At 44.6% G+C, this 72,089-nt stretch overlaps 2 protein-coding genes across 2 annotated transcripts; both read left to right on the top strand.

Moving 5' to 3' along the window:
• The first annotated feature begins 37,306 nt into the window (after nucleotides 1-37,306).
• LOC143774612 (olfactory receptor 5G9-like) lies at nucleotides 37,307-38,272 on the top strand. Its single transcript, XM_077262365.1, has one exon. The coding sequence runs from the start codon at nucleotides 37,307-37,309 to the stop codon at nucleotides 38,270-38,272; it is 966 nt and encodes a 321-aa protein (XP_077118480.1).
• Nucleotides 38,273-39,611: 1,339 nt separating this feature from the next.
• LOC143774611 (olfactory receptor 5P64-like) lies at nucleotides 39,612-48,735 on the top strand. Its single transcript, XM_077262363.1, has 4 exons — nucleotides 39,612-39,650; nucleotides 39,801-40,022; nucleotides 46,869-47,795; nucleotides 48,439-48,735. The coding sequence occupies exons 1-4, from the start codon at nucleotides 39,612-39,614 to the stop codon at nucleotides 48,733-48,735; spliced, it is 1,485 nt and encodes a 494-aa protein (XP_077118478.1).
• Nucleotides 48,736-72,089: the final 23,354 nt, after the last annotated feature.

Genomic DNA, 72,089 nt, shown 5'->3' with positions numbered 1-72,089 from the left:
AATGGAGAATCTTTCTTAATTTGTCCCTTCACAGGACGACACCGTGGGCAACAACAAAAACCCACATCTTCTCTCTCAACCTTCCTGTCCCAGTTTTTATGGGAACGCAGCACACCACTATTGAAGCCAGAGCAGTGTGAAACGGTTGTTGGTTGGATAGCGGATAATGATTCCAGTCACTTAGCCACAGCCACCACCATGTCTTCCACATGGTCAAGTCTGAGTAGCCATGAGTGTGGCCCAGATATTCCTCACTTTGATCCTCCTTCCTCCCACCATGCCGAGAGCCCTGACACAACTTATCCCACACTTGGACACTATGAAGAACTGTTCAGTTTTCCATTTCAAGATTCTGAACTCTTGGCCGGTCAACTTGAATTGGGGACATATGAGATCGCATGTATAGCTGCCCAAAGCTTTGACCAGCCCCGGTCACACAAATGTGATGGTGGGAAAGTGTCAGAAAGGTGGATGATGATGAGACACAATTGCCAGAAAGTCAGGAGGAGGAGCAGGGTGCGGATGTGGAAAATGAGGTGGTGGATGACATAGTGACTGACCCAACCTGGCAGGATGACATTCAGAGTGAGGGCAGCAGCACACATGGGGAAGGAGGCATATCACCCCAACAGGCAGGAAGAAGCAGTGTGGTGTTCACAGACAGAAGGCGTGCATACGTTCCCTGTAACACCAGCATGAGAGAAGTTGAAATTCCAACTGTTAGATCTTCCCGCATATGGTTATTTTTTAATGACTCTGCCGATAACCACAAACAGGCCATTTTCAGCACCTGCCATGCCCGCATCAGCAGGGGTAGCAAAACAACCAGCCTGACCACCACCAGCATGATCAGGCACACGGCAGCAAAGCACCCGACTTTGTGGGCCGAATCCCAGGCTCCAAGATCACTGCCTGTAGGTCACACCACTGCTTCTTCCACGGTTTTGCGTAGAAGCCAATCTCCAGTCCACCTTGCATGTGAAGATGACTCTAGCTTTGCCCCTTTTGTGGCCCACAGCCAAGCAGCACCATTATTAAGCCCATCCAAGTCCTTGTCCCAGCAAAGCCTTCAGTTATCTATAACCCAGTCTTTGGAAGGCAAGCAGAAATACCCAGCCAACGCCCCACAGCCCACAGTCCTAAATTTTAATATTTCTCTTCTGCTTGCGCTTGAAATGCTGCCTTTTAGGCTAGTTGAGATGGAAGCTTTCCATAACCTGAAGGCAGCGGCCGTCCCAAGGTACTCAATCCCCAGTCACCACTATTTCTCCCGGTGTGCCATACCAGCATTACACCAGCATGTGTCCCACAACATTACCCATGCCCTCAACAATGCTGTTACAGAGAAAGTCCACCTAATCATGGACACATGAACAAGTGCTTGTGGGCAAGAATGTCACATCTCACTGATGGCACACTGGGTTAACATAGTAGAAGCAGGGACCCAGTCGGACCTTGACCCAGTCGGACCTTGGAATGGAACAGATCCTTCCCATGCCGAGGATTGCTGGCTCTACGTCAAGCAGGTTTGCCCCCAAAGTTTACAGCTCCTGCACCTCCTCCTCATCCTCCATCTCTGAAATCAACACATCAGTCAGAAGCTGGAATCAATGCAGCACTGCCTCAGCCAAGCAGCAACAGGCTGTGCTGAAGCTAATCTGCATAGGTGACAAACCGGACAATGCAGAAGAGTTGTGGACAGTGCTGAGAGAGCAGTCAGATGTTTGGATGACACCGCTGAACCTACAGCCAGGCATGGTCGTGTGTCACAATAGCCGTAACCTGGTGGCGGCTCTGAGGTAAGGTGAGCTCACACACATACCTTGCGTGGCAGATGGGCTTATCGTCGTGGCTCATTGTTTTCTGAAAAGCTATCAGGAGCTGCCAGATCTGCTAGTGAAAGTATGCCATCTGTCTGCCCATTTTAGAAAATCAGCTACAGCTTCAGCCGCTCTTGCCTTGCTTCCGCAGAGTTTGCAGCTTCCAGCTCACCGGCTGGTGTGTGATGTCTAGTGATGAACAAGCACTAAAATGCTCGGGTGCTTGTTGCTTGGGTCGAGCAGATTGGAATACTCGGGTACTCGTCCAGAACAACGATCCCAATGTAAGTCTATGGGATACCCGAGAATTTTTACCGCAATCCAACTGGGGGTCCTTTTAAGGTCTAAAAACGTCTGAAACTGAAGGAAACACTGCTCAAAAGACACAGGGACACCATGGGGATCACCCCTTGAAGCATTCCTAACTCCTAGTTCACAGCTGTAAACATTTTTTTTCCGAGATTCATGCCATTTTTCCCAGTGCAACAAAAAAAAACACACTAAAACAAAAGCAAAACCGATTTTGCTGGGAAATATGTCAATGTACATCCTTTGCAGGTTAATGACTTGTCTGTAAGGCCAAATATTTAACTTCAGACCGAAAATTTCCTCCCCCACTTAGGCTTATTTCAGACGCAGTGTTTTTGAAGAGTTTTTTAACTTTAACATTGCGTTCAACCACTGCAAATGCATTGTAACATTAAACAACACCAGCTGGCCATGTGGTGTGTGACACATAAGCAGACCCATCTTGTTTCATTTACGAAGGAGGACTCTTATAGTCACAGAGCCTATTTTTACTGGTGCATCAGGTGGCATTAATCTTCTTAAAGGGCCATTACTAAACAGTGAGTCTCCTAAGCTGTTGTAGCCTATGCTGTGAGTGGATGGACTGCCAAGAATTACGACGCACCAAAATACCCCTGTCATAAGATGTCCAGGGGGACTCCTGAAAAAGTGTTGCATTGAATTCAAGACCAGCCCTGCTACCAATTCATATGCACCCCAATAAGCCTTTGAACCCACATACTGGATGGGCCCCTGAAAATCCACTTCACAATATGCATTTTGTGCTCCATACTCCTTTGTTTTATACATTGGTGGCAAGCCCAGCCCAGTTGCATAGTCAGTCATATGCACCCCATTAGGCCTTGGAACCCACATACTGGATGGCTCCATGAAAATCCACTTCACAATACGCATTTTCTACTCTGTACTCATTTGTTTTACACATTGGCAGCAAGGCCAGTCCTGCTGCATAGTCAGTCTTATGCACCTATGCACCCTATTACGCCTTGGAACCCACACACTGGATGGGCCCATGAAAATCCACTTCACAATATGCATTTTGTACTCCCTTACTCCTTTGCTTTACACAATAGCAGCAAGGCCAGTCCTGCTGCATAGTCAGTCTTATGCACCTATGCACCCTATTACACCTTGGAACCCACATACTGGATGGGTCCATGAAAATCCACTCGCATTTTTTAATGGTATGATGCTTCCTTTTTTGCAGAATTATTTACAGGAGAATTTGGCAATGTTATTTGCCATGTTTTTAACACTAAGTTTCAGAAACGGCTTTAAAAAAGGCTAATACTTGCAATACAAAGCAATTTTATTGCAAACTAAAAAATTCAAGCAATAGTATGATTGAATAGTGTGAGTGTGTACACTTTTGTATATGTTAACATACACAGGTTAATAAATACATATAAGGATTACATAAATATACTGATTACGTACAGTATATATGAAGATTAACTACATACAGTATACTTAGATTATCACTAAGAGGCTTTTAAACATCTTCTGTCTGAAATATCAGAAGCAACACCAAGACAGAGAACCCCTGGGAGATTACCTACACAGCATGGGCATCCCCAATTATGTAGGTATTAGCACACTGTACATGTGCAGGTACCCCAGTTTTGGCATCTTAGTCATGTTTCTCTGGTCTTATATAGTGATTTACACTGTGTAGTAACTCTAGTTTCACCCATACCTTCAAGTGGCCACTTTTCAAGGTTGGATGAAACTGAGATATCATGGAGTCATCAGACGAGGGGCCATAAACCCCTAGAAAATAAAAGCCACAAAGATTTATATCAAACCACACCGGAATAGTTTCATTAAACCTTAATGTGTTACAATGAGAAACAACAAACAGATAGAGGCTTAGAACTGTTTGTGAAGTGAATAAACAAACATTTATCAAGATTGTGTCACTATGAGCATTGTCTGTCACATCTCTAAATGTATTACAAGAAATTAAGCTATGTGATTGTCTGAATGCATTTGGTATACAGTATTTCAATCTTGTTTGCAAATCGCCATTTGTATATTCTCCATTTGTACATTTGAGGCAGCCAAAGTTATGGCTCTCAAGGAGACAAACTAATATAGTGGACAAAGCAATATTTTTAATTAACTACTGAGCCAAACTAACAGCATTGCTTTATCAAATTTATATGAAGTGTATTGTGTCCAATGTGAGCAACCAGGCAACACAAAAAGGAGCTTTTTAACAAAGCTCTTTAAGGTACACAAATGTTATGAAGTCTTTGCCAACAAGGATATGGTTTCACCAATTTGGGGTACCTTTTTTAAAAATATACTATTGCCATCACAGCCCCCTTATTCAAACTTCACCGGCCTATAACAATACAAAGCACGTTCACCCTGGTGATCTAGTGGCAGTTAAAGAAGAGACATTGCAGGAGACAGAGTTAAGAATTAGGCCCAATGTGGTGGTGTGGGTTTCTGAGACTTGTAATGCAGTGCATGATCTGCCAAACAATTCCCCAATGGGGATACCATTTTTAAAAATAGATTAGTGCCATCGCTGGCCCCTTGCCCAAGCTTCACCGGTCTATAACAGTACAGAGCACATTAACCCTTGTGATCTAGTTGCAGGTAAAGTACACATTGCAGGAGACAGACTTAAGAAGTAGGTCCAATGTAATGTAATGCCCAATTCCCCAATGCGGGGTCTTATTTTTACTAAATAAAATAGTGCCATCACATCCCCCGTGCCCAAAATTCACCATACCGGGCACTTCACCCTGGTGATCTAGTGGCAGTTAAAGAAGAGACATTGCAGGAGACAGAGTTAAGAAGCCCAATGTAGTGGTGTGGGTCTCTGAGATTTAAAATGGAGTGCATGAGCTGCCAAACAACTCCACAATAGGGGAACCTTTTTTAAAAATAGACTAGTGCCATCGCAGGCCCCTTGCCCACAATTCACCAGCCTATAACAGTACTGAGCACGTTCACCCTGGTCATCTAGTGGCAATTAAAGGACACATTGCAGGAGACAGACTTAAGAAGTAGGCCCATTGTAATGTAATGCCCAATTCCCCAATGTAGGGTCCTTTTTTTACTAAATAAACTAGTGCCATCGCAGCCCCCTTGCCCAAAATACACCGTACAGAGCACGTTCACCCTGGTGATCTAGTGTCAGTTAACAGATGCATTGCAGGAGACAGTTAAGAAGAAGGCCCAATGTAATGTAATGCCCAATTCCCCAATGTGGGGACCTGTCTTTACTAAATAAAATAGTGCCATCACAGCCCCGTGCCCAAAATTCACCGGCTTATAACAGTACAGAGCATGTTCACCCTGGTCATCTAGTGGTTCTGAGTGATGAGGATGAGGATAAGGAGGAGGATAACAACAAACAGACCAAATCTGGAAGCATATACCCATGTGTGGTTGTGAAGAGGTGCATGAGAATACACCTCCCCAAAAGAGAGAATGTATTTGAGGTTATGTTTCACTATTTTCACTTGGTGGTGTTCCTGAGTCTTTCCCAATCCAGCCCTTGTTCATTTTTATAAGAGGCAGCTTGTCAGCATTTTCAGTTGACAGGCGGATGCGCTTATCTGTGATAATTCCACCAGAGGCACTAAAAACCCGCTCTGACAGAATGCTAGCAGCAGGGCAGGCCAGGACCTCCAAGGCATAAAGCCAGTTCATGAAGTGTCTAGCTTGGATACCCAATAATTAAAAGGCACAGAGGAATCACAGATGACATTTGTACGATCGGCAAGGTGCTCCCTCACCATCTTCACAAACATTGCACTTCTTGTGACAGCACCCCTTGCCTCTGTGCCGTCAGGATGGGAGGGTCTGAGAAAACTGTCCCAGAACTTTGCCATTGTTCACCTGACGGAGCTGGATTGCATTTCTGTCTCACTCGCTTGGACTCCTTGGACTCTGACGTCTGCTGCCAGCGTTCTCACATGGGAATTTTCTAAGTAATTCTGCTACAAGGGCCCTGTGGTACTGCAACATTGTAGTACACCTCTCTGCCTCTGGTAGAAGAGATTGAAAGTTCTTCTTGTGGGGCTCCCTGGGTGTTTCCTGAGACCCTCAAAGCAACATGATGTGATCACTAGAATTGAGCAACTTTTACTTTTCTAGGATCGAGTCGGGTTTCGCGAAACCCAACTTTCTCAAAAGTCGGGTCGGGTGAAATCGGCCGATTATTGCGAAAAGTCGGGGGCCGACTGAAACACGAAACCCAAAGCAAATCAATGGGGAATCAAAGTCGGCAGAGAGTGGAGGACATGAAAACACCTACAGTGCCCATTTTAATGCCAAAAACATCAATTCTTATTACTGAAGCTTGTCAATCTTAATTTACTTTATAATAATTGTTAGGCATTGAAAACTGGGGGTCATTTGGCTAAAGTTGTGGGGGGGTAGGGCTGGCTCAAGTTTTTCATTGGCCCAGAAAATGCGGAATACGTCATGGCGGTGGAGCAGGGAGAGGTAAGCATTAGTGTTGAGCGATACCGTCCGATACTTGAAAGTATCGGTATCGGAAAGTATCGGCCGATACCGTCACAGTATCGGAATCCAATCCGATACCGATACCCGATACCAATACAAGTCAATGGGACTCATGTATCGGACGGTATCCCTGATGGTTCCCAGGGTCTGAAGGAGAGGAAACTCTCCTTCAGGCCCTGGGAACCATATAAATGTGTAAAAGAAAGAATTAAAATAAAAAATATCGCTATACTCACCTGTCCGACGCAGCCGGGACTTCAGCGAGGGAACCGGCAGCGTTGTTTGTTTAAAAATCGCGCTATTACTTGGTTACGTGAATTCCCGGCTTGTGATTGGTCAGGTCGGCCATGTTGCCGGGACGCGGACCAATCACAGCAAGCCGTGACGAAATTACGTCACGGCTTGCTGTGATTGGTCCGCGTCCCGGCAATATGGCCGCCCTGACCAATCACAAGCCGGGACGTCACGGGAGGCTGGACACGCGCTCATTTTAAAATGGGCGCGTGTCCAGCCTCCCGTGACGTCACGGCTTGTGATTGGTTGCGCCGCGATCAACCAATCACAAGCCGGGAGGCTGGACGCGCTCATTTTGAAATGGGCGCGTGTCCAGCCTCCCGTGACGTCACGGCTTGTGATTGGTTGCGCCGCGATCAACCAATCACAAGCCGGGAGGCTGGACGCGCTCATTTTGAAATGGGCGCGTGTCCAGCCTCCCGGCTTGTGATTGGTTGACCGCGACGCAACCAATCACAAGCCGTGACGTCACGGGAGGCTGGACACGCGCCCTTTTTAAAATGAGCGCGTTTCCAGCCTCCCGTGACGTCACGGCTTGTGATTGGTTAATGGCGGCCATGTTGCCGGGACGCGGACCAATCACAGCAAGCCGTGACGTATTTTCGTCACGGCTTGCTGTGATTGGTCCGCGGCCCGGCAACATGGCCGCCCTGACCAATCACAAGCCGGGACTTCGCGTAACCAAGTAATAGCGCGAATTTTAAACAAACAACGCTGCCGGTTCCTGCGCTGAGGTCCCGGCTGCGTCGGACAGGTGAGTATAGCGATATTTTTTATTTTAATTCTCTATTTTACACATTTTAACATTAATGTTGTTCCGATACCCGATACCCGATACCACAAGAGTATCGGAATCCCGGTATCGGAATTCCGATACAGCAAGTATCGGCCGATACCCGATACTTGCAGCATCGGAATGCTCAACACTAGTAAGCATTTAAACTTTGCAAGTGCTGTGATCCTGAGCAACCAGGGGGGCCCACTCATTCGCATTGGCACTGGCACAGGGCCCCTCAAAGTATGTCGGTGTGTATGATGGCGGGGGCGCCTCCCACTGGCAGAGACAATTTTGCGCACTATGAGGGGCCCTGTGCCAGTGACGTTGCCAACGAGTATGACCCCCCACCTGATGAAGGAACCTGCACTTTCATCTGCACCTTCCTCTTTGTCCCCGTGTAAGGTGGTATAGTATGCGGGAAGGGGAACCTGACTTTCAGCAGGGTCAGATTCTGACTGTGTAGAGTGCAAGGGGAATGTAGTGGTCTGGGTCAATGTACCAGCAGACTCATCTAGCAGTGGCTGGGCAATGGGCAGGATGAGGAGGAAACACAGATATAGGCCCAAATAATAAAGTAGGCTAAATGCAGTTCAAATGTGGTAACAGGACTAAACAGGTGGCATTGCTTTGTTCAGTGGAGGAAAACTGTAATAAGTGGCAGACACAGTTAGTAGGCCCAAAATAATAAAGTGGGCCAAATGCAGTTCAAAATTGGTAAAAGGAGTAAACAGGCGGCACTGCTTTGTTCAGTGGAGGAAAAAAGCAAGGAGCGGCAGACACCGTTAGTAGGCCCAACCAAACAAGTAGGCCAAATGCAGTTTAATATTTGACACAGGATGAAAATTGAGGCTTAGCTTTGTTCAGTGGAGGAGAAAAGCAAGGAGTGGCAGACACCGTTAGTAGGCCCAAACAAACAAGTAGGCCAAATGCAGTTTAATATTCGACACAGGATGAAAATTGAGGCTCAGCTTTGTTCAGTGGAGGAGAAAAGCAAGGAGCGGCAGGCACCGTTAGTAGGCCCAACCAAACAAGAAGGCCAAATGCAGTTTAATATTCGACACAGGATGAAAATTGAGGCTCACCTTTGTTCAGTGTAGGAGAAAAGCAAGGAGCGGCAGACACCATTAGTAGGCCCAACCAAACAATTAGGCCAAATGCAGTTTAATATTCGACACAGGATGAAAATTGAGGCTCAGCTTTGTTCAGTGGAGGAGAAAAGCAAGGAGCGGCAGACACCGTTAGTAGGCCCAACCAAACAAGTAGGCCAAATGCAGTTTAATATTCGACACAGGATGAAAATTGAGGCTCAGCTTTGTTCAGTGGAGGAGAATAACAAGCAGCGGCAGACACCGTTAGTAGGCCCAACCAAACAAGTAGGCCAAATGCAGTTTAATATTCGACAGAGGATGAAAATTGAGGCTCAGCTTTGTTCAGTGGAGGAGAAAAGCAAGGAGAGGCAGACACCGTTAGTAGGCCCAACCAAACAAGTAGGCCAAATGCAGTTTAATATTCAACACAGGATGAAACTGGCGGCTCAGCTTTGTTCAGTGGAGGACAATTGTAAGGAGTGGCACAGACAGACTTGGTAGGCCTAAAATAAAAAAGTAGGCTAAATGCAGTTTAATATTCGACACGGGATGAAAATTGAGGCTCAGCTTTGTTCAGTGGAGGAGAAAAGCAAGGAGCGGCAGACACCGTTAGTAGGCCCAACCAGACTGGAGTACACAGGCGGCATAGCGTTGTTCAGTGGAGGACAGCTGGATTGAGTGGCGCAGACAGACACATGTAGTAGGCCTAAAATAAAAAAGTAGTCTAAATGCAATTCAAAATTGATAACTGGAGTACACAGGCGGCATAGCTTTGTTCAGTGGAGGACAGCTGGATTGAGTGGTGCAGACAGACACAGGTAGTAGACCTAAAATAAAAAAGGAGGCTAAATGCAGTTCAAAATTGATAACTGGAGTAAACTGGCGGCATTGCTTTGTTCAGTGTCGGAAAATTGTAATGAGTAGCAGACTAAGTTAGTAGGCCCAAATAATAAAGTGGGCTAAATGTCTGCTAAAAAATTGTTCATAAGTAAAATGGTGGCATAGCTAGGTACAGGGGTGGGCTCCTCTGCTGAGTAGCAGACAGTGGTAGTAGGCGCAAAGTATTAACTGGTCTAAATGGTGGCCAGGGCCCCTGTATATTTTAACTATCATCTATCATTTCAACAAATTTGTATTGGCAGTGCCATTGAATTATTTAACAGCACAGAATACACAATGGTGGAGCAGGTAGAGGTAAGTATTGCAAGTGTTAGAGCACTGTTTGAGCAGGGGAGAACACTCTCTCGTGGGCGGCGGTACTGGCACAGGGCCCCTCATATTACGATGGTGTGTCTGACGTTTGTTGTGCACCACCACCGTCAGAGACACTTCTTTGTACTATGAGCGACCCTGTGCCAGTGCTGTCGCCCAAGAGTGGGCACACCCACCTGTCCAGGCAAACAGCACTTGCACGGGTGCTTGCGCCAAGTGGTGACCACGGCCCTGTGGGGGGAGTCAGCCCATTTAGGGAGGTATAAAAATGGCCTATGGTGGACATTCAGCAGCTGCAAATGGAGGAATTGGAGCAGTCAGTAAGAGGAGGCCAAAAGCAAGACATTTTTCAGGCAAGCTACGTGTCAGCAGGGAAAGGTGGGGCAAAATAATTTGAAATCCATGATTGGTTCATTTTAATGAAGGTTAGATCATCAACGTTTTGGATAGCCAGACAAGTCCTTTTTTCGGTCAGTATTGAACCAGCAGCACTGAAGACTTTCTGATAGCACACTAGCAGCAGGGCAAGTGAGCTCCTGTAATGCATATTCAGCCAATTCAGGCCAGGTGTCTATTTTAGATGCCCAGTAATCAAAGGGGAATGACCTGTGAGAGAGAACATTGATAAGGGAGGAAAAATAGTTTGTAACCATACTGGACAAATGCAGTTTCCTGTCGCTTTGAATTGATGCAGCAGTACCTGTCGTGTTTGCGGTCATTGCGAAATCACTCCACAACCTGGTCATAAAACCCCTCTGTCCAATGCCACTTCTGATTTATGCACCTCTAACACCTCTGCCATGTTGCCCCCTACAGCTCGTGTGAGAACCATCACCGCCGCTGTGTGCTGGGAATGCCTGAAACAAACGGTCTACAAGAGTTGCTTGTTTGGTAGCCAATATTTGCTCAAGGTTCTCATGTGGCATGATATTTTGTAATTTTCCTTTATATCGTGGATCCAAGAGGCAGGCCAACCAGTAATCGTCATCGGTCATCATTTTGATAATGCAGGGGTCCCTTTTTAGGATATGCAAGGCATACTCAGCCATGTGGGCCAATGTTCCAGGTGTCAATTCACTGCTTGTGCTGGGTTGAGGAGCACTGTCTTGCAAATCAACATAACTTATCTCCCGCAAAAACCCTGTACCTGACCTTGCAAAACCACCAGTTTCTATTACCCCCTGAGAAGCATCCTCCTCCCATAAATATTCATCCCCATCATCCTCCTCCTCCTCCTCCTCTTCGTCCACCACCTCGTCCAGGAGAGTTCCCTGAGCAGACAATGGCTGACTGTCATCAAGGTTTCCCTCCTCCTTGGCTGCAGACGCCTGCTCCTTAATGTGCGTCAAACTTTGCATCAACAGACGCATTAGTTGGATGCTCATGCTTATGATGGCGTCGTCTGCACTTACCAGCCGTGTGCATTCCTCAAAACACTGAAGGACTTGACAGAGGTCTTGTAGCTTTGACCACTGCACACCTGACAACTCCATGTCTGCCATCCAACTGCCTGCACGTGTATGTGTATCCTCCCACAAATACATTAAAGCGCGCCTCTGTTCGCAAAGCCTGTGAAGCATGTGCAGTGTGGAGTTCCACCTTGTTGCAACGTCGATTATTAGGAAGTGCTGGGGAAGATTCAATGATCGCTGATGGTTCAGCATACGGCTGGAGTGGACGGGTGACCGGCGGATCTGCGAGCAAAGTCTTCACACCTTCAGAAGCAGGGCTGGTAACCCCGGATAATTTTTCAGGAAGCACTGCATCACCAGGTTCAAGGTGTGAGCCAGGTAAGGTATGTGTTTCAGTTCTGAAAGGGCTATGGCAGCCATAAAATTCCTTCCGTTATCACTGACTACCTTGCCTGCCTCAAGATGTACACTGCCCAGGCATGACTGAGTTTGTTGCTGCAAGTACTCGGCCAGTTCTTCCACGGTATGTCTGTCGCCCAAACACTTCATTTGTAGCATAGCCTGCTGATGCTTACCACTAGCTGTTCCATAACGGGACACCTCGTGTGCAACACTGGCAGCTGCGGATGGAGTGGTCATGTGACTGCACTCTGTGGACGAGCTTTCGCTTCTCCTGGAGGAGGAGGAGGAGGATGGGTGGCGAATGCCTACAGCCAATTGTTTCCTAGACCGTGGGCTAGGCAGAACTGTCACACTATGCATGTCCCCTGTGGACCCTGCATCCACCACATTAACCCAGTATGCCGTGATGGACACGTAATGTCCCTGGCCATGCCTACTGGTCCATGCATCTGTTGTGAGATGCACCTTTCTACTGACTGATTGCCTCAGTGCATGGACAATGCAGTCTTTGACATGCTGGTGAAGGACTGGGATGGCTTTTCTCACAAAGAAGTGTCAACTGGGTAGATCATAGCATGGTACTGCGTAGGCCATTAGGGCTTTGAAAGCTTTGCTTTCAACCAACCGGTAGGGCATTATCTCTAACAAGATTAGTCTAGCAATGTGGGCGTTCAAACCCTGTGTACGCGGATGAGAGGATGAGAAGTTTATTTTCCTAACGAGAGTCTCTTGTAGGGTGAGCTGCACTGGAGAGATGCATATGGTGGAACTAGCGATGGTGGTGGTGGTGGACATGGCGGATTGAGAGAGGGTTGGTGAGGCTATTCTTGATGTTGACCTACATACAGTGTTTCCTACCAAAAACCTTGTGATTCCCTGACTGCTTTGGCCTTGCGATGATACCTCCACATTTGCTGCTGGTGGTGACCTAACTGGTGGGCTTACAGTGAGGGAAGCAATGTAGCGTTGCTGACTACCTTCATTCTGAGCAGGTGCACCAACGGTATGGGAAGTTTGGTAGTTATTCCAGGCTTGCAAGTGCATGCTAGCTAAATGTCTACACACGCATGTTGTATTAAAATTTAGTGGATTCTTCCCTCTGCTAAAGGTCTTTGAGCATTTGTTACAGATAACTTTGCACTGATCGTTCGGATCTTGGTTAAAAAATTGCCACACTCCACTCTTCCTACTATGCAATACCTTTTCAGGCATTGCACGCTGTGCTACTTTCATTGGATGGCCACGCTGTCCTAAAACTGTTTTTTTGGTTGACAAACGTTTTTGGCCTAAGACGGGCCTGCCAGATAAAAGCTGTTGTGATGTTGATGGCTGCTGCTTATCATCCTCCTCCGCTTCTGAGCTACTGTCAGCGGCACCCTCTTCCCCCAATGGCTGCCAATCTGGGTCAGCAACTGGGTCATCTATCACCTCTTCTTCAATGTCATGTGCACCTTTCTCTGTGTCACCGTGTAAGGTGCTATAGCGTTCGGGCACCATAGTCTCATCAAGGTCAGTTTCTGGCTCAGTACACTGCGAGGGCAATGTAGTGATCTGAGTCAATGGAATAGCATAATAATCTAGCTGTGGCTGTGCATCAGTGCACTCCATGTGTGATTCATCTTGTAATGGGCTGTTAACAATTTCCATTTCTAACCCTGGCACGGTATGTGTAAAGAGCTCCATGGAGTAACCTGTAGTGTCGCCTGACGCATCTTTCGCTTTTGGTTTGGGTGCAGGACACAAGGAAGCGACTTGTTCCTGACCGGGAGCATCCAATGACTACTCGCTGCTTTCATATTTGGAACTTTCTGAAGAGGAGGCGAGTCAGCAAGGAAAGCCAAAACCTTTTCCTGCTGCTCCGGCTTTAAAAGCGGTTTTCCAACTCCCAGATAAGGGAGCCTTCGAGGCCTTGTGTAGCCAGACGATGACACTAGCTCAACACCTCCAGCCTTACGTGCTATTTTGCTTTTCCCACTACCACCAGATGCTCCACCACCACCATCAGAACCAGCTGGCAACGACCGCCCACGGCCTTTTCCACCAGATTTCCTCATTTTTGGGAAAATGTAAAATAACAACTGTTATATGGTACTGTAAAGCAAGGTAGAAGGTGTATCTAAACTTGTTGAGAATTTAAATCTCCCTTTTTTGGGGATAAGACTGCACCCAAACTCAGGCCCAGTGTATAACACTACACAATGTAAGTGGCAGAACGTGGCTGGCAGATATACGACAAACAGAACTGACGTAGATCCACTTAGTGGCAATTTAAATCTCCCTTTTTTGGGGGTGAGACTGCAGCAAAACTCAGGGCCAGTGTATTACACTACACAATGTGAGTGGCAGCAAGTGGCTGGAAGATATCTGAAAAAATCCAAGGACTGTAGTACAATTTCTATCTCCCTACAGTGATCTCAGGACAAGTATGGCAGCAACAAAAAGGACTGCTGCAAACAAAAGTGTGGACAAATACACAAGATAACTGCAGAAAGGAGCATCAGGGTTTTTGCTTTTAAAAAAGCAGTTGGTTTGCACAGCAGCGTGCAAACAGCAATGCAGCTATCAGGGAGCCTTATAAGGCAGCCTAATAAGCTACAGAGCTGATGCACAGAAATCTAGCCCCCACTGTCCCTGCAAAACAAAGGTGGTGATGGACAGTGGAAATCGCTACAGCACGAGTGGTTTCGGGGTTAATCTTCCCTCCCTAACTATATCCTTGCTTCTGATGAAGCTGCAGCAACTTCTCCCTATGCTAAGATTGGCAGAAGTAAGATGGCGGTCAGCATGCATGCCCCTTTATAGCCTCTGTGATGCCGCAGAAAGCAAGCCAATCACTGTCATGCCCTTCTCTATGATGGTGGGGACCGAGACCTATGTCATCATGCTGCCCACACTCTGCGTCCTCCTTCATTGGTTGAAAAATGGCGGTGAAAGTGTCATACGAAACACGACTTTGGCACGAAGATCGCCGACCTCATGGCCGATCCCACACTGGGATCGGGTCAGGTTTCACGAAACCCGACTTTGCCGAAAGTCGGCGATTTTGGAATTTGTCCAATTCATTTCGCTCAACCCTAGTCATCACGTTGCTCTGAGTGTCTCCTCCCTGCAGGCCCCGGATCCAAAATGGCAACAGGGATCCTTCCATGTCCTGCAGGAAGGTGGCTTGCAAGGGAGGTTACAGTGCATTGCAGTGTCAGATCAGCGATCTGACACTATAGTATGATGTTCCCCCCTGGGGCAATGTTACAAAGTAAAAAAAAAAATTACATGTGTTAAAAAAATAAAAAAAATTCCTAAATAAAGAAAAAAAAATATGTATTGTTCCAATAAATACATTTCTTTATCTAAATTAAAAAAAACAGTAGAAGTACACATATTTAGTATTGCCGCGTCCGTAACGACCTATAACACTATCCCACTAGTTAACCCATTTCAGTTAACACAACGAGGCAAAAGACAATGCTTTATTCTCATACCACCTAACAAAAAGTGGAATAACACACAATAAAAAAAAACGGATATAAATAACCATGTCAGAAAGAGGAGGAGGGGGGAAGAGGAAGGGTTGAAGCTTGACACGCCGAGACATGTATCTAAGAACCGTTGCAAATGAATATAACCGGTGGGTGCCGTACCTGCTGGTGATTAACAGCTGATGTAGACAAAAGGAGAAATAGGGATTTCCAGCACATCCATCCAGTTTGAGTAAAATAACCATGGTACCACTGAAAACATCATCTTGTCCCGAAAAAAATGAGCCACCATACAGCATAATCAGTGAAAAAGTAAAAAAGTTATAGTCCTCAGAATAATGCGATTCAAAAATAATTATTTTTTTATATAAAATAGTTTTTATCATATAAAAGCGCCAAAACATATAAAAGATATAAATGAAGTTTCACTGTAATCGTACTGACCCGAAGAATAAAACTGCTTTATAAATTTTACCAAACATGGAACGGTATAAACGCCCCCCCAAAAAAGACATTCATGAATAGCTGGTTTTGGTCATTCCGCCCCACAAAAATCGGAATAAAAAGCGATCAAAAAATTCCACATACTCGAAAATGATACCAATAAAAATGTCATCTCGTCCCGCAAAAAAACAAACCTCACATCACTCTGTGGGCCAAAATATGGAAAAATTATAGCTCTCAAAATGTGGAGACGCAAAAACTATTTTTTGCAATAAAAAGCGTCTTTTAGTGTGTGACAGCTGCCAATCATAAAAATCCGCTAAAAAAAACGCCATAAAAGTTCATCAAACCCCCCATCATCACCAACTTAGTTAGGGAAAAATAATAAAATTAATAAAAAATGTATTTACTTCCATTTTCCCATTAGGATTAAGCTTGGGGCTGAAGTTAGGGTAAGGACTAAAGTTAGGGTTAAGGTTGGGGCTAAAGTAAGGGTTGGGTCTACAGTTAGGGTTGGAGTTGGGGCTAAAGATAGGGTTGGGGCTACAGTTAGGGGGTTAGGGTTGGGGTTAAATATAGGATTTGGATTACATTTACGGTGAGTTGGAGTTAGGGGTGTGGTTGGGATTAGGGCTAGGGGCATGTTCAGGTTAGGGGTGTGGTTAGGGTAATGGTTAGGGTTGGGATTAGGGTTAGGGTGTGTTTAGGTTAGGGTTTCAGTTGGAATTGGGGTATTCCACTGTTTAGGCACATCGGGGGTCTCCAAACGCGGCATGGCGTCCGATCTCAATTCCAGGCAATTCTGCGTTGAAAAAGTAAAACAGTACTCCTTCCTTTCCGAGCTCTTCCGTGCGGTTACACAGGGGTTTACCCCAACATATGAGGTATCAGTGTACTCAGGACAAATTGGACAACTATTGGGGTCCAATTTCTCCTGCTATCCTTGGGAAAATACAAAACCGTGGGCTAAAAAATAATTTTTGTGGAAAAAAAAGATTTTTTATTTTTACGGCTCCACATTATAAACTTCTGTGAAGCACTTGGTGGGTCAAAGTGCTCACCACACATCTAGCTAAGTTCCTTAGGGTGTCTGCTTTCCAAAATGGTGTCATTTGTGGGGGGTTTCAATGTTTAGGCACATCAGGGGCTCTCCAAACGCGACATGGCGACTCATCTCAATTCCTGTCAATTTGGCATTGAAAAGTCAAATGCCGCTCCTTCCCTTCCAAGCTCTGCCATGCGCTCAAACAGTGGTTTAACCCCACATATGGGGTATCAGCATGCTCAGGACATATTGCACAACAACTTTTGAGGTCCAATTTCTCCTGTTACCCTTGGTAAAATATAACAAATTGGAGCTGAATTAATTTTTTTTGTGAAAAAAAGTAAAATGTTCATTTTTTTTAAACATTCCAAAAATACCTGTGAAACATATGAAGGGTTAATAAACTTCTTGAATGTGGTTTTGAACACCTTGAGATGTGCAGTTTTTAGAATGGTGTCACACTTGGGTATTTTCTATCATATAGACCCCTGAAAGTGACTTCAAATGTGATGTGGTACCTAAAAAAAAATGGTGTTGTAAAATTGAGAAATTTCTGGTCAAATTTTATCCTATACAGTATAACTCCCTGACAAAAAAAATGTGGTTCAAAAATTGTGCTCATGTAAAGTAAACATGTAGGAAATGTTAATTATTAAGTATTTTGTTTGACATATCCCTGTGATTTAAGGGCTTAAAAATTCAAATTTGGAAAATTGCAAAATTTTCAAAATTTTCGTCAAATTTCCGTTTTTTTCACAAATAAACGCAGGAAATATCAAAGAAATTTTATCACTATCATGAAGTACAATATGTCACGAGAAAACACTGTCAGAGTCATCAGGATCCATTGAAGAGTTCCAGAGTTATAACCTCATAAAATGACAGTGGTCAGAATTGTAAAAATTGGCCCGTCATTAACGTGGAAACCACCCTTGGGGGTTAAGGGGTTAAGTACATGGGCCAAGCAAGGTACATGTGTGAGCTAACCTTGCCTCAGAGCCGCCACCAGGTTATGGCCATTGTCACACATGAGTATGCCTGGCTGTAGGTTCAGCTGTGTCATCCAAACATCTGACTGCTCCTTCAGCGCTGTCCACAACTCTTCTGCATTGTGCGGTTTGTCACCTATGCAGATTAGCTTCAGCACAGCCTGTTGCCACTTGGTTAAGGCAGTGCTGCAGTGCTTCCAGCTTCTGACTGATGTGTTGATTTCAGAGATGGAGGCTGAGGAGGAGGAGGAGGTGCAGGAGCTGTAGACTGTGGGGGCAACCCTGATTGACATAGGGCCAGCAATCCTCAGCTTGGGTAGGATGTATTTCATCCCAAGGTCCGACTGGGTCCTGGCTTCCACTATGCTAACCCAGTGTGCCGTCAGTGAGAAGTACCCTGCCCACAAGCACTTGTCCGTGGTTAGGAGGACTTTCCCTCTAACAGCATTTTTGAGGGCACGTGTAATGTTGTGGTACACATGCTGGTATAATGCCGATACCGCACACCGGCAGAAATAGTGGCGACTGTGGACCGAGTACCTACCATCAGGTTGTGGAAAGCTTCCATCTCAATGAGCCTAAAAGGCAACATTTCTAGCGCAAGCAGAAGAGATATATTAGAATTTAGGACTGTGGCCTGTGGGGCTTTGGCTCGGTATTTCCACTTGCGTTCCAAAGACTGTGGTATAGACAACTGAAGGCTGTGCTGGGACAAGGGCTTGAATGGGCTTGATGATGGTGCTGCTTGACTGTTGGCCACAACAGGTGCAGGCTAGAGTCATCTTCACATGCACAGTGCACTGGGGATTGGCTTCTCTGCAAAAGAGTGGAAGAAGCAGTGGTGTGACCTGCAGGCAGTGGTCCTGGAGCCTTTGGTTCGGCCCACAAAGTCGGGTGCTTTGCTGCCATGTGCCTGATCATGCTAGCGGTGGTCAGGCTGGTTGTTTTGTTACCCCTGCTGATGTGGGCATGGCAGGAGCTGCAAATGGCCTGTTTGGGGTTATTGGCGGAGTCTTTAAAAAATAGCCTGACTCGGGAAGATCTCACATGTGGAATGTCAACTTCAGTCATGTTGGTGTTACGGGGAACACATGCACGCCTTCTGTCTCTGGCCACCACACTGCTTCTTCCTACCTGTTGGGGGGATATGCCTCCTTCCCGATTTGAGCTGCTGTCCTCGCTATACATGTCCTCCTGCCAGGTTGGGTCAGTCACTATGTCATCCACCACCTCGTCTTCCACATCTGAACCCTTCTCCTCCTCCTGACTTTCTGGCAATTGTGTCTCATCATTGTCCACCTCTTGTGACACTTTCCCACCATCGCCTTCATGTGAACGGGGCTGGTCAAAGCTTTGGCAGCTCTACATGCGATCTCACCTGTCCCCACTTTAAGTTGACCGGCAGAGAGTCCGGAATCTTGAAATGGAAAACTGAACAGCTCTTCAGAGTGTCCAAGTGTGGGATCAGTTGACTCATGGCACTCGGCATGGTGGAAGGAAGGAGGATTATGGTGAGGAATATCCGGGCCACACTCACGGCTACTCAGACTTGACCGTGTGTAAGACATGTTGGTGGTGGTGGCTAAGTGAATGGAAGCATTATCCGATGTCCAACTACTCTGGCTTCAATAGTGGTGTGCTGCGGTCACCTAGAAACTGAGACAGGAAGGTCGAGCGAGAAGATGTGGGTCTTTGTTGTTGCCCACTTTCACCTTGGCCATGGCCTCATCCTCTACATGCACCATCATCACATCCACTTCCCCGTCCCTTACACCTTGCCTTTCCCATTTTAAATGGACAACTGCACTATTACACAAATATAGTTATTAGTAGCAAAACAATATCTGATCAGTATGACTGCAAATCTACAATTTTTCAATCCCAAACACCAGGCAGGCCTCAGCCTGACATAACAGACTGTATTAAATTTTTGGAGGCTTTCTTGTGAAGTTAATGTATGAAAATAGTGCTGTATAGAATTACAGTATCAGACTGCAAAAAAAGGGGTAAACCGGCCTACAATGCCCAAACTTGGAGCACGCAGATATATGAGGGCTGTCACGGAAATACCACACTGGCAAATATGTGGCCTGCTTTTTTTTTAATGCCAAATAGTGCTGTATATAATTAGAGTAACAGACAGCAAAAATAGTGACAAAAAGGCATAAAATACAAAAACTTGGAGCACGCAGATATATGAGGGCTTTTACGGTGAATTTTAAACACAAAAAAAAAGTGGCACAAGGCTAGCACACACAATTATGATACGTATACCTTTTAAACTATGATTTTTGGACAGGCCTCAGTCTGACAAAACAGACTGTATATTTGTTTTTTTGGGGTGAATTTTTGGAAAAAAAATGCAACTAGTTATATAGTAAAGATTAGAAGCTGCAGCAGCAGACAGTTATGGAGCTTTGGGAGGGATGCAGTGAGAGCAATGGACGCACATACAGTGCCTGCAGGCCTTGCACTGATGTGGATATGCTGTGCCCTGCCTACCTAGTGCTGCAATATCGATAGCCACGAATTAGCCCTAAAAAGGACTTTTGGTTTCTGAGGAGTAATGGATTTAAGAGTTGCAGACCTACACTACCTCTAAAAACCACGATTCTGACACTATCTCGGCAGCAGCTCTCCCTACTCTCCTTGAATCCGGAACAGAGTGCGGCGAGCAGGGTGGCGCCAGGTCTCTTATACTCGGGATGATGCTGTACAGCCCAGCCAATCACTGCACGACCACAACAAAGATGGCTGCGGCGTTTCATGGCCTGGCAGACAATCCCTGCACCGTGACTGGGTCTCTAAAGTCTGCCAAAAACGTTGGGTGGAGACACCAGTTACCGCCGAATAATTCTGGAAATGCTCGGTGCTCGCCGAGTACACCGAGCATAGTGATACTCGGGCGAGTAACGAGTAGTGGCGAGCATGTTCGCTCATCACTAATTACCACCACAAAGTGACCAAATAGCACATACAAGGGACAAATACTGCAACACCATGTCCAGACCACATATTACCACCACATAGTGACTGAATACTGCAATACTGATCAGTATAAAAAAACCCTCAAGGTCTGTACTTAGTATGCAGTGTCTGTGCACAGGTAATACAGTGACAACTGGTGACATTATACACAGGACCTCTGAATATAGTATACAGTGTATAGTGTCAGTGTATAGGTAACACACTGACTCACCAGTGACGTCTCTAGGTGAAGTCCTTCATCTTTGTTTTTCAACTTTCATCCAGCACAGACCGCCATCACTTCTTCCTGCCAGGGCTCATCTCTGCAGGAAATAACACAGTTATCTTGAGCTCCATTTGCAGAACACATTACTTAATTTTTCCCAACTTCTACATTAAAATACATGAAGAAAAAAGGCGACAAAGTAGCACTCTACACAGTAACAGGACTGCCTGCACATTTAAAGCAGTATACTCAAAAAATAAAATAAATACATCAATGCAATAATAATATCCCTTAATTAGCCCCTTATGGAAATAATATTCCCCATCCTGGCCCCCGTGTATCTCATTCCTGGCTTCAGCCATATGTTCTCCCATCCTGCCCTAATGAGTATCCATTCTGCCCCATATGATCTCCCCATCCTGCCCCATCTGTCTCCATCGTATCCATCCTGCCCCATGATCCTGCATGATCTGTCTCCAATCCTGCCCCATCTGTCTCTAATCCTGCCCCGTGTCTCCAATCATGCCCCGTAACTCCATTCAGCCCCGTGTCTCCAATCATGCCCGTACCTCCATTCATGCCTCCATTCCTGTCTCCATTCCTTACCTATCTGTCCCCAGTCCTGCCCCCAGTGTCTCCAGTCATGCCCCCAGAGTCTCCAGTCATGCCCCCATGTCTTTCATCCTGCCCCTTGTTTCTCCAATCATGCCCCGTATCTCCATTCTGCCCCCGTGTCCAGCATTCTGTCTCCGTGTCCAGCATTCTGTCAACATATCCAGTATTATGCCCCCTGTGTCCAGCATTCTGTACCCATGTCCAGCATTCTTCCCACATAGTATATAGCACAGCCCATGTAGTATATAGCACAGCCACATAGTATATAACACAGCCCACGTAGTATATAACACAGCCCACATAGTATATAACACAGTCACATAGTATATAACACAGCCCATGAAGTATATAGCACAGCCACGTAGTATATAACACAGCCACGTAGTATATAGCACAGCCCACGTAGTATATAACAGTCACATAGTATATAGCAGCCACGTAGTATATAGCAGCCACGTAGTATATAACAAAGCCACGTAGTATATAACAAAGCCACGTAGTATATAACACAGCCACGTAGTATATAACACAGCCACATAGTATATAACACAGCCACGTAGTATATATCACAGCCACGTAGTATATAACACAGCCACATAGTATATAACACAGCCACATAGTGTAGGATTAAAGAGAAAAAGAGACAGGCTATATTCCAGGGACCACCAACAAATACCACTAAATAACACATTTTATTAGAGTCACAAAGCATAAACATTAAAATCAAGTAAAACCACAAAAAACAAATACCCCATATAGGAATGAATACCCCCTGGAATAACACATAAGTATAGTTATGTGGCAATGTCCAGTTATACACAAATGATTGCAGAAAATCTGGTCAAAGGTAGGATATAATAAATATATAATAAATAATGGTATATACACAGGGACACTACACACCAACCATGTGCAGGAAGGTATAAATGACAAGGTGTCAACAAAGCCCATACACTAGTTACCCGCCATATAGTCCTCTGGGTGACCACACTACATATTTGTGATTCCGGGACCCACACATAAAAAAGGGTGTTTGTTGAAAAATGTCTTGCAAGAGTATCAAATAATAAACAGAATAGCTTCATGGGTGGGGACCTTTGCCGGTTGTGCACCTCAGAGGTTTAAGTACATACGGAACTCCAATCTCAGTTTAGGCCCGATATGTTGGTCAGCACTAGGCTCCAAAATAAAGCTGCTACATGTCTCAGATAGGCACACCGCATACCAATGTGGGCATAGACTCAAACAATGACGAAGAAGATGTAAGCCATATTTGGGGCTAGATAACTAATAAAATGAATGTCCCATGCGTAGTCCTTAATAGTCTCAAATAGGTGCACTGCAAAATGACACAGCAGATGCCCTGTATAAATAAAGATTGTCCTATAAAGGTCAATTAAACCATATACCGGGCAGCACAAAATCAGTAGCCTTATGCGTCATACCACATGCCATGGCAAAAAGTTAGATAAGTGTCATATGGACAGAAACAGGCTAAATGCTGAGCCCCAACATAATAAGAGATGTGCAGCTACTGAGCATGAGCAGAATGGACGCAAACCTATAATCCAGGGGGTGCTGGAACCCAACGCGCGTCACCACTACAGTGGCTTCATCAGGGGTAGGAGTACTGACGGCCGCACTCCTGATACCTTTATATATAGATCATACCTACATAAAGGATCCCTCTCAGCTGGGCGACTAGGGTGTCGGCATCCAACTGGAAGTGGCCTACAACAATAGAGCTTTAAAGGTGTACGAAGCCAAGGCTGAGTGTAGCAAGATGGCCGAAACCAAGATACTGGGCATGTGCGAAATGACGAGCAGCATGTAGCAAACCGACGGAACAATGCCGCAGTGATTCTGCTTATCAGTGCGCAGGAATAAGACAAGGACCGATATATTCATAGCACACAGTTAGATGCTGCTCCTCCATAACAGGTAACTGGTGCACTAAGAATGTTAAAGGACGGCGCTGATTGTATAACAAAGACAAAATGTGTGAGAACTATAACAACAAACAAGTAACAGCACACGCCATGGCAAATATCATGCAGGCGCAGATTTGGGTGCAAAGTTCTTATATAAGTAGATAATAAAAATATGCACACTGGGCTCGTAGATTATAAAAAAAAATAATCATCCATTATTTAGTCACCAACATCTCCCTATTACAGGAAGGCCATCCATATGGCTGATCACATCTGTAGAGAACACATGCGTGTACATAGGCGCGGGCCGTGAGTCTTATGTGCTAGAGGGTAAATAGCGGATACGCGCTATGGCAGAATCAGTTAGTAAAGGCCCAGATACCCTTGGGCACTGATTTATTTCGAAAAAATGTCCTAGCCCACATAAGAAAACAAACATACGGTGCGAAGACACTAATAATCTCTATATTCTGAAAGAGCTAGTGCAAACAGTAGATATGTGCCGGGTTTATTGGTCTGGAAAATCTGTAGCTTACCTTCCGAAGCCGTGTCATTAGCCGCACAATCTACCGCTTCTTGCTGAATCTTGTTTCCCAATTCCTGTGACACCATATCCATATATATGAGGTTTTGGTACATTTATAGGGTCTCATTCGCTAACCCTAACCCATTCTCTTCACTCTAGAGCATCTACTACTATCTATATTTTAGGATCTTTGCGGTTTATCAATATCATACATGCTTACTTTACATCGTTCTGTGTGGTGCGATCACTTTCATCATATCTAAGCCTCACAGCCTCTGCAGGTCGGCGACTTGTTCTGTCTACGTGATACTTACCATTCACCTTACTCTTCGAGTATATGACAGTGTGGCGCATGCACCATTCTACACATCCGCATGGAAGTGCCTGTTTTGCTTTAGAACACTCTTTCCAGTGCTGTTTGACCATTCTGCACTAACGCCTTTAGGTTTTTTTGTTTTTTGTTTTTCCAGACCAATAAACCCGGCCCACATCTACTGTTTGCACTAGCTCTTTCAGAATAAAGAGATTATTAGTGTCTTCGCACCGTATGTTTGTTTTCTTATGTGGGCTAGGACACTTTTGGAAATAAATCAGTGCCCAACGTATCTGGGCCTTTACTAACTGATCTGCCATAGCGCGTATCCGCTATTTATCCTCTAGCACATAAGACTCACGGCCCGCGCCTATGTACACGCATGTGTTCTCTACAGATGTGATCAGCCATATGGATGGCCTTCCTGTAATAGGGAGATGTTGGTGACTAAATAATGGATGATTATATTTTTTTATAATCCACTAGCCCATTGTGCATATTTGTATTCTCTACTTACATAAGAACTTTGCACCCAAATCTGCGCCTGCATGATATTTGCTATGGCGTGTGCTGTGACGTGTTTGTTGTTATAGTTCTCACTAGTGTTGAGCATTCCGATACCGCAAGTATCGGGTATCGGCCGATATTTGCGGTATCGGAATTCCGATACCGAGATCCGATACTTTTGTTGTATCGGGAATCGGTATCGGGATCGATATAATGTGTAAAATAAAGAATTAAAATAAAAAATATTGCTATACTCACCTCTCCGACGCAGCCTGCATGTTACCGAGGGAACCAGCAGCCTTCTTTGCTTAAAATGCGCGCGTTTACTGCCTTCCGTGACGTCACGGCTTCTGATTGGTCGCGTGCCGCCCATGTGACCGTGACGCGACCAATCACAAGCCGTGACGTAATTTTCAAGTCCTGAATGCCTAATTCTAGGCATTCAGGACCTGAAAATTACGTCACGGCTTGTGATTGGTCGCGTGTCGCCCATGTGACCGCGACGCGACCAATCACAACAAGCCGTGACGTAATTTTCAGGTCCTGAATGCCTAATGCCTGAAAATTACGTCATGGCTTGCGATTGGTCGCGTCGCAGTCACATGGGCGGCACGCGACCAATCAGAAGCCGTGACGTCACGGAAGGCAGTAAACGCGCGCATTTTAAGCAAAGAAGGCTGCCGGTTCCCTCGGTAACGTGCAGGCTGCGTCGGAGAGGTGAGTATAGCAATATTTTTTATTTTAATTCTTTATTTTACACATTAATATGGATCGCAGGTCCTGAAGGAGAGTTTCCTCTCCTTCAGACCCTGAGAACCATCAGGGATACCTTCCGATACTTGAGTCACATTGACTTGTATTGGTATCGGGTATCGGTATCGGATTAGATCCGATACTTTGCCGGTATCGGCCGATACTTTCCGATACCGATACTTTCAAGTATCGGACGGTATCGCTCAACACTAGTTACCACACATTTTGTCTTTGTTATACAATCAGCGCCGTCCTTTAAACATTCTTAGTGCACCAGTTACCTGTTATGGAGGAGCAGCATCTAACTGTGTGCTATGAATATATCGGTCCTTGTCTTATTCCTGCGCGCTGATAAACAGAATCACTGCGGCATTGTTCCGTCGGTTTGCTACATGCTGCTCGTCATTTCGCACATGCCCAGTATCTTGGTTTCGGCCATCTTGCTACACTCAGCCTTGGCTTCGTACACCTTTAAAGCTCTATTGTTGTAGGTCACTTCCGGTTGGCTGCCGACACCCTAGTCGCCCAGCTGAAAGGGATCCTTTATGTAGGTATGATCTATATATAAAGGTATCAGGAGTCCGGCCGTCAGTACTCCTACCCCTGATGAAGCCACTGTAGTGGTGACGCGCGTTGGGTTCCAGCACCCCCTGGATTATAGGTTTGCGTGCATTCTGCTCATGCTCAGTAGCTGCACATCTCTTATTCTGCTGGGGCTCAGCATTTAGCCTGTTTCTGTTTTTATACAGGGTATCTGCTGTGTCATTTTTCATTGCATCTATTGGAAACTATTAAGGACTATGCATGGGACATTCATTTTTGTTAATTATCTAGCTCCACATATAGCCTCCATCTTCTTCGTCATTGTTTGAGTCTATGCCCACATTGGTATGCGGTGTGCCTATCTGAGACATGTAGCAGCCTCGTACTGACCGACATATTGGGCCTAAACTGAGACTGGAGTTCCATATGTGCACACTAGAACTACTGGTGTAGTCATTTTGACTATTTTCATTTTTTATTTCTCTTCTGTGACTACATTTTTCGGAATTCTGACTTGAGACTCGGTGACTTTTCCTCAAATAGGATGTTAAAAAAGATTTTGTGACAATAAATAATTTTGGTGAAAAAATTGCACGCTTTTTTCACAATTTACCTTAACTACTAAAGGTAGTCATTTTGACTACCTACAATATTTTGCTGTCCTTTTGTCACTAAATGTTGCTGTAAAGTTTTGTGCATAATTTTTTCGCTGTATCTTATTTACCGTGATGTTCATATAGATGTAGTTCAATTCAGATGTCAACTTTTCACATTTTCCTTGTGTTAGGGTACTTTCACACTAGCGTCGGTACGGATCCGTCGCAGTGTGTGGGGCCGATGTACCGACGCATCCTCTGAAATAAAATCACCACGGGGTAGCGGATGCAGTTTTTCAACGCATCTGCTGCCCCATTGTGAGTTGCGGGGAGGAGGGGGTGGAGTTTCGGCCGCGCATGCATGCATGGTCGAAAATGGCGGACACGACGCACAAAAAAAGTTACATGGAACATTTTTTGGTGCCGACAGTCCGCCAAAACACGACGCATCTGTCGCACGATGGATGTGACGTGTGGCAATCCGGCGCAATGCGCTGCTAATGAAAGTCTATGGAAAAAAAAAAGCATCCTGCGGGCAACTTTGCAGGATGCGTTTTTTCTCCAAAACGACGCATTGTGATGTGCGCCGAACGACGTAAGTGTGAAAGTAGCCTTATCCAACGTCACCTACCATAGCACTGACCTCAGAGACAAGAGGTTTAGTGTAAGGGTACCGTCACACAGTGGCATTTTTATCGCTACGACGGCACGATTCGTGACGTTCTAGCAATATCGTTACAATCTCGCAGTGTCTGACACGCTACTGCGATCAGGCACCCAGCTGAGAATCGTACGTCGTAGCAGATCGTTTGAAACTTTCTTTTGTCGCTGGATCTCCCGCTGTCATTGCTGGATCGTTGTGTGTGACAGCGATCCAGTGATGCGTTCGCTGGTAACCAGGGTAAACATCGGGTTACTAAGCGCAGGGCCGCGCTTAGTAACCCGATGTTTACCGTGGTTACCAGCGTAAAAGTAAAAAAAAACAAACAGTACATACACACCATCTGATGTCCGTCAGGTCCCTTGCAGTCTGCTTTCCGCTCTGACTGTCTGCCGGCCGGAAAGTGAGAGCAGATCACAGCGGTGACGTCGCCGCTGCGCTCTGCTCTCACTGTACGGCCGGATCTCAATCAGAGCAGGAAGCGGACGGCAAGGGACCTTACGGACATCAGATGGTGAGTATGTACTGTTTGTTTTTTTTTACTTTTACGCTGGTAACCACGGTAAACATCGGGTTACTAAGCGCGGCCCTGCGCTTAGTAACCCGATGTTTACCCTGGTTACCTGGGGACTTCGGCATTGCTCCAGCGCCGTGATTGCAACGTGTGACCGCAGTCTACGACGCTGGAGCGATAATCATACGACGCTGCGACGTCACGAATCGTGCCTTCGTAGCGATGTAAATGGTACTGTGTGACGGTACCCTTAAGCATGGGTTACATAATCCAATTTGGTTAGAATCCAATCCCTGTGTCATGCATACTGTGTAATGCTGAACTGAAAAGAGCTTGTTTGTAATACTGTAGGCTCTTATCTTATGCTGAAAAGGGGGTTGTTTTCTCTGGTCCTAGCAGTAGACAGTAGTCTTGATAGTAATTTACTTTCAGTTCAGCTGAAGAGACAAAGAGAACACATGCAGACATAAGAGCTCAAAAGCTCATACAAGTATATCGCAGATACAACATTTTATTGTCATATTATTCGATTATTTTGTACTGTATAGTGTGAAGCAGCAATTTTTGGGGGGCAAAACTATATTTGCATACAGCGTGATGTTATTAGTTATAATTTACAGCTAGAAAGAATATTTTTTTTATCTGCAAATGGGCAATATGCATGAATATAGTATATAGCAATAATGCAATGTAATGGTTTATGACGCGAAAACGATACAAATTACGTGTTTTTTTATTTTACTTTTGTTTATGATCAACCATGTTCACATACAGTATAATTCTGCGAAAAAATGTATAAATTAGCTAAAACATCAAGACTTTTATAGGTCCAGTCAAAAATGAACGAACATTATACGTCTATTATTATATATATTATATTATTTTACTTAGTTTACTTTTGTTATTTCCTGTAGAAAAATATGAAAAATCAGAAAAAAAAACCATTCCAAAGCATTACTGTTAGATCTCACAATAATAATACATTAAAAATATTAATAAATAACCACAAATGAAACTCTAAAAATAAACGAAAACAAGTCAGTAGTCAAAATGACTACATTCAGTAGTTCTAGTCTGGTCATGAGTTCAGTAGTTCTAGTGTTAAACCTCTGAGGTGCACAACCGGCAAAGGTCCCCACCCATGAAACTATTCTGTTTATTATTTGATACTCTTGCAAGACATTTTTCAACAAACACCCTTTTTTATGTGTGGGTCCCGGGATCTCAAATATGTAGTGTGGTCACCCAGAGGACTATATGGCGGGTAACTAGTGTATGGGCTTTGTTGACACTTTGTCATTTATAAATTCCTGCGCATGGTTGGTTTGAGTATATACCATGATCTATTATATATTTATTATATCCTACCTTTGACCAGATTTTCTGCAATCATTTGCGTATAACTGAACATTGTCACATATCTATGCTTCTCATGTGTTATTCCAGGGGGTACTCATTCCTATATGGGGTATTTGCTTTTTGTGGTTTTAATTGATTTTAATGTTTGTGCTTTGTGGCTCTAATAAAATGTGTTATGTAGTGGTATTTGTTGGTGGTCCCTGGAATATAGTCTGTCTCTTTTTCTGTTTAATCCTAGTCCCTATTTTAGACAAACGTCAGGTTGATTCCCCTACATATGTTTACATACTTCTTCAGTGAATTGGAGATGGTGCCCTCCACATGCTTTCTTTTTGTTAAAACAGCCACGTAGAAAATAGCACAGCCCACCTAGTATATAGCAGCCACCTAGTATATAACACAGCCACATAGTATATAGCAGTGTGGGCATCATATCCCTGTTAAGAAAAAAAAAAGAATAAAAATAAAAAATAGTTATATACTCACCTTCTGGCGCCCCCTGATCCAGCCCAGGCCTTAGCGATGCTCCCGTTCCCAGATGCTTTGCGACAATAACCGGTGATGACGTAGTGGTCTCAAGTAATCCTACAACATCGGAGGTCGTTTCGCAAGGCATCACTGGGAACGGGAGCTGCCGGGAGCATCCATAGATCGGTAAGGCTGCAAAGGGCCACCGGAAGGCGAGAATAGCAAGATTTTTTTATTTTTTAAATTATTTTTAACATTATATCTTTTTACTATTGATGCTGCATAGTCAGCATCAATAGTAAAACGTTGGTCACACTTGTCAAATGGGCCCCCCAAGGTTGCTAGGGCCCCGGCACTTGCCCGGGTGCTGACGCCGGCTGTTAGAGCTAGCAGAACGCACCAAGTAAAAAGATGAAGTTATTGGTGCGTTCGCAGCCTGGGGTCCACCGAGCAGGGGGATCCTGCTGCTAGTAAATCCCACTATATGGTGGTATACGCGAACTCTGTTACCTCACAGAGTCGCTGATATAGAAAAGGACTGTGTACTGTTAAGCTAACAGGAGCACACAGATAACTGTTGAGCAGAAAGCAGTCAGTGCTCATGCAGTCAGGAAAGCACACAACTAATTCCTCACCGGAGGAGCCAGTATTTTAGTGGCTTATTTCAGCTGGGCCCTGAATACATGCACTGGCGCAAAGCACATAACAGCGATTAATACTAGCGCATGGCCGTGCAGTCATGCGAACCTTTTATAGCTGCAGTAACTACAGGACCTTCCCAGAAGGACCAATGGGAGGCTGCCACAGAACTCGAACAACTTCAGTACCTTCCTAGAGAACCAATGGGAGTTGCTGCAGTACCTGAGCATGGGACCCTTGATCTCCAATGAGAGATCTTACCCTAGGCATGCTCAGAAGGGGAAAAGTAGGACTTAGTCCCAAACACGTCTGCTCGCCGCATACCAGTACTGACTACAATAGCAGAAGCTGGAAAGGCAGCAGTAACCCTTTGCACAGAGTCAGACTCAGCGAGACGCTGGGACCAATGCCTCCTCTGAGCAGGTTCCACTGCGGCAGGAGAAGAATTGGAGACTGCAGTGGAAATGGCTCGAGATTTCCCCTGTGCAGAGGTGGAAATTCGATCCCTAACACCGGCCCAGCAACTATGCCTGACAAACTTTGATTTTTAAACAGTCATCAGTCTGACAGCACAGACTGTATATTTTTTGTGGGGTGAATTTTTAGAAAAAAAAATAGAAAATTGCAACTAGGTATATAGCAAATAAACAGCAGCAGACAGTTATGGAGCTTTGAGAAGGATGCAGTGGGAGCAATGTACGAAAATACAGTGCCTGCAGGTTTTGCACTGATGTGGATATCCTGTGCCCTGCCTACCTAGCGTTGCAATATCGGGACCCAGGAATTAGCCCTAAAAAGGACTTTTGGCATCTGAGGAGTTGTGGAATTAACAGTTTCAGATCTACACTAACTATTAAAAACATGATTCTCACCCTATCCCGGCAGCAGTTCTCCCTACTCTCGCTGAATGCGGCGAGCAGGGTGGCGTCAGGTTTCTTATACTCGGGATGATGCTGTGCGGCCAAGCCAATCACTGCACGACCACAACAAAGATGGCTGCGGCATTTCATGGCCTGGCAGACAATCCCTGCACCGTGATTGGGTCTCTAACTTCCACCAAAAAGGCGGGGTGGAGACTGCAGTTACCGCTGAATAATCACAGAAATGCTCGGTGCTCGCCAAGTACACCGAGCATAATGATACTCGAGCGAGTAATGAGTATTGGCGAGCACTTTCGCTCATCACTAGGTCTGACCTCTTACATAATGCCACACCATGTGTTGCTTCCTCAGGGGCAGATCTATATCCTTCTGAATCCTTTCTCTGTCTCCTCTAGTATTAGCTATCCCTTCTAGCTTTGCATCATCTGCAAATTTGATTAGTTTACATTCAGTTCCCTTGTCTAGATCATTGATGAAAATGTTTAACAACACTGGGGCCGGGGCCAGGGCAGAGCCTTGTGGTACCCCACTTAGAACACTCCTCCAATTGGATGTGCAACTATTTATCACCACTTTTAGAGTGCAATAACACTGAGCCAGTTGTGATTTCACCTAACTGTAGCCTTGTCAATCCCATATTTGGTCATATTTTCAATAAGGATAGTATGTGATACTTTATCAAATGCTTTACTGAAGTCGAGATATACTAAATCTACTGCATTTCCCTGATCCACTCCATCAGTGATTCCATCATAGAAGAAAATTAGATTTGTCTGGCGTGACCTGTTGGTAAGAACCCATGCTGGCTGCAGTTAATTACTGTATTCTTATCCAAGTACTTGCACACATGCTGCTTAATAATTTGTTCAAACATCTTTCTGCAGCGCCCCAGAGTCCTGGTCGTTGCAGTAATGTCGCTCTTCCACCAGGGGGAGTGATGTTACATTTGATGGCACTAAAGGAGTTCACCTGACCAGTTATCACAGTCATACACTACACTTCACACTCCAACCACCTGGGGGAGCAAAGGGTCCTATGTATTAGGCCACTCCTCACACTCGGGTAAAACTGGGGGTTGGATAGGAAGTTAAGGGAGAACGCTACTGGGAGAGACCCAGTAAAGACCTGTCAGGCAGACAGGGGGAGAAGGAGGAACATCTGAGCTGCAGACAGTGGTCCCTGTCAGGGGTGGGATCCTGACAGAGACAGAGCGAGAGATAGAACGTTACGGAGCTGCGCCTGCACTACATTGCGGCAGCATCCTAAGAAGGGACACAAAGCGAAGTATATTGTGGAGAGTGAGCAATGAGAGCAGAGCACAAGGAGATAACACCGGGAAGAGGGTCTGCCCCGAGATTGGCGGCCTCCTTCTGAGGCATGTGGCCGGAACACCGAGGGAGTAATTGGCTCTACGCATTACTCTGAACTACGGCAGGACAGTTGATTCCAAGTTGGCTGTCCAACCTTAATACCTAATGAAGACAACGGAGGCAAATTGTGGGAGAGGGGCGTCTCTAGGGTCCCTATAAAATAGCTCCAGGCCTACCCCGTCATACGGGTCGGCCTGTCCATATCATCTTGGGGATGGCGAGAGAACATCAGAATCATACAAGACAGTTGTGAGGACTATCCCGTGGTGCTCAGCAGGGAAGTGCTACAACACACAGGCGCTAGTAGGGAGGCTACTGATTTCCTCCTGCAAAGGGAACTCTGGATGTGCCTTCAGACAGGCCGGATTCAGCCAGCCCTGTTAGCAGTGCTCTGGATTGTGCACGCTGAAGTCTACAGTAAAAGGTAAAGAGACTGCAACCTTGTGTCCTCGTTATTTACTGCGACCTACACCATCATCATCTACCTTACTGTGAAGCCCAGTGGACCCCTAAGCAGCGTCGGTCATCCTGACCGAATACCACAGGTGGCGTCACGAATAGCATACCATCAATCAACTACACCTTTAACTGGGCAACCCTTAGCAGGGCCACGGACCGGGTCGGGCCACCGTGACATCTCCAGAACCAAGACCGAAGGGACCCGGTACCGAGTACCCCACTGCCCTGCGCTTGGGGGCGATCCATTTCCTGGTATGGAACTAAGGCTCACTAGCCTGTAATTTCCGGGCTCCATGTTCCTTCCTATTTGAAGATAGGGACAACATTTATCCTTTTACAATCTTCTGGGATTTCTCCTGTGCTCCAGGATTTTTCAGATTCTGGCTAGTGATTCTGCATTTTTGTCTGCTATCTCTTTCAGTACCCTAGGATGTAATTCATGTGGACCAGGAGATGTAAACTCATGTAAATTAGCTAAGTGTTCCCTTGCCATCTCTCTCTTTATGAACAGTGTGGATTGTTTTATTCCATCGATAGCACCGTGAAGATCAGTTGGTGTTTCAATTTTTTTCTTAGAGAACACAGATGCAAAATAGGAATTTAAAAGTTTGGCCTTCTCAACATCACTTTTGACCACTTCACCATTTTCATCCTGTAAAAATCCTATAGCATGTTATACTTTTCTTTTGATTTTGACATACCCTCAAAATCCTTTTTTATTGCTTTTGGTTTCAATTTCAAACCTCACATCTGTACTGACTTTAGCTTTTCTAATTCTTTTCCTGCATTCCCTGTGAACAGCATTATTTTCTTCATTAGATATGCCCCTTTTTCATTTGATATAAATTTCTTCTTTCCTTTTTAGCAAGTCTTTAACTTCTGTGTTCATCCATCCTGGTCTCTTTAAATGCTTCCATGGCACCATCTTGTGAACTCAGCTTCTGACAGGCCTGAGGTCTGAAACTACAGTACAGACCAAAATTTTTGACACACTTTCTCATTTAAAGATTCTTCTGTATTTTCATGACTAAGAAAATTGTACATTCACACTGAAGGCATCAAAACTATGAATTAACACATGTGGAATTATATACTTAACAAAAAAGTGTGAAACAACTGAAATTATGTCTTATATTCTAGGTTCTTCAAAGTAGCCACCTTTTGCTTTGATGACTGCTTTGCACACTCTTGGTATTCTCTTGATGAGCTTCAAGAGGTAGTCACCGGGAATGGTTTTCTCTTCACAGGTGTGCCCTGTCAGGTTTAATAAGTGGGATTTCTTGCCTTATAAATGGGGTTGGGACCATCAGTTGTGTTATGCAGAAGTCTGGTGGATACACAGCTGATAGTCCTACTGAATAGACTGTTAGAATTTGTATTATGGCACGAAAAAAGCAGCTAAGAAAAGAAAAACGAGTGGCCATCATTACTTTAAGAAATGAAGGTCAGTCAGTCCGAAAAATTGGTAAAACTTTGAAAGTGTCCCCAAGTGCAGTGACAAAAACCATCAAGCACCACAAGAAAACTGGCTCACATGAGGACCGCCCCAGGAAAGGAAGACCAAGAGTCACCTCTGCTTCTGTGGATAAGTTTATCTGAGTCACCAGGTCAACAGCAGCTCAGATTAGAGACCAGGTCAATGCCACACAGAGTTCTAGCAGCAGACACATCTCTACAACAACTGTTAAGAGTAGACTTTGTGCAGCAGGCCTTCATGGTAAAATACCTGCTAGGAAACCACTGCTAAGGACAGGCAACAAGCTGAAGAGACTTGTTTGGGCTAAAGAACACAAGGAATGGACATTAGACCAGTGGAAATCTGTGCTTTGGTCTGATGAGTAGTGTTGAGCATTCCGATACTGCAAATATCGGGTATCGGCCGATATTTGCTGTATCGGAATTCCGATACCGAGTTCCGATATTTTTGCGTTATCGGAAATCGGAATCAGAAGTGTTCCCAGTCATCTTCAGCGTGTGCGGTGCGTATGGTTCCCAGGGTCTGAAGGAGAGGAAACTCTCCTTCAGGCCCTGGGATCCATATTCATGTAAAAAATAAAGAATAAAAATAAAAAATATGGATATACTCACCCCTCCGAGAACCCGGGCTGTCACCGCTGCAAGCGTCTGCCTCCGTTCCTAAGAATGCAGAGGGTGAAGGACCTTCGATGACTTTGCGGTCTTGTGATTGGTCCGTGACCGCTCAAGTGACTGGTCACCTGACCGCGACGCCATCGAAGGTCCTTCACGCTCTGCATTCTTAGGAACGGAGGCAGACGCTTGCAGCGGTGACAGCCAGGGTTTTCGGAGGGGTGAGTATATCCATATTTTTTATTTTTATTCTTTATTTTTTACATGAATATGGATCCCAGGGCCTGATGGAGAGTTTCCTCTCCTTCAGACCCTGGGAACCATCCAGGTTAGCTTCCGATACTTGTGTGCCATTGACTTGCATTGGTATCGGGTATCGGTATCGGCGATATCCGATATTTTTTGGATATCGGCCGATCCCATCCGATACCAATACCTTTGAGTATCGGAAGGTATCGCTCAACACTACTGATGAGTCCGAATTTGAGATCTTTGGTTCTAACCACCGGGTCTTTGTGCGATGCAGAAAAGGTGAACAGATGGACTCTACATGCCTGGTTCCCACCGTGAAGCATGGAGGAGGAGGTATGATGGTGTGGGGGTGCTTTGCTGGTGACATTGTTAGGGATTTATTCAAAATTGAAGGCATACTGAACCATCATGGCTACCACAGCATCTTGCAGCGGCATGCTATTCTATCCGGTTTGCATTTAGTTGGACCATCATTTATTTTTCAACAGGAAAATGACCCCAAACACACCTCCAGGCTGTGTAAGGGCTATTTGACCAAGAAGGAGAATGATGGGGTGCTACACCAGATGACCTGGCCTCAACAGTCACCAGACCTGAACCCAATCGAGATTTTTTGGGGTGAGCTGGACCGCAGAGTGAAGGCAAAAGGGACAACAAGTTCTAAGCATCTCTGGGAACTCTTTCCAGATTGTTCGAAGATCATTCCTGGTAACTACTTCTTTAAGCTCATCAAGAGAATGCCAAGAGTGTGCAAAGCACTCAACAAAGCAAAAGGTGGCTACTTTAAAGAACCTAGAATATAAGACGTAATTTCAGTTATTTCACACTTTTTGGTTAAGTATATAATTCCACACGTGTTAATTCATAGTTTTAATGCCTTCAGTGTGAATGTACAATTTTCATAGTCATACAAATACAGAAAAATATTTAAATGGGAAGGTGTGTCCAAACTTTTGGTCTGTACTGTACATCACAAGTTCTCAATCAAAGTCTATGAGAATCAGAAAAATGTCAAGAAGAACGACCATGGAGAACGATCTTAAGCATAAGTGATGATATGGCCCCAACCAATCTCTGATCTTAACATCATCCTGTTTGTGTGAGATTGTTTAGAAATGCAGAATGTGTGCAAACCTGTAGTAAATCCATAGAAGATCTGTAGATATTTCTCCAAGATGCTTGGAACAACCTCCCAGCCAACTCCCTTCAGGAAATATATGTAAATGTCCCTAGAGAAAAATAATGCTTTGCCCGTTTGGAAGGAAAAGTTTGATAACATCAAAAACTAATTTCATTTCTATTTCTGTTTTGTTCATTAACTTTGAATTTTACTATTTGATAAAAAAACTATTAACACTTCTAATTTTTGAATTGTTTTAACTGCTTAACTCTTGACCATCCTGCTTAAAATTATCTCACTGCATTTTATATACAGTTAAGTACTTTATATTTTTGTAAGCTTACACATTGTGGGTATTTAGCATACAAAACATGAAAGCTTTTTTTACCAAAATTCTCTGAAGGCAAGATAACTATCAATTCATTTTAAAATCTGGTCTCTTTTGTTTAGCACATTCACTTGAGGGTGATTATCGGGATCCAGTGGGCATTTGCTATGTTCTGCTGAGACTATAAAAGACGCGAGCGTCTGGAACATTTCTCCTTTTACATCAGAAGGGCCAACAGTGCGAAGATATCATTTCACAGATGAAAATATCCCACAAATTTATTGAGCCTCCTCTAATAATGAAAACCATCACTAAGTATAATATAACACTTGTTTTTAGTGAGCTACATTTCCAGACTTTATAGCTGAACTTGAATAAATACTCTTAATTTTTAGGAGAAAATAATTCTTGGATATTTATTGATGTATAAATTATGTGTGAGGAGAATCAGACACAAGTCACTCAGATACGTCTTCTTGGATTCCAAAGTCTTTCCAAATACAAACCTTTTCTATTCCTTCTGCTTACCCTGAGTTACATATGTATACTGGGAGGAAATCTTCTCATTATCCTTCTAGTGACCATCATTCACCAACTCAAAACTCCAATGTTTTTCTTTCTGAAGCATTTATCCATAGCAGATGTCTTACTGACCACCAGCGTTATCCCCATGATGTTAGGCATTATGTTTGTTGAGGAAGGAGTTTTGTCCCTTTGGGGTTGTATGACACAGCTTTATTTCTTTGGTATATTTTGTGCTCTTCAATGTTTCCTCATTGCCATTATGTCTTATGATAGGTATTTGGCAATTTGTCATCCGTTACGATATTCCTCACTAATAAGTCCAGATCTTTGCCTTCGACTTGTTATGGGAGCCTGGTTTTTGGTCATTGTGCTTGATTCAAGTGAGTTCCTTGTTTTTATTCAGTCTAACTTCTGTGGCTTGAATTACATGGACCATTTCTTTTGTGACCTTGGTCCCTTAATGGAATTGGCCACTTCAGACATTTCCATTGTAATGTTGCAAGACTTAGTTTATTGCATCTTTATACTTTTTTTTCCATTTGTTTTTATTATTGTTACCTACTTTTGCATTTTCTTTACGATACTTAACATTTCTTATGGTAAAAGAAAAGCCTTCTCCACATGTAGCTCCCACCTGACCACAGTATGTGCATATTACGGCACCCTAATCGTAGTCTACATGGCTCCATCTGATGTGAGCTCATCCAATATCAACAAATACAGATCCCTGTTGTATTTAGTGGTGACACCATTGCTGAATCCTATTATCTACAGTCTGAGGAACAATGAGATTAGAAGAGCTATGCAAAAGATGAGATATATATTTTTTAAAAACAAAATGAGTTTAAATGTTCAGCTCATTGGTAATATGTGAAGGCCTTATTCAACTATGAGCATTGTTTGCAATCCATTAGAAGTTGCATTGCAACGAGAGTTGAGTAAATCAATGGCCTTCAGGCACCTTTATTTCACATATAATAAAGTTGGGAATCCTATTTACAGGCCAAATTCAATTGAATCTCTTAAATTTGAAATTTGAATAGTTCACAAACAATAAAACTTCACAAACTTCTGCCTTTATTTATTCCTAGTCCATCCTCCTGCAGCTCAGCATGTTTACAGAAGATTTTCCTATGTTATCCATTTGTAGCACTACTGTCCTTCTGGTTTGGAGCCAGCTACCTGATCATTCATGCCAGCCTGTACCACCAACCTGATACCCGATATTGTGCCCAAAGGGAATAGCCGGTCTTCGACAAAGTTAGGACCAATTGGTGACTTCCATGCAGACGCTGCATGCTCTTCTCAGTAAACTTCAGGCTGCTAAACCCACCAATGCTTCCCAACTTTTAGATCTTCATCTGTAACTTGACTGGCAATGTGAGGTGGAAACCCAGATGCTGAATTTCATGTCTTCGGTGGAAGAACGTCTCACCAGTCAGCAAACAGCTGTCGCCCCTCCTTACTTTTCAGTTCCAGTGCTTGATCCGGAAGTTGCCGCTGTGTCCAGCTCCTCGCCTCTGCAAACCCACTTGGTATTCTAGTGATCCAAGCTGCAGGGGGTTTCTGAATCAGTTTCAGCTGCACTTTCGGTTGTTGCCCCAGCAGTATTCAACAGATGTAGCAGAATTAGCATTCCTAGCTTCCCATTTGGAGGGAGAGGCCTTGGCGTGGTTTACTCCCTTACTGAAGCGGAATGACCCCATTGTGTCTCATCTCCAAGACTTCCTGGATGCCTTCCGCAAGAAATTTGATGAGCCAGGATGAGTGGGGTCGTCAATGGAGGTTCTTTTCAACCCACAACAAGATTCTCTCTCGATCGGTCAGTATGACATCCAGTTCCATACCCTGGCTTCTGGGTTACAGTGGACTGGCAAACCTTTAATTGGAGTCTTCCGATGCGGGATATCCGGGTGAATTAAGGATGAATTGGCAGTTCGAGAGATACACGATACTTTGGATGACTTCATCTCTCTCACCAACTGAATTGATCTCTGCCTACAGGAATGGACCTGTGAAAGAACCCATGAAAGGCAATTTCCTTGTCTAGCTCCATCCTTCTAAAACCCCCTCATCCCTTCAGTTCCTGCGCCAACTTTGGTCTCTGAGCCTATGGAGGTCGACCGCATCAAGCTGTATGAACAAGAGAGTGGGGAGATATTTGCCAAAAAGCTGTGCCTACACTATGGGACTACTATGCATTTTTGCCGCTGATGTCCCAAGAGGCCGGAAAACTTCTTCACCTAGGTCAGGTAAGAGAGGCCTTCGTAGGTGAAAGTGATTCTTCTTTACCGGTATTGACTGGAGATGGGAGATCTTCTGAGACTGCGTGTGTGTATGCAGGTAATTTCACGAAGCAAGCTGTGGTCCATCAATTTGTTATTCCTGTTGTTCCTTTGCAGCATCCTCGTCTCATCACCTCCGTGGATGAAAGACCCCTGCAGGAATCCATCCTGGGCATCACTGAGAAGAGGACCAAACCACTCACCGATCTGACTCAAAAAGGATACAATCCTAAAGAGTGGTCTCCAGAGGCAGAGTCTTCCTTTTTGTCCCTCAAACAGGCCTTCTCTACTGTCCCCGCTATTCATAGGCCAATGGTCAATAAACAGTTTTTCATGGAGGTGGTTGCTACCTCTTCCAATGCCGGAGCCATACTCATGTAGAAGCTTCCTTCTGGAAGGATGGTGACCTGTGGGTTCTTCTCTAAAGCATTCTTGCCTTGTAAATGCAACTACTCCATTGGTGATAGAGACCTGTTGACCATCAAATTGGCCTTGGAGAAATAGCATTATCTCTTGGAGGGTGCAGTTCATCTGGTCATTATCTACACTGATCACAAAAACTTGGCCTACCTTCAGTCGGCTCAAAGGCTTAATCCTCTTCATGAGAAGAAAAGTTGAAGAAAGATGCAGTAGGCCCGTAGGGGTAGACAGATAGTACTGCATATGTGAAAGTAAACATTAAAGAAGAAAATGACGACTTATGCCTTAAAGTTATATAGTATACCTTTAGTGGGTACATGCCCTTAAAGGAGAGATACCATTTTGTTTTTTGCATTTAGTAGATAGTATGCCCGGCTGGGTAATAATTGTTATTTATAGCTAGTTATTTAATAATTGTTATTTAAAGTAATACTCACAATGTAATTATGTTTTGTTTGCAACGTTCAAGTGTCCTCACCTCCCATAAAGGGAAGCATTGTTATATTTATTTGTTTACAGCATTTCGAAATTTTGTATGTCTTTTGCTAACATGTATTGTTGTTCTTCTTTTCCCAGTCTGGGAGTACTGGATTTAACGGGGGGGAGTGCAGCATCCCAGAGTTCTGGTCATTGCAGTAATGTCGCTCTTCCACCAGGGGGAGTGATGTTACGTCTGATGGCACTAAAGGAGTTCACCTGACCAGGTATCACAGTCACACACTACATTTCACACTCCAACCACCAGGGGGAGCAAAGGGTACTATGTATTAGGCCACCCCTCACACTCGGGTAAAACTGGGGGTTGGATAGGAAATTAAGGGAGAACGCTACTGGGAGAGACCCAGGAAAGACCTGTCAGGTAGACAGGGGGAGAAGTTGGAACATCTGAGCTGCAGACAGTGGTCCCTGTCAGGGGTGGGATCCTGACAGAGACAGAGCGAGAGATAGAACGTTACGGAGCTGCGCCTGCACTACATTACGGCAGCATCCTAAGAAGGGACACGAAGCAAAGTATATTGTGGAGAGTGAGCAACGAGAGCAGAGCACAAGGAGATAACACCGGGAGGAGGGTCTGCCCCGAGATCGGTGGCCTCCTTCTGAGGTGCGCAGCCGGTGGCCGGAACACCGAGGGAGTAATTGGCTCTACGTATTACTATGAACTATGGCAGGACAGTTGATTCCAAGTTGGATGTCCAACCTTAATACCTAATGAAGACAACGGAGGCAAATTGTGGGAGAGGGGCGTCTCTAGGGTCCCTATAAAATAGCTCCAGGCCTACCCCGTGATACGGGTTGTCCTATCCATATCATCTTGGGGATGGAGAGAGAACATCAGAATCATACACGACAGCTGTGAGGACTATCCTGTGGTGCTCAGCAGGGAAGTGCTACAACACACAGGCGCTAGTAGGAAGGTTACTGATTTCCACCTGCAAAGGGAACTCTGGATGTGCCTTCGGACCGGCTGGATTCAGCCAGCCCTGTTAGCAGTGCTCTGGATTGTGGACGCTGAAGTCTACAGTAAAAGGTAAAGAGACTGCAACCTTGTGTCCTCATTATTTACTGCGACCTACACCATCATCATCTACCTTACTGTGAAGCCCTGGGGACATACTTCACCTTTGGAAAGGTATACCATCTAGCTGCCATAACATCACCCCAGCGGACCCCTAGGCAGCATCAGTCATCCTGACCGAATACCACAGGTGGCGTCACGAATAGCATACCATCAATTAACTACACCTTTAGTTGGGCGCCCCTTAGCAGGGCCACGGACCTGGTCGGACCACCGTGACATCTCCAGAACCGAGATCGAAAGGACCCGGTACCGAGTACCCCACTGCCCTGCGCTTGGGGGCGATCCATTTCCTGGTATGGAAGTAAGGCTCACTAGCCTGTAATTTCCAGGCTCCATGTTCTTTCCTATTTGAAGATAGGGACAACATTTATCCTTTTACAATCTTCTGGGATTTCTCCTGTGCTCCAGGATTTTTCAGATTCTGGCTAGTGATTCTGCAATTTTGTCTGCTATCTCTTTCAGTACCCTAGGATGTAATTCATGTGGACCAGGAGATGTAAACGCATGTAAATTAGCTAAGTGTTCCCTTGCCATCTCTCTTTTTATGAACAGTGTGGATTGTTTTATTCCATCGATAGCACCGTGAAGATCAGTTGGTGTTACAATTTTTTTCTTAGAGGACACAGATGCAAAATAGGAATTTAAAAGTTTGGCCTTCTCAACATCACTTTTGACCACTTCGCCATTTTCATCCTGTAAAAATCCTATAGCATGTTAAACTTTTTTTTTTATTTTGACATACCCTCAAAATCCTTTTTTATTGCTTTTGGTTTCAATTTCAAACCTCACATCTTTACTGAATTTAGCTTTTCTAATGCTTTTCCTGCATTCCCTGTGAACAGCATTATTTTCTTCATTAGATATGCCCCTTTTTCATTTGATATAAATTTCTTCTTTCCTTTTTAGCAAGTCTTTAACTTCTGTGTTCATCCATCCTGGTCTCTTTAAATGCTTCCATGGCACCATCTTGTGAACTCAGCTTCTGACAGGCCTGAGGTCTGAAACTACAGTACAGACCAAAATTTTGGACACACTTTCTCATTTAAAGATTCTTCTGTATTTTCATGACTATGCAAATTGTACATTCACACCGAAGGCATCAAAACTATGAATTAACACATGTGGAATTATATACTTAACAAAAAAGTGTGAAACAACTGAAATTATGTCTTTTATTCTAGGTTCTTCAAAGTAGCCACCTTTTGCTTTGATGACTGCTTTGCACACTCTTGGCTTTCTCTTGATGAGCTTCAAGAGGTAGTCACCGGGAATGGTTTTCTCTTCACAGGTGTGCCCTGTCAGGTTTAATAAGTGGGATTTCTTGCCTTATAAATGGGGTTGGGACCATCAGTTGTGTTGTGCAGAAGTCTGGTGGATACACAGCTGATAGTCCTACTGAATAGACTGTTAGCTGCTTTTTTCTTGCCATAATACAAATTCTAAGTAAAGAATAACGAGTGGCCATCATTACTTTAAGAAATGAAGGTCAGTCAGTCTGAAAAATTGGTAAAACTTTGAAAGTGTCCCCAAGTGCAGTGAAAAAACCCATCAAGCGCCACAAAGAAACTGGCTCACATGAGGACCGCCCCAGGAAAGGAAGACCAAGAGTCACCTCTGCTTCTGTGGATAAGTTTATCTGAGTCACCAGGTCAACAGCAGCTCAGATTAGAGACCAGGTCAATGCCACACAGAGTTCTAGCAGCAGACACATCTCTACAACAACTGTTAAGAGTAGACTTTGTGCAGCAGGCTTTCATGGTAAAATACCTGCTAGGAAACCACTGCTAAGGACAGGCAACAAGCAGAAGAGACTTGTTTGGGCTAAAGAACACAAGGAATGGACATTAGACCAGTGGAAATCTGTGCTTTGGTCTGATGAGTCCAAATTTGAGATCTTTGGTTCTAACAACCGGGTCTTTGTGCGGCGCAGAAAAGGTGAACAGATGGACTCTACATGCCTGGTTCCCTCCGTGAAGCATGGAGGAGGAGGTATGATGGTGTGGGGGGCTTTTCTGGTGACACTGTTAGGGATTTATTCAAAATTGAAGGCATACTGAACCATCATGGCTACCACAGCATCTTGCAGCGGCATGCTATTCCATCCGGTTTGCATTTATTTGGACCATCATTTATTTTACAACAGGAAAATGACCCCAAACACACCTCCAGGCTGTGTAAGGGCTATTTGACCAAGAAGGAGAGTGATGGGGTGCTACACCAGATGACCTGGCCTCCACAGTCACCAGACCTGAACCTAATCGAGATGGATTGGGGTGAGCTGGACCGCAGAGTGAAGGCAAAAGGGCCAAAGAGTGCTAAGCATCTCTGGGAACTCCTTCCAGATTGTTCGAAGATCATTCCTGGTGACTACCTCTTTAAGCTCATTAAGAGAATGCCAAGAGTGTGCAAAGCACTCATCAAAGCAAAAGGTGGCTACTTTAAAGAACCTAGAATATAAGACGTAATTTCAGTTGTTTCACACTTTTTGGTTAAGTGTATAATTCCACACGTGTTAATTCTTAGTTTTGATGCCTTCAGTGTGAATGTACAATTTTCATAGTCATAAAAATACAGAAAAATATTTAAATGGGAAGGTGTGTCCAAACTTTTGGTCTGTACTGTACATCACAAGTTCCCAATGAAAGTCTATGAGAATCAGAAAAAAGTCATGAAGAACGACCATGGAGAACGATCTTAAGCATAAAGGCCCCGTCTCACTAAGCGATTTACCAACGATCACGACCAGCGATACGACCTGGCCGTGATCGTTGGTAAGTCGTTGTGTGGTCGCTGGGGAGCTGTCACACAGACAGCTCTCTCCAGCGACCAACGATCAGGGGAACAACTTCGGCATCGTTGAAACTGTCTTCAACGATGCCGAAGTCCCCCTGCAGCACCCGGGTAACCAGGGTAAACATCGGGTTACTAAGCGCAGGGCCGCGCTTAGTAACCCGATGTTTACCCTGGTTACCAAAAAAAACAAACAGTACATACTCGCCTTTCGGTGTCCAGGTCCCTTGCTGTCTGCTTCCTGCTCTGACTGAGATCCGGCCGTACAGTGAGAGCAGAGCGCAGCGGTGACGTCTCTGCTGTGCTCTCACTTCTCACTGTACGGTCGGCAGTCAGTGAGAGCAGGAAGCAGACGGCAAGGGACCTGACGGACATCAGAAGGCGAGTATGTATTGTTTGTTTTTTTTTACATTTACGCTGGTAACCAGGGTAAACATCGGGTTACTAAGCGCGGCCCTGCGCTTAGTAACCCGATGTTTACCCTGGTTACCAGTGAAGACATCGCTGGATCGGTGTCACACACACCGATTCAGCGATGTCAGCGGGACCTCAACGACCGAAAAAAGGTCCAGGCCATTCCGACACGACCAGCGATCTCGCAGCAGGGGCCTGATCGCTGGTACGTGTCACACATAGCGAGATCGCTATGGAGGTTGCTGTTGCGTCACAAAACTTGTGACTCAGCAGCGATCTCGCTAGCGATCTCGCTATGTGAGACGGGGCCTTAAGTGATGATATGGCCCCAACCAATCTCTGATCTTAACATCATCCTGTTTGTGTGAGATTGTTTAGAAATGCAGAATGTGTGCAAACCTGTAGTAAATCCATAGAAGATCTGTAGATATTTCTCCAAGATGCTTGGAACAACCTCCCAGCCAACTCCCTTCAGGAAATATATGTAAATGTCCCTAGAGAAAAATAATGCTTTGACCGTTTGGAAGGAAAAGTTTGATAACATCCAAAATAATTTCATTTCTATTTCTGTTTTGTTCATTCACCTTACATTTTACTATTTGATAAAAAAAACTATTAACACTTCTAATTTTTGAATTGTTTTAACTGCTTAACTCTTGACCCTCCTGCTTAAAACTATCTCACTGCATTTTATATACAGTTAAGTACTTTATATTTTTGTAAGCTTACACATTGTGAGTAGTGTTGAGCATTCCGATACAGCAAGTATCGGGTATCGGCCGATACTTGCGGTATCGGAATTCCGATACCGAGATCCGATACTTTTGTGGTATCGGGAATCGGTATCGGGATTAATATCAATGTGTAAAAGAAAGAATTAAAATAAAAAATAGGGATATACACACCTCTCCGGCGGCCCCTGGACTTTACCACCGTAACCGGGAGCCGTTGTACCTAAGAATGCGCGCTTGAAGGGCCTTAGATGACGTCACGGCGCTCTGATTGGTCCGTAGCGGTCGCGTGACCGCTAGGCGACCGATCACAAAGCCGTGACGTCACCCTAAGGTCTTTCAAGCGCTTGAAAGACCTTAGGTAACGTCACGGCTTTGTGATTGGTCGCGTAGCGGTCACGCGACCGCTACGCGACCAATCAGAAGCTGCGGACGTCTTCTAAGGTATTTCAAGCACTTGAAAGACCTTAGGGTGATGTCACGGCTTTGTGATTGGTCGCTTAGCGGTCACGCGACCGCTACGGACCAATCAGAGCGCCGTGACGTCATCTAAGGCCCTTCAAGCGCGCATTCTTAGGTACAACGGCTCCCGGTTACATCGGTAAAGTCCAGGGCGCGTCAGAGGGTGAGTATATCCCTATTTTTTATTTCAACTCTTTCTTTTACACATTGATATGGATCCCAGGGCCTGAAGGAGAGTTTCCTCTCCTTCAGACCCTGGGAACCATACAGGATACCGTCCGATACTTGGTGTCCCATTGACTTGTATTGGTATCGGGTATCGGTATCGGATTAGATCCGATACTTTGCCGGTATCGGCCGATACTTTCCGATACCGATACTTTCAAGTATCGGACGGTATCGCTCCACACTAATTGTGGGTATTTAGCATACAAAACATGAAAGCTTTTTTTACCAAAATTCTCTGAAGGCAAGATAATTATTAATTCATTTAAAAATCTGGTCTCTTTTGTTTAGCACATTCACTTGAGGGTGATTATCGGGATCCAGTGGGCATTTGCTATGTTCTGCTGAGACTATAAAAGACGCGAACGTCTGGAACATTTCTCCTTTTACATCAGAAGAGCCAACAATGCGAAGATATCATTTCACAGATGAAAATATCCCACAAATTTATTGAGCCTCCTCTAATAATGAAAACCATCACTAAGTATAATATAGCAATTGTTTTTAGTGGGCTACATTCCCAGACTTTATAGCTGAACTTGAATAAATACTCTTAATTTTTAGGAGAAAATAATTATTGGATATATATTGATGTATAAATTATGTGTGAGGCGAATCAGACACGTCACTCAGATACGTCTTTTTGGATTCCAAAATCTTTCCAAATACAAACCTCTTATATTCCTTCTGCTTACCCGGAGTTACATATGTATACTGGGAGGGAATCTTCTCATTATCCTTCTAGTGACCATCATTCACCAACTCAAAACTCCAATGTTTTTCTTTCTGAAGCATTTATCCATAGCAGATGCCTTACTGACCACCAGCGTTATCCCCATGATGTTAGGCATTATGTTTGTTGAGGAAGGAGTTTTGTCCCTTTGGGGTTGTCTGACACAGCTTTATTTCTGTGGTATATTTGGCTTTGTTCAATGTTTCCTCATTGTCATTATGTCTTATGATCGGTATTTGGCCATTTGTCATCTGTTACGATATTCCTCACTAATAAGTCCAGATCTTTGCCTTCGACTTGTTATCGGAGCCTGGTTTTTGGACATTGTGCTCATTTCTAGCGAGTTCCTTGTTTTTATTCAGTCTAACTTCTGTGGCTTGAATTACATAGACCATTTCTTTTGTGACCTTGGTCCCTTAATGGAATTGGCCACTTCAGACATTTCCATTGTAATGTTGCAAGACTTTGTTTATTGCATCTTTATGATTTTTTTTCCATTTGTTTTTATTATTGATACCTACTTTTGCATTTTCTTTACAATCCTTAACATCTCTTATGATATAAGAAAAGCCTTCTCCACATGTAGCTCCCACCTGACCAGAGTATGTGCATATTACGGCACCCTAATCGTAGTCTACATGGCTCCATCTGATGAGAGATCATCCAATATCAACAAATGCAGATCTCTGTTGTATTTAGTGGTGACACCATTGCTGAATCCTATTATCTACAGTCTGAGGAACAATTATATTAGGAGAGCTATGCAAAAGATGAGATATATATATTTTTTAAAACAAAATGAGTTTAAATGTTCAGCTCAGTGGTAATATGTGAAGGCCTTATTCAACTATGAGTCACATCATTACCCAAAGCATTGTTTGCAATCCATTAGAAGTTGCATTGCAATGAGAGTTGAGTAAATCAATGGCCTTCAGGCACCTTTATTTCACATATAATAAAGTTGGGAATCCTATTTACAGGCCAAATTCAATTGAATCTCTTGAATTTGAAATTTGAATAGTTCACAAACAATAAAACTTAACAAACTTCTGCCTTTATTTATTCCTAGTCCATCCTCCTGCAGCTCAGCATGTTTACAGAAGATTTTCCTATGTTAACCTTTTGTAGCACTACTGTCCTACTGGTTTGGAGCCAGCTACCTGATCATTCATGCCAGCCTGTACCACCAACCTTATACCCGATTTTGTGCCCAAAGGGAATAGCCGGCCTTCGACAAAGTTAGGACCAATTGGTGACTTCCATGCAGATGCTGCATGGTCTTCAGACTGCTAAACCCACCAGTGCTTCCCAACTTTTAGATCTTCATCTGTAACTTGACTGGCAATGTGAGGTGGAAACCCAGATGCTGAATTTCAGCTGCCGCCCCTCCTTCTGTTTCAGTTCCAGTGCTTGATCCGGAAGTTGCCGCTGCGTCCAGATCCTCGCCTCTGCAAACCCACTCGGTATTCTAGTGATCCCAAGCTGTGCAGGGGGTTTCTGAATCAGTGTCAGCTGCACTTTCGGTTGTTGCCCCAGCAGTATCCAAAAGATGTAGCAGAATTAGCATTCCTAGCTTCCCATTTGGAGGGAGAGGCCTTGGCGTGGTTTAATCCCTTACTGAAGCGGAATGACCCCATTGTGTCTCATCTCCAAGACTTCCTGGATGCCTTCCGCAAGATATTTGATGAGCCAGGATGAGTGGCGTCGTCAATGGAGGTTCTTTTCAACCCACAACAAGATTCTCTCTCGATCGGTCAACATGACATCCAGTTCTATACCCTGGCTTCTGGGTTACAGTGGACCGGCGAACCTTTAATTGGAGTCTTCCGATGCGGGATATCCAGGAGAATTAAGGATGAATTGGCAGTTCGAGAGGTACACGATACTTTGTATGACTTCATCTCTCTCACCAACTGAATTGATCTCTGCCTACAGGAATGGACCTGGGAAAGAACCCATGAAAAGCAATTTCCTTGTCTAGCTCCATCCTTCTAAAGCCCCCTCATCCCTTCAGTTCCTGCGCCAACTTCGGTTTCCGAGTCTATGGAGGTTGACCGCATCAAGCTGTATGAACAAGAGCGTGGGGAGAGGTTTGCCAAAAAACTGTGCCTACACTATGGGACTACTATGCATTTTTGCCGCTGATGTCCCAACAGGCTGGAAAACTTCTTCACCTAGGTCAGGTAAGAGAGGCCTTCCTAGGTGAAAGTGATTCCTCTTTACCGGTGTTGACTGGAGGTGGGAGATTTTCTGAGACTGCGTATGTGTATGCAGGTAATTTCGCGAAGCAAGCTGTGGCCCATCAATTTGGGATTCCTGTTGTTGCTTTGCAGCATCCTCGTCTCCTCACCTCCGTGGATGAAAGACCCCTGCAGGAATCCATCCTGGGCATCACTGAGGATGTGGAACTTCAGATTGAGGCTCTCCATAAGTAGACGGTCCACCTTCTAAGTACTGCCAAACCTTTCTTCTCCATTCCTGCTAGGTCTTCCCTGGCTTCGCATCCTTGAACCGCTTCGGGATTGGTGGACAGAAGACATTCTTCGCTGGGGTCAGTCATACCATCACCACTGCCTCATACCTGTGCAGCCAGGTTACACTCTGCAATCTCCTCCAGCTCTACCCGGATTACTTGCGGCCTACTGGTCATTTGCGGATGTGTTCAGCAAATGTGAGGCAGAGACTCTATCACCACAAAGGCCGTATGACTGCCCTATTGATTTCATTCCAGGTTCTACACCTCCAGAGATTTGCCCAATGTCACCTGTTGAGACTTAAACCATGTCTGACTACATCAAGGAGAATCTGGCCTGAGGATTCATTCAGAAATCCTCTTCTCCTGCTGGTGCTGAGTTCAACTTTGTTAAAAAGGATGGGTCTTTGTGTCCATGCATTGACTATTGAGGTCTTAATGCCATCACAATAATTAATAAGTATCCTCTGCCTCTTATTCCAGAGCTCTTCAATCGCCTTCATGGATCCAGAATCTTAAGCAAGTTGGACCTCCGAGGAGCTTACAACCTTGTGAGAATCCATTCTGGGGATGAGTGCAAAACTGCTTTCAACACTTGTGATGGTAACTAAGAATACTGGGTAATGCCTTTTGGGCTATGTAACATGCCAGTGGTGTTTCAGGAATTTGTCACTGATGTCTTCTGTGACCTTCTCTACATCTGTGTAGTGGTCTATCTGGATGATATCTTAGTGTTTTCTCTGGATCTCTCTACTCATAGAAGAAATGTCCACCAGGTCCTTCTACAATTGAGGGAGAATCGTCTGTATGCCAAGATTGAGAAGTGCCTCTTCTAGTGGAGCTCTCTACCCTTCCTGGGTTACATCATCTCTGATACAGGTCTTGAAATGGATCCTGAGAAGTTGTCGGCTGTTCTCAAGTGGCCAGGTCCCGTCGGAGTCAAAGCCATTCAGCAATTCCTTGGGTTTGCCAACTAGTAACGGCAGTTTATCTCACACTTCTTGGATCTGACCAAACCACTCACCGCTCTGACTCAAAATGGATACAATCCTAAAGAGTAGTCTCCAGAGGCAGAGTCTTCCTTTTTGTCCCTCAAACAGGCCTTCTCTACTGTCCCCGCTATTCATAGGCCAATGGTCAATAAACAGTTTTTCATGGAGGTGGCTGCTACCCTTTCCAGTGCCGGAGCCATACTCATGTAGAAGTTTCCTTCTGGAAGGATGGTGACCTGTGGGTTCTTCTCTAAAGCATTCTTGCCTTGTAAATGCAACTACTCCATTGGTGATAGAGACCTGTTGGCCGTCAAATTGGCCTTGGAGAAATAGCATTATCTCTTGGAGGGTGCACTTCATCTGGTCATTATCTACACTGATCATAAAAACTTGGCCTACCTTCAGTCGGCTCAAAGGCTTAATCCTCGTCAGGCTTGATGGTCATTATTCTTCACCCGGTTTGACTTCCATCTCCACTTTCGTCCAGCTGAGAGGAACATCAAGGCTGACTCTAGTTCAGGTCTTTTATCTCTGATGACCAATAGGAGGATCCCCGCCAAATAACTGACCCATCTAGAATGGCCACCATTGCACCAGTCAGGCTGTCGCAACTGCCTCTGAGGAAGATGCTCATTTCTTTTCCAGACAGGAGATGTATACTGCTCTGTGGGCATTCTTCTAAATTTGCTGAGCATGCAAGGCTGAGAAAGACCATGCAGCTGATTTCATTGCGCTATTGGTGACCCAAGATGTGTCTAGATATCTGCAATTTTGTTGCTTCCTGTCCCTCATGTGCTCACAATAAGCCACCCAAGAGGCTTCCCACTGGTCATCTTCTGCCCCTCCCCATGCCATCTGCCCTCTGGAAGCATATCGCTATGGAGTTCATCACTGATTTGCCAATGTCTTCCGGTTGTACCGTGATATGTGTCGTGGTGGATCGATACTTCAAAATGGGCCACTTCATCCCTTTGTCAGGTCTTCCCTCTGCACCAAGTTTAGCGGAGTTGTTTGTTTAACTCCTTAAGGACCCAGCCACTTTGAAGGAAAATGACCAGGCCTCAATTTTGAAATCTGAACACTGTCACTTTATGTTGTTATAACTCTGGAAATCTTCAACAGATCCCACTCATTCTGAGATTTTTTTCTCATGACATATAGTACTTCATGTTAGTGGTAATGTTTTTTTGATATTACTTGCATTTATTTATGAAAAAAAATGGAAATATGGCGACAATTTCTAATATTTTGCAATTTTAAAACTTAATTCTTATGCAGTTAAATCAGAGAGATGTGTTAGGGCTGGTGGAACGCACCAAATAATTAGAAAGATGGTATAAGCAGACACTTCTCCAACTTGGCATAGAGGGAGTTTTCCCGCAGGAGCTCGAAGGCTCTGTGAACATCTCTCCGATGGGAATCTATATCTGCAGAGTAGATGAGAATATCATTCAAAAAGATTACCACCAAGGTGGGGAGCATATCCCAGAAGATCTCATTCACAAAGTCTTGGAAGATGGCTGGGGCATTGCAGAGCCCAAAGGGCATTACAGGTACTCATAGTGCCCATCCCTGGTATTAAAAGCCATCTTCCATTTGTCCCCCTCACGGATGAGATTTAAGTTGTAAGCACCCCGCAAATCTAACTTAGTAAATACCCTCGCCCCTTGTAGTCTATCGAAGAGCTCAGATATCAAAGGCAGAGGGTACTTATTCTTAATGGTGATGGCATTAAGACCCCAGTAGTCAATACATAGACGCAATTCTCCGTTCTTCTTTTGCACAAAGAAGAACCCCGCCCCCGCAAGTGACACTGACTTCCTAATGAATCCTCTTGCCAGATTTTCCTGGATGCATAGGGACATTACCTCCGTCTCCAGGAGTGACAGGGGATAGACTCATCCCTGGGGAGGCTCTGACCAAGGCAAGAGATCAATAGGACAGTCATAGGGGCGGTGAGGCGGAAGAGTCTCTGTAGCTCTCTTGGAAAATACGTCTGCATAAGACCAATAGTGTTTGGAGAGAGAGGTAAGATCTGTTGGTACCTCTGTTGTGGCAACCTGAACACAGTCCATCAGACATCTGCACTCACAAGATTTACTCCATCCCAGAATTCTCCCAGAGGACCACTCTATATGCGGAGAGTGGTAACGCAACCAAGTTATCCCTAGCAGAATCTCGTCTATTCCCTCAGGAATGACAAGAAGGGAAATGATCTCCTGATGGGATGGAGACATGGATAATGTAAACGGGATAGTCTGCTGTGTAATTTGTAAGGGCTGTGTCGACCCATTCACCACTCTTAGGATCACTGGTTTGGCTAGCATAAGCAGGGGTATTGCGTACTGCTGTGCGAAGGCTGGGGACATGAAATTTCCATCCTCCCCGAAATCAACACAAAGCTCGACCGTAAAAGTCTACAGTTACTAGACATGGTCGTTTCCCCTGCTGCTGTGGACATTTCTTGGTATAATGTCCTGACTGCTGATAGACATTACAGACCATGGGTATTTGAGCTGCCCGAAACTTAGGACCCGCTCGAGATACCTCCATGGCTTCATAGGGCTTGGACACGTGAACAGGGGACTCCAGTGGCTTGACGAAGGTAGGTGCCAGCTGAAACCTCTGCCTACAATGGGCTCGCTCCAACCCCTGCTCATGAAAATGGAGGTCAATGAGAGTGGATATGGTTATCAGCTCTTCCAGTATGACGGGAATCTCACTATTGGCCAATGCATCCCTCACATGGTCAGCCAGTCCTCTCCAGAACACAGGGATAAGGACTTTATCCAGCCACTAGTGTATATCTGATATTCGGAAATATCGGTATTGGATTGGATCGGCCTATATCCAAAAAATATTGGATATCGCAGATACCGATACCCGATACCAATGAAAGTTAATGGGACACAAATATTGGAATTAAAATAAGCCCTTTCTGTCCTTGTGCATCCTGTTCTGGCAGGGGGAAGAATGTAGGCGGTGCATGGGCGGAGACTGCATGACTGTGTGGGACCGTGGGGGGTCTGTGTGGGCTTGCCGGGGGTCTGTAAGGGCCTCTCAGGGGTCTGTACGGGCTGCCAAAGGTCTGTGCGGGCCTGCTGGGGGTCTGTATGGGCCTCTCGGGGGTCTGCGGCTGGCCGGGGGTCTGTGCGGCCTCTCAGGGGTCTGTGCGGGCCTCTCCGGGGGTCTGTGCAGCCTGCTGGGGGTCTGTGAGGCCTGCTGGGGGTCTGTATGGCCTGCCGGGGTCTGTGCAGCCTGCCAGGGGTCTGTATGGGTCTCTCTGGGGTCTGTTTGGCCTGCCGAGGGTCTGTGCGGCCTGCCAGGGATCTGTACAGGCCTCTCTGGGGTCTGTGCGGCCTGCCGGGGGTCTGTGCGGGTGTGCAGGCATCGTCCGATGGGACTACAAGTCCCATAGGGCTATACCTGCTACAATGGCAGTGATTGACACATTAGCCAATGATGGTAAAGTAGTAGTCCCATCATCCGGCTAATGTGTTGAATGTAAAAAAAACAAACAAAAAAACCATACATACTACATACATACTACATACATACATACAACATACTACATACATACTACTTACATACTACATACCACATACATACCACATACATACAACAAACTACGTACATCCATATAGCATCCATACAACATACATACATACATACATACTACATACATACATGCAACCATACTACATACATACTACATACATACATACAACATACTATTTACATACTACATACATACTACATACATACTACATACATACTGCATACAATACATTCATACATTACATACAATACATACAGACATACAGTACATATGACATAGATAACATACCATCACTTGTCATTTTAATCCCCGAAGCCAGTGTCATCTGTAAAATAGATTAAATAACAAACAACCAATATACTCCCTGATCCGCAGAAATCCACGAGTGTTCCACGACGATCTCCCATGGAGAACGGCAGCATCAGCTGATGCGACCGCTCTCTAGGGGCTCCAGGAACACAATGGCGGGAGGAAGGTATCCTTCCGCACTGTATTCCTCTGCCGCTGTAAAAAGTAGTCCTTAGTCTCAATTTTCGCATTGCTGTGTGATAAATTTTCCCACGCAGCAATTGCCATAAAGTGAGACTTTGAACTCTAGTAACCTCTCAGTGATGCACTGCAGGAGCCATTGTCTCCTGCCAGTGTGTCACTGAAGGTCCTATAGAGCAGTGACATCACCCGATGTCACTGTTCTATAGGGGAGATCATCGTGGGACACTCGTTATTAATTGGACTACGGCGGACAGGTAGTATACGGTTTTCTTATTTTACTTTTTTTGCAGGCGCCGAAGTATGGTAAGTATGGTTAAATGAAGAATATTAAAATATTTTTTTCCTAATGAGTGTGTGTTTTATTAACCCTTTACTAGTATTGGATTAATAATGGATAGACGTCTTATTGACGCCTCTCCGCTTTAAACCCGGCTTAATGTCACCTTACAATAGCAAGGTGACATAAACCCCTTATTACCCCATATCCCACCGCCACATGGGAGCGGGAAGAGAGGGGTTATGTGCCAGAATTGGCACATCTTACAGATGCACAATTTCTGGGGCCGCTGTGGACAGGTATTTGTAGCCGAGGGGGGGCAATATCCATGGCCCCTCTCTAGGCTATGCATATCAGCCCGCAGCTGTCTGCGTAGCCTTTCTGGCTATAAAATATAGGGGGTCCCCTGTTGTGAACTCTGTTTTTGGGCTCCCTCTAGTGGTCACAAGCGGTACTGTGTAGTGTTGTCTTTCTGCAGGTTGGCAGTATCAGCTGGTTCGTTATCCTTGGTTGGTTTCTTATTTAGCTCACCTGGATACTCAGTTCCTTGCCTGCTCTCAATGTATTCAGTGCTCTTCAGATTCCTTGTGACTACCTTGCTCCCAGTCTCTCCAAGACAAGCTAAGTTTTTGTTTGATCATTTTTTGATTATCAGCATTTATTATGTTTTTAGTCCAGCTCGCTAAAATGTGATTTCCTCGCTTGCTGGTTGCTCTAGGGGACTGAGTTTCTCCTCACACACCGTTAGTTGGTGCGGGGGTTCTTGAAATCTCAGTGTGGATATTTTGTAAGGGTTTTTTACTGACCGCACAGACCCCTTTACTATTTTCTGCTATCTAGTATTAGTGGGCCTCATTTGCTAAATCTGTTTTCACCCCTGTGTATGTGCCTTCCTCTTACCTCACCGTTATTTTATGTTGGGGGCTTCTATATCTTTGGGGATTATTTCTCTGGAGGCAAGAGAGGTCTTTCTTTCTCTCTAGGGGTAGTTAGTTCCTCAGGCTGGCTCGAGACGTCTAGGATTTTTAGACACGTTCATCGGCTACTTCTAGTGTGTTTGGATAGGTTCAGATTTGCGGTCAGTCCAGTTTGCCACCTCCCTAGAGCTTGTCCTATGTATGTTACTTAGCTGGAGTAATTTGTGATCCTCAACCACTAAGGATCATAACAGTAGAGCAGGCCAAAAAAAAGTGTTTAATGCATCGCAGAAGTGGGATAAAAAGAAGACCTGAGTACATTTTTTTTTTCCTCCCGCTTTTCCTTTGCTGCAGTCTGTTTAGCTTCTTTCATCCCCTTGAACTCTGGGTGGTTTTGAGCTCAGCTGCAGACATGAGTGTTCAGACTCTGACTTCTAGTGTGGATCATCTGACTGCACGGGTGCAAAGTATTCAGGATTTTGTTATTCATATCCCTATGTCAGAACCAAAGATACCCATTCCGGAGTTGTTTTCTGGTGATAGATCTAGGTTTCTAAACTTTAAGAATAATTGTAAGTTATTTCTATCTCTGAGACCTCGTTCCTCTGGTGATTCCGCTCAGCAAGTTAAAATTGTTATCTCCTTGTTGCGTGGCGACCCTCAAGATTGGGCTTTCTCTTTGGCGCCAGGAGATCCTGCATTGCTTAATGTAGATGCATTTTTTCTGGCTCTTGGATTGCTTTATGAGGAGCCTAATCTTGAGAATCAGGCAGAAAAAGCGTTGCTGGCTATCTCTCAAGGTCAGGATGAAGCAGAGGTGTATTGTCAAAAATTTCGGAAATGGTCGGTGCTTACTCAATGGAATGAGTGTGCCCTGGCTGCAAATTTCAGAGAAGGTCTTTCTGAGGCCGTTAAGAATGTTATGGTTGGGTTTCCCACCCCTACAAGTCTGAGTGATTCTATGGCTTTAGCCATTCAGGTTGATCGGCATTTGCGGGAGCACAAATCTGCTCATCCTTTGGCGGTGTTTTCTGAACAGAGAACTGAGTCTATGCAATGTGACCGAACTCTGACCAGATTGAGCAACAAAGTCATAGACGTCAAAATGGGTTGTGCTTTTACTGTGGTGATTCTACTCATGTTATCTCAGCATGCTCTAAACGCTTAAAAAAAATCGCTAAACATGTCACCATTGGTACTATGCAGCCTAAATTTATTTTGTCTGTTACTTTGATTTGTTCTTTGTCATCCTACCCGGTTATGGCTTTTGTGGATTCGGGTGCTGCCCTGAATCTGATGGATTTGTCGTTTGCCAGGCACTGTGGTTTTGTCCTGGAGCCTTTGGGATTTCCTATTCCTCTGAGGGGAATTGATGCTACGCCATTGGCTGAGAATAAGCCTCAGTATTGGACGCAAATGACCATGTGCATGACTCCCGTACATCAGGAGGTGATTCGCTTTCTTGTTCTGCATAATTTGCATGATGTTGTCGTTTTGGGTCTGCCATGGCTGCAGGCTCATAATCCAGTTTTAGATTGGAAAGCTATGTCTGTGTCAAGTTGGGGTTGTCAGGGAATTCATGGCGATGCTCTGTTGGTGTCTATTGCTTCTTCCACTCCTTCTGAGGTCCCTGAGTTTTTGTCTGACTACCAGGATGTATTTGATGAACCCAGGTCCAGTGCCCTGCCTCCTCATAGGGATTGTGACTGTGCTATAAATTTAATTCCTGGTGGTAAATTCCCTAAGGGACGACTTTTTAATCTGTCTATACCAGAGCATGCTGCGATGCGGAGTTATATAAAGGAGTCTTTGGAGAAGGGACATATTCGCCCATCCTCTTCCCCTCTTGGTGCAGGATTTTTTTTTTTTGTGGCCAAGAAGGACGGTTCTTTGAGACCTTGTATAGATTATTGTCTTCTGAATAAAATCACAGTCAAATTTCAGTATCCTTTACAACTATTGTCTGATTTGTTTGCTCGGATTAAGGGTGCCAGTTGGTTCACCAAGATAGATCTCCGTGGTGCCTATAACCTTGTGCGCATTAAGCAGGGAGATGAATGGAAAACAGCATTTAATACGCCTGAAGGCCATTTTGAGTACTTGGTGATGCCTTTTGGACTCTCTAATGCTCCTTCTGTGTTTCAGTCTTTCATGCATGACAACTTCCGAGAATATCTGGATAAATTTATGATTGTTTATCTGGATGACATTTTGGTCTTTTCTGATGATTGGGAGTCCCATGTGAAGCAGGTCAGGATGGTGTTTCAGGTCCTGCGTGCTAATGCTTTATTTGTGAAGGGCTCAAAATGCCTCTTCGGAGTACAGAAGGTCTCCTTTTTGGGTTTTATTTTTTCTCCTTCTACTGTGGAGATGGACCCAGTCAAGGTCCAGGCTATTCATGACTGGACTCAGCCCACGTCTGTTAAGAGTCTTCAGAAGTTCTTGGGTTTTGCTAATTTTTACCGTCGTTTCATCGCTAATTTTTCTAGCGTGGTTAAACCTTTGACGGATTTGACCAAGAAGGGTTCTGATGTGACTAATTGGTCTCCTGCGGCCGTGGAGGCCTTTCGGGAGCTGAAGCACCGGTTTTCTTCAGCTCCAGTCTTATGTCAGCCAGATGTCTCTCTCCCCTTCCAGGTCGAGGTTGATGCTTCTGAGATTGGAGCAGGGGCTGTTTTGTCGCAGAGAAGCTCTGATGGCTCTGTGATGAAACCATGTGCTTTCTTTTCAAGTAAGTTTTCGCCTGCCGAGCAGAATTATGATGTTGGTAATCGGGAGTTGTTGGCTATGAAGTGGGCATTTGAGGAGTGGCGACATTGGCTCGAAGGAGCTAAACATCTTGTGGTGGTCTTGACTGATCACAAAAATCTGATTTACCTTGAATCTGCCAAGCGCCTGAATCCTAGACAGGCTCGTTGGTCATTGTTTTTGTCCCGTTTCAACTTCGTGGTCTCATATCTGCCTGGTTCGAAGAACGTGAAAGCTGATGCACTGCTCGGGCTAAGCCTTGCTGTTCTCGTGCCAGCGGTTTGCTTTTGCCTTTGCCTATTCCGAAAAGGCCTTGGACGCACATTTCCATGGATTTTATTTTGGATCTTCCGGTATCTCAGAAAATGTCTGTCATCTGGGTGGTGTGTGATCGTTTTTCCAAGATGGTCCATTTGGTGCCCTTGCCTAAGTTGCCTTCTTCCTCCGATTTGGTTCCTCTATTTTTTCAGAATGTGGTTCGCTTGCACGGCATTCCTGAAAATATTGTGTCTGATAGAGGATCCCAGTTTGTGTCCAGGTTTTGGCGGATTTTTTGTGCTAAGATGTTCATTGATTTGTCTTTTTCGTCGGCCTTCCATCCTCAGACTAATGGCCAAACCGAGCTAACTAATCAGACGTTGGAAACTTATTTGAGATGTTTTGTTTCTGCTGATCAGGATGATTGGGTGACTTTTTTGCCATTGGCCGAGTTTGCCCTTAATAATCGGGCTAGTTCTGCTACTTTGGTTTCGCCTTTTTTCTGCAATTCTGGTTTCCATCCTCGTTTTTCCTCGGGTCAGGTTGATCCTTCTGACTGTCCTGGGGTGGATTCTGTGGTGGATAGGTTGCAGCAGATTTGGAACCATGTGGTGGACAATTTGAGGTTGTCACAAGAGAAGGCTCAGCGCTTTGCCAACCGCCGCGGTGTGGATTCCCGACTTCGTGTTGGGGATTTGGTGTGGCTGTCTTCTCGGTATGTTCCTATGAAGGTCTCCTCTCCTAAATTCAAGCCTCGCTTCATTGGTCCTTATAAGATCTTTGAAATCCTTAACCCGGTGTCTTTTCGTTTGGATCTCCCAGCATCGTTTGCCATTCATAATGTGTTCCATAGGTCTTTGTTGCGGAGGTATGTGGTACCTGTGGTTCCTTCTGTTGAGCCTCCTGCTCCGGTGCTGGTCGAGGGCGAATTGGAGTACGTGGTGGAGAAGATTTTGGATTCTCGTATCTCTAGACGGAGGCTTCAGTATTTGGTGAAGTGGAAGGGCTATGGTCAGGAGGATAATTCCTGGGTTGTCGCCTCTGATGTTCATGTGGCCGATTTGGTTCGTGCCTTCCACGCGGCTCGTCCTGATCGCCCTGGGGGTCTTGATGAGGGTTCGGTGACCCCTCCTCAAGGGGGGGGTACTGTTGTGAACTCTGTTTTTGGGCTCCCTCTAGTGGTCACAAGCGGTACTGTGTAGTGTTGTCTTTCTGCAGGTTGGCAGTATCAGCTGGTTCGTTATCCTCGTTGGTTTCTTATTTAGCTCACCTGGATACTCAGTTCCTTGCCTGCTCTCAATGTATTCAGTGCTCTTCAGATTCCTTGTGACTACCTTGCTCCCAGTCTCTCCAAGACAAGCTAAGTTTTTGTTTGATCATTTTTTGATTATCAGCATTTATTATGTTTTTAGTCCAGCTCGCTAAAATGTGATTTCCTCGCTTGCTGGTTGCTCTAGGGGACTGAGTTTCTCCTCCCACACCGTTAGTTGGTGCGGGGGTTCTTGAAATCTCAGTGTGGATATTTTGTAAGGGTTTTTTACTGACTGCACAGACCCCTTTACTATTTTCTGCTATCTAGTATTAGTGGGCCTCATTTGCTAAATCTGTTTTCACCCCTGTGTATGTGCCTTCCTCTTACCTCACCGTTATTATATGTTGTGGGCTTCTATATCTTTGGGGATTATTTCTCTGGAGGCAAGAGAGGTCTTTCTTTCTCTCTAGGGGTAGTTAGTTCCTCAGGCTGGCTCGAGACGTCTAGGATTTTTAGACACGTTCACCGGCTACTTCTAGTGTGTTTGGATAGGTTCAGATTTGCGGTCAGTCCAGTTTGCCACCTCCCTAGAGCTTGTCCTATGTATGTTACTTAGCTGGAGTAATTTGTGATCCTCAACCACTAAGGATCATAACAGTCCCCCCCATTTTAATAGCCAGTAAAGGCTATGCCGACAGTTGCAGGCTGATATTCATAGCAGGCTACAAATATTGGCCCCTGGCCATCGACTTTCCCCCTCTGGCGCAGAAAATTGTGCAGGAGCCCACACCGTTTTTTTCCCCGTTTCTTTTTTACATTAAACGCTCATTAAGGCCTCTTTCATACTTGCGTCAGTACGGGTCCGTCGCTATGCCTCGGGCCGACATACTGATGCACGTTGTGAAATTTGTGCATGATGTGGGCAGCGGATACAGTATTTCAATGTATCCGCTGCCCATTCTGAAGTGCGGGGAGAAGGGGGTGGAGTTTCGGCCATGCATGCGCAGTAGAAAATGGCGGACACGACGGACAAAAAAACATTCACTTGAGCATTTTTTCATGCTGATGGTCCACCAAAACACGGGGGATCAGTTGCACGACGGACGCGACGTGTGGCCATCCGTCTAAATCCATCGCTAATACAAGTCTATGGGTAAAAAACGCATCCTGCGTGCACATTTGCAGGATCCGTTTTTTTCTCATAGAGTTGTATTAGCGCCGGATTGCGCCTGATGGCCACACGTTTCATGCGTTTTTTGCCGGATCCGTCAAACACTCAATACTATCGACCACTCCAGCTCAGATGCCAAAGTCCGGAAGTGAACGGAAAAATGACTTACCATGGATGAACCCTGTGTCAAAGCCAGCAGTTGGAGCGCCGAATCATGAGAGACATGAGGTCCCAAAATGACCTGTCTCAGAGAGTCCAGAAACCTTGGAGCACTCTGCACCACACGATCGTCACGCTCCAACAGCGGCGTTGCCCACTCTAATGCCCTGCCCGACAACAGGGATACAATAAATCCCACCTCCATGGGAAAACGTGCAGCCAGGAACTTAAGGTGTATGGCACACTGACTCACGAACCCCCAACCCAGTTTACTGTCACCAATAAACTTGTCAGGTAGCGGGAGATAGGATAAAGTCGGAGCAAGGGTGGCAGTGGACAAACTGGCTGCAGCTACGCTAGCAGCCTGAACAGCGACCGCAGTAACATCCACAGCCGAGGTTGTGCGCTCAAGAGCCGCCAACCTACCCTCCAGCTGCTGGATGTACCGTTGTGATCGCTGCTCGTCCGCCATTACTAGCCAGACCCTGGCACTAGTGTAATGTTAGGGCTAGCGGAACGCACCAAATAATTAGAAAGATGGTATAAGGTGCGTTTGCAGCCCGGGGTCCACTGTGAAGAGATGGAACCTGCTGCTGAGTAATGACGGACTATATGAAGGTATAATGTGGATACACACATGGGTTAGCTTCACCCAGCATGAAGGAAGCAAACCTTGTTGCATCACATGGCCACGGTACTGCACACAGAGCGCTAGCAAGGAGTCACAGAACTCTGTCCCAAGACTCAGGGAAAGAGTTCCTCTAGACCTCTTGCGCTCGACACCGCTACTGGGGTGTCAGAGTTTAACAGAAATAGTAATTAAATGCACAAGAGTGCGTGCAGTGCCGCTGTGGCGGACGCCACTAACCACCCAGACTTGGGCCAGGAAAGCGCTCTATTAGCGCACGTCACCGCACTGGCGGTCACTGCAATCAGACGATGTACTGTGTTGGTAGCACTGTCGGGCGCTAGATAGCATCCAACATTCGCGAGCAGTCAAACACTAAGAATGGGATGATTAATGAGCGACAGGCACACATCATCCCACACATGTTATCAAGAATACACTAGCGCATAATACGCTCGGCCATGCAAACCTTTTATAGCAGCATTGCTACGGGACCTTTCAGATGGTCCAATAGGAGCCGCAACAGGACCTGAGCATGTGACCCCTGACCTCCAATAGGAGGTCGTCCCGTGGGCATGCTCAGCATGGGAAAAGCAGAACTTAGTCCCAGAAAGACCTGCTCGCTGCTGCTACAAATGCAGAGCCTGGAAGGGCAGCAGTAACCAGTCGCACAGTATCAGCTTGAGCGAGACGCTGGGACCAACATTGCCGCTGAGCAGGCTCCACTGTGGCTGGAAGAGAATGGGAGACCGCAGCAGAGATGGTTCGAGATTCCCCCTGTGCAGAGGTGAGAACTCGACACCTAACAAGATGGCACACAAAATTGTTAATAAATAACATTTGCCACATGTCTACTTTACATCAGCAAAATTTTGGAAACAATTTTTTTTTTCAGCAAGTTATAAGGGTTAACATTTGACCAGGGATTTCTATTTTTTTCAACAACATTTACAAAACCATTTTTTTAGGAACCTCCTCACATTTGAAGTCACTTTGAGGCGTCAATATGACTAAAAATACTCAAAAGTGACACCATTCTAAAAACTGCACCCCTCAAGGTGCTCAAAACCACATAAAAGAAGTTTATTAACCTTTCAGTTGCTTCACAAGAATTGAAGAAATGTGTAAGGAAAAAATGAACATTTAACTTTTTTTCATTAAAATTTTACTTCGGACACAATTATTTTATTTTGTCAAGGGTATCAGGATAGAATGAAACACAATGTTTGTTGTGCAATTTCTCCTGAGTACACCGATACCCCTTGTGTTTAGGAAGATCACTCTTTAGGTGCACGGCCGGGTTCGGAAGAGAAAGAGCGCCGTTTGAGGTTTTAAGCGTAAAATTGGATGGAATCGAGAGCGGATGCCATGTTGCGTTTAGAGAGCCTCTGATGTACCAAAACAGTGGAAACCCCCATAACTGACACCATTTTGGAAACTAGAGCCCCCAAGGAACTTATCTAGATGTGTGGTGGGCACTTTGAACCCCCAAGTGCCTCACAAAAGTTTATAATGTAGAGCTGTGAAAATAAAAAATCATTTTTTTCCACAAAAATGATATTTTGCCCCCAAATTTTTATTTTCCCAAGAGTAGCAGGAGAAATAGGACCCCACAAGTTGTTGTGCAATTTGTCCTGAGTACGCTGATACCCAAAAAGTGGGGGTAAACCACTGTGATCACCTTACTGCGATCTTTGGGAGGCAGAATGAACAAATCCACAAAAGGAGATTAATTGGTTTCATTTTTTTCACCATTCCTAGAGCGGTATTAGTGATTTGGAGACTTTAATCTTTGGGTCGGTGCGATTACAGAGATACCAGATTTATGTCCTTTTTTTATGTTTCGCTTCTGTCACATACTAAAAGATGCTTTATTTTGTAAGAAGTTTTTCCATCGCTGTATTTTGGGAGCTATCATTTTTCATATTTTGGCCCTCAGAGTCAAGTGAGAGCTTGTTTTTTGCAGAACAAGTTAACGGTTTTATTGGTACCATTTTCCGGCACATGACGTTTTTGGATCACTTTCTATTCCGATTTTTGTGGAGGCAGAATGAACAAAAACCCGCAATTCAGGAATTATTTTTTTTTTCTCTGTTCCATGTTCTCATTTATATAATTTGTTTATGTTTTGGCGCTTTTATAGTAAAAATTAATATTTTAGCATCGCTTTATTCTGAGAGCTATAACTTTTTTATTTTTCCGATGATGGAGCTGTATGGCGGCTTGTTTTCTGTGGGACAACATGGTGCTTTCATTGATACTAGTTTTATTACTATTCTTATTTTATCACGTGTATATTTTTAATAGATTTAATATTTTTTTTTACATTTTTCCTTTTTTTACCTAGTCCCTCTGTGGGACTTTCACTTTTTATACTTTGGTTGCAGGTATACTGCATTGCAATGCACTAGCATTGCAGTGTATTATACCTATGGTGAAAGCTTCTGAGACCATGATGTGAGCATGGTCTCAGAGGCTTTCCATAGCTTATGACCCTGGAGGTCGCATTACAACCCCAGGTCATCATGGCAGAGATCTGAAGGCAGAGGGAGCGCCCATCCTTCTGCTGCCCCCTGAACACTGCGATCGTGCTCGATCGCAGCAATTAGGGGGTTATCAACAAGGGGCGGTGACAACGCCACTCCTGGATGCTAGTCTAGAAGCTCAGCCACTGGTAGAGCTGAGCTGCTGCACTGATCGGGCAGGAAATGCTGAAATGTTAGCATCTCCTGCATGGTCATGCTTGACCGGTCAGTCAGATTAACTGACCAATCACAGTGGTCTGGGTGTGGGGAATGACAGCATGGGTCCCCTCACCTTTTCCCGTGCCTCTAACCTGTCAGTGGAAGCTGTTTGCACTGAGCTATCACTGCGTGTTTACAAGCAGTGGTAGTTTAAATGCATGACGGACACAGTCCGTCCTCGTGCAGGAACTTTCACCTGGTCATGATGGACTGTGTCCGTCAATGGACATTAAGGGGTTAACATGTTATTCATCTCCATGGCTTACCAATTCATATTGTGTCTGACATGGGAGTACAGTTCGTGTCCCGGTTCTGGTGATCCCTCAGCAAGCAGCTGGATGTCTCTCTGGATTTCTCCTCGGCCTATCAACCGCAATCTAATGGCCAAGTGAAACGGGTGAATCAGATACTCCCCAACTATCTGCGACACTTTTCAAACGCACACCACAGTGACTGGGTCGCTTTGCTGCCCTGGGCGGAGTTCTTCTAAAATAACCATATAATTGAGTCTTCTTTCAAATCCCCAATTTTCATTGGTTATGGGTGCCACCCTAGGGCTCCGACTCCCTTGAACACCCCTTCCAGTAATCCAGCAGCTGAGGATCTGGCTATGGATTTATCCAGGATCTGGTCAGAGACAAAGGCTTCCTTGGAGCAGGCAGCCATGCAGATGAAAAAACAAGCAGATAAGAGATGCCTGGATTTTTATTCATTCCAACCTCGGGACAAGGTATGGTTCTCTTCTTGGCACATTTGCCACAAGGTTCCCATCTACAAGTTTGTTCCTCGATTTATCGGGCCATTCCAAGTACTTCAGAGAATCAATGAGGTATGCTACCGGCTGAACATGCCTTCTTCTTTGGGGATCAACAACTCTTTTCATGTCTCTCTCCTTAAGCCTGTCATCCATGGATGCTATTTCTTTGATCCTGGTACCCTTCCTTCTCCTGTCTCTGCTGGCGATGCCTTTGAGATGAAGACTATACTGGATATGAAATGGAGAGGGAACAAAATACTGGTTTTGGTTGATTGGAAGGGTTTTTGTCCTGAGGAGAGGTCCTTGGATCCAAGAGAGAATATTTATGCTCCCCCTCTCATGCACAGGTTTTTGGCTCATTTGTAAAGGAGGGGGCATAAGGGAGGAGGAACTGTAGAGCTCCGGCTGGCAGGCCCCGTTATAAAGAGAGTGTAGGTCCTGCCTGCCTGCAGGCGTCCTCCTGGTCTCCAAAATCCTGCTCATCAAGTTCATGCTCGCTTGATGCTTCCCCAGGCTGTCCGGTGTGCCTCCTCTGCTCCCTCGCTTCCTGGTTGCAGGGGAGCGAGCATAAGGCGCGCTGCTGTCAAAATATTTAAAGGGCCGGCACACCCTTTTTTCTGAAATGTCCTTTCAGCCAATTGCAGTGAGTTCTGGATGTTTTTAAGGTCCAAACTTCCTTTGGGAGGTGCCTGGGCAATTTTGTGTTGTATTCACTGTTGCCATTCTCAGGTCTCAGACCAGCGCTTGTTCGTGCAGTCTTTATCTTGCTTAACTTTAACAATCTGTGTTTTCTTCTAGTGCCGTGTTCCATCCATTAATCATCTGGCTGCGGACTCTCCGAATCATCTGGTAATCCTCCTCCGGTTCCCAGGACCTCCCATTCTCTTTTCCAGTGTGCCTCTTTCCCTCTTGGTTCTGACTCTCTGCCTTGGAACCATTTCACTTGAGTCTCCTTGGTTGTATCGGGACAGTCCCAGCATAGGGTTCACTTGCCGAAGCTCCCTTAGAGGAATTAGGTGTCTCGGTCCAGTGGGTTTTCCCTGTTGGTCCACTTGCTCAAAGTCACCAATAAAGTCTTGCAATAAATCTTACATCCTTGTCTGACTGGTTCCTAGGGTTCAGCTTCCACAGTATATTCTGTGGTCCAGTGGGTTCTCTATACCCATTCCGCCTGCCTCGGTGTGACAGTAAAGAGTCCACTGATATAAAGGGGGGCACCATCACATCTTCTCAGATACCTGCTCCTGTTCTGTCTTCTCTTGTCACAAAGTGTTGTTATCATTTTGCTAGCGATGCTCGTGATAGCGGAGTTTTCATGACCAGAAAGCAGTTTGACCTAAAGACATCCTTCTTAATAGTTCTGGATTACTGTTAGGAGCTGATAGAGAATGTTTTCCTAGGCCAGATTCACATTGACAGTCCAGCTACTGTCCATCTGTATTATTATGCAGGTACTGAGTATGTCACCATGGAACAGACAGACCAACAGTTGAGAGGTTTAATAACAGGAATCAGGTTCTCCTCGCAGGGAGGAAGCAAAGGAAAATAACTAGCAATAAAACAGTGCAAAAATATGGGAGTCAAACAATGTAACAGAAGTAAGCAAGATTTCTTGAGAAAAGAACACTTATCAGTCTGATGAGGACTTGCTTGAAGGGTCGTCTTCTCCAACGTAGGCACTGAGAAACAGCGGCACTTGTCTTCCCTCTGTTGTCCATGGGCTGAGTAGTCTCTAGGAGCCCGCTGCCTGGGGTTTCGGGAGGTAATGGATTTGCACAGGCTCTGAGTCTTTAGCTTTTACAGCACAGCCTATCCCGGGAAAATTATGGTCAGTCTATTATTAAGTCTATCACCAGGAATCAGGGGCTCTGCACTGTTAACCCCTTAAGCCCCGAGGGTGGTTTGCACGTTAATGACAGGTCCAATTTCTACAATCCTGACCACTGTCCCTTTATGAGGTTATAACTCTGGAATGCTTCAACGGATCTTGGCAATTCTGACAGTGTTTTCTCATGACATATTGTACTTCATGATAGTGGTAAAATTTATTCGATATAACTTGCGTTTATTTGTGAAAAAAATGGAAATTTGGCAAAAATTTTGAAAATTTCGCAATTTTCCAACAATTTTATGCCCTTCAATCACAGAGATATATCACGCAAAATACTTAATAGGTAACATTTCCCATATGTGTATTTTACATCAGCACAATTTTTGAACCAAAATTTTTTTTCGTAAGGGAGTTATAAGTGTTAAAAGTTGACCAGCAATTTCTCATTTTTACAACACCATTTTTTTTTAGGGACCACATCTCATTTGAAGTCATTTTGAGGGGTCTATATGATAGAAAATACCCAAGTGTGACACCATTCTAAAAACAGCACCCCTAAAGGTGCTCAAAACCACATTCAAGAAGTTTATTAACCCTTCAGGTGTTTCACAGGAATTTTTGGAATGTTTAAATAAAAATTAACATTAAACTTTTTTTCACACAAAATTTATTTCAGCTCCGATTTGTTTTATTTTACCAAGGGTAACAGAAGAAACCCCCCACAAGTGACACAATTTTGGAAATTAGACCCGCTAAGGAACTTATCTAGATGTGTGATGAGCACTTTGACCCACTAAGTGCTTCACAGAAGTTTATAATGCAGAGCCAAAAAAATAAAAAATCATATTTTTTCACAAAAATTAAGTTTTTGCCCCCAATTTTTTATTTTCTCAAGGGTAAGAGAAGAAATTGGACCCCAAAGTTGTTGTGTAATTTGTCCTGAGTATGCTGATACCCCATATGTGAGGGTAAACGACTGTTTGGGCGCATGGCAGAGCTCGGAAGGGAAGGAGCCCCGTTTGACTTTTCAATGCAAAATTGACTGGAATTGAGATGGGACACCATGTCGTGTTTGGAGAGCCCCTGATGTGCCTAAACATTAAAACCCCCCACAAGTTGACACCATATTGGAAAGTAGACCCCCTAAGGAACTTATCTAGATGTGTTTTGAGAGCTGTGAAAATAAAAATTCTATTTTTTTTCCACAAAAATGATTTTTTAGCCCCCAGTTTTGTATTTTTACAAGGGTAACAGGATAAATTGGACCCCAAGAGTTGTTGTCCAATTTGTTCTGAGTACGCTGATACCCCATATGTGGGGGGGGGGAACCACTGTTTGGGCGCATGGCAGAGCTCGGAATGGAAGGAGCGCCATTTGGAATGCAGACTTAGATGGATTGGTCTGCAGGTGTCACGTTGCATTTGCAGAGCCCCTGATGTACCCAAACAGTAGAAACCCCCCACAAGTGGCACCATGTTGGAAGCTAGACCTCCCAGGGAACTTATCTAGATGTGTTGTGAGATCATTGAACCCCCAAGTGTTTCACTACAGTTTATAACGCAGAGCTGTGAAAATAAAAAATATTTTTTTTCCACAAAAATTATTTTTTAGCCCCCAGTTTTGTATTTTCCCAAGGGTAACAGGAGAAATTGGACCCCAAAAGTTGTTGTCCAATTTGTCCTGAGTATGCTGATACCCCATATGTTGGGGGGAACCACTATTTGGGCGCATGGCAGAGCTCGGAATGGAAGGAGCGCCATTTGGAATACAGACTTAGATGGATTGGTCTGCAGGCGTCACGTTGCATTTGCAGAGCCCCTGATGTACCAAAACAGTAGAAACCCCCAAAACTGACCCAATTTTGGAAACTAGACCTCCCAAGGAACTTATCTAGATGTGTTGTGAGAACTTTGAACCCCGAAGTGTTTCACTACAGTTTACAACGCAGAGCCGTGAAAATAAAAAATCTCTTTTTTTACCCACAAAAATTATTTGTAGCCCCCAAATTTATATTTTCCCAAGGGTAACAAGAGAACTTGGACCCCAAAACTTGTTGTCCAATTTGTCTCGAGTACACTGATGCCCCATATGTTGGGGTAAACCCCTGTTTGGGCGCACGGGAAAGCTCGGAAGGGAAGGAGCACTGTTTTACTTTTTCAATGTAGAATTGGCTGGAATTGAGATCGGATGCCATGTAGCGTTTGGAGAGCCCCTGATGTGCCTAAACAGTGGAAACTCCCCAATTCTAACTGAAACCCTAATCCAAACACACCCCTAACCCTAATCCCAATGGTAACCCTAACCACACCCCTAACCCTGACACACCCCTAACTCTAATCCCAATCCTAATCCCAACCGTAAATGTAATCCAAACCCTAACCCTAGCCCCAACCCTAACCCTAGCCCTAACCCTAACCCTAGCCCTAACCCTAACCCTAGCCCTAACCCTAACCCTAACCCTAGCCCTAACCTAGCCCTAACCCTAATGGGAAAATTGAAATAAATACATTTTTTTAATTTTATTATTTTTGCCTAACTAAGGGTGTGATGAAAGGGGGTTTGATTTACTTTTATAGCGTTTTTTATAGCGGATTTTTATGATTGGCAGCTGTCACACACTAAAAGACGCTTTTTACAGCAAAAAAGTTTTTGCGTCTCCACATTTTGAGACCTATAATTTTTCCATATTTTGGTCTACAGAGTCATGTGAGGTTTTTTGCTGGATGAGTTGATGTTTTTATTGGTAACATTTTCGGACACGTGACAGTTTTTGAACGCTTTTTATTCCGATTTTTGTGAGGCAGAATGACCAAAAACCAGCTATTCATGAATTTCTTTTGGGGGGTGGGCATTTATACCGTTCAGCGTTTGGTAAAATTGATAAAGCAGTTTTATTCTTCGGGTCAGTATGATTATGTGATACCTCATTTATATCATTTTTTATGTTTTGGCGCTTTTATACGATAAAAACTATTTTAAAGAAAAAATAATTATTTTGGCATCGCTTTATTCTGAGGACTATAACTTTTTTATTTTTTCTTTGATGATGTTGTATGGCAGCTCGTTTTTTGGGGGACAAGATGACGTTTTCAGCTGTACCAAGGTTATTTATATCCGTCTTTTTGATCGCGTGTTATTCCACTTTTTGTTCGGTGGTATGATAATAAAGATTTGTTTTTTGCCTCGTTTTTTTTTCCCCTACAGTTTTCACTGAAGGGGTTAACTAGTGGGACAGTTTTATAGGTTGGGTCGTTACAGACGCGGCGATACTAAATATGTGTACTTTTATTGTTTTTTATTATTATTTAGATAAAGAAATGTATTTATATAGTTATATAGTTACATAGTTATTAAGGTTGAAGGAAGACTTTAAGTCCATCTAGTTCAACCCATAGCCTAACCTAACATGCCCTAACATGTTGATCCATGGGAAGGCAAAAAAAACCCATGTGGTAAGAGTAAGCTCCACCATGGGGAAAAAAATTCCTTCCCGACCCCACATACGGCAATCAGACTAGTTCCCTGGATCAACGCCCTATCAAAGAATCTAATATATATACCCTGTAATATTATACTTTTCCAGAAAGGTATCCAGTCCCCTCTTAAATTTAAGTAATGACTCACTCATTACAACATCATACGGCAGAGAGTTCCATAGTCTCACTGCTCTTACAGTAAAGAATCCGCATCTGTTATTATGCTTAAACCTTCTTTCCTCCAGACGTAGAGGATGCCCCCTTGTCCCTGTCACCGGTCTATGATTAAAAAGATCATCAGAAAGGTCTTTGTACTGTCCCCTCATGTATTTATACATTAAAATAAGATCACCCCTTAGCCTTCGTTTTTCCAAACTAAATAGCCCCAAGTGTAATAACCTATCTTGGTATTGCAGACCCCCCAGTCCTCTAATAACCTTGGTCGCTCTTCTCTGCACCCGCTCTAGTTCAGCTATGTCTCTCTTATACACCGGAGACCAGAACTGTGCACAGTATTCTAAGTGTGGTCGCACTAGTGACTTGTATAGAGGTAAAATTATGTTCTCCTCATGAGCATCTATGCCTCTTTTAATACATCCCATTATTTTATTTGCCTTTGTAGCAGCTGCCTGACACTGGCCACTGAATATGAGTTTGTCATCCACCCATACACCCAGGTCCTTTTCATTGACAGTTCTACCCAGAGTTTTAGAATTAAGCACATAGTTATACATCTTATTACTTCTACCCAAGTGCATGACCTTACATTTATCCCCATTAAAGCTCATTTGCCATTTATCAGCCCAAGCTTCTAGTTTACATAAATCATCCTGTAATACAAAATTGTCCTCCTGTGTATTGATTACCCTGCAGAGTTTAGTGTCATCTGCAAATATTGAAATTCTACTCTGAATGCCCCCTACAAGGCCATTAATAAATATGTTAAAAAGAAGAGGGCCCAATACTGACCCCTGTGGTACCCCACTACTAACCGCGACCCAGTCTGAGTGTGCTCCATTAATAACCACCCTTTGTTTCCTATCCCTGAGCCAGCTCTCAATCCACGTACACATATTTTCCCCTATCCCCATTATTCTCATTTTATGTAACAACCTTTTGTGTGGCACTGTATCAAAAGCTTTTGAAAAGTCCATATGCACTACATCCACTGGGCTCCCTTGGTCCAGTCCGGAACTTACCTCTTCATAGAAGCTGATCAAATTAGTCTGACATGATCGGTCCCTAGTAAACCCGTGCTGATACTGGGTCATGAGGTTATTCCTCTTCAGATACTCCAGTATAGCATCCCTTAGAATGC

Source organism: Ranitomeya variabilis, chromosome 5 (assembly GCF_051348905.1).
Source record: "Ranitomeya variabilis isolate aRanVar5 chromosome 5, aRanVar5.hap1, whole genome shotgun sequence".
Taxonomy (NCBI): Eukaryota; Metazoa; Chordata; class Amphibia; order Anura; family Dendrobatidae; genus Ranitomeya; species Ranitomeya variabilis.
This window is presented reverse-complemented; position numbering and strand designations above follow the sequence as displayed.

What these genes read in the sequence shown, in the direction of transcription:
- LOC143774612 (XM_077262365.1), top strand. Translation starts at nt 37,307, where the DNA reads ATGTGTGAGGAGAATCAGACACAAGTCACTCAGATACGTCTTCTTGGA.
- LOC143774611 (XM_077262363.1), top strand. Translation starts at nt 39,612, where the DNA reads ATGTCCCAAGAGGCCGGAAAACTTCTTCACCTAGGTCAG. An exon ending in AACTTCTTCACCTAGGTCAG is followed by an intron (nt 39,651 to 39,800) that starts GTAAGAGAGGCC and finishes GTTCCTTTGCAG; the next exon opens with CATCCTCGTCTCATCACCTC. An exon ending in ATAAACAGTTTTTCATGGAG is followed by an intron (nt 40,023 to 46,868) that starts GTGGTTGCTACC and finishes CTTAATTTTTAG; the next exon opens with GAGAAAATAATTATTGGATA.